The sequence below is a fragment of the Acinonyx jubatus genome, chromosome B3 (assembly GCF_027475565.1).
Source record: "Acinonyx jubatus isolate Ajub_Pintada_27869175 chromosome B3, VMU_Ajub_asm_v1.0, whole genome shotgun sequence".
Taxonomy (NCBI): domain Eukaryota; kingdom Metazoa; phylum Chordata; class Mammalia; order Carnivora; family Felidae; genus Acinonyx; species Acinonyx jubatus.
Window position 1 is genome coordinate 71,008,152 of NC_069386.1, and position 69,544 is coordinate 71,077,695.

At 40.8% G+C, this 69,544-nt stretch overlaps 1 long non-coding RNA gene and 5 gene segments (V, D, J or C); 5 read left to right on the top strand and 1 right to left on the bottom strand.

Annotated features, from left to right (window-relative positions):
• Positions 1-31,010: 31,010 nt before the first annotated feature.
• On the top strand, positions 31,011-32,222 carry LOC106971362 (T cell receptor alpha variable 2-like). The segment is given in 2 exon segments: positions 31,011-31,315; positions 31,722-32,222. Coding segments are annotated over 2 exon segments (468 nt in total).
• Positions 31,499-40,074, bottom strand: LOC113601229 (uncharacterized). Its single transcript, XR_003422374.2, has 4 exons — positions 39,586-40,074; positions 37,275-37,608; positions 34,999-35,186; positions 31,499-31,902 (listed from the first exon to the last, which is right to left on the bottom strand). It is a non-coding gene; the product is annotated as an uncharacterized LOC113601229 (long non-coding RNA).
• LOC128315990 (T cell receptor alpha variable 3-like) lies at positions 39,299-40,080 on the top strand. The segment is given in 2 exon segments: positions 39,299-39,539; positions 39,631-40,080. Coding segments are annotated over 2 exon segments (408 nt in total).
• Positions 40,081-41,767: 1,687 nt separating this feature from the next.
• Positions 41,768-42,665, top strand: LOC113601525 (T cell receptor alpha variable 8-3-like). The segment is given in 2 exon segments: positions 41,768-42,012; positions 42,144-42,665. Coding segments are annotated over 2 exon segments (444 nt in total).
• A 3,664-nt stretch (positions 42,666-46,329) lies between these two features.
• LOC106971363 (T cell receptor alpha variable 4-like) lies at positions 46,330-47,544 on the top strand. The segment is given in 2 exon segments: positions 46,330-46,790; positions 47,249-47,544. Coding segments are annotated over 2 exon segments (336 nt in total).
• A 6,503-nt stretch (positions 47,545-54,047) lies between these two features.
• LOC128315992 (T cell receptor alpha variable 5-like) lies at positions 54,048-55,427 on the top strand. The segment is given in 2 exon segments: positions 54,048-54,425; positions 54,812-55,427. Coding segments are annotated over 2 exon segments (513 nt in total).
• The last annotated feature ends 14,117 nt before the right edge of the window (positions 55,428-69,544 follow it).

The following is a 69,544-nucleotide window of genomic DNA, read 5'->3' on the forward strand; positions in this document are numbered from 1 at the left end:
CTGTACCTCATAGAGCAGCAACACTTGAAAGATGTGCTTGTTGAATCACATAGAGATTTTTCATCAGTGTAAGGGAAAGAGGACTATTTGGTATTCTTTGATCTTACTGATTCTTTCCTTCTTCCCATTCTATTTATTCTCTTCATTTGAAAAGATCATTTGAGGGGCGCCTGAGTGGCTCAGTCGGTTGAGAATCCGACTTCAGCTCAGGTCGTGATCTCATGGTCCGTGAGTTCGAGCCCCGTGTCGGGCTCTGTGCTGACAGCTCAGAGCGTGGAGCCTGCTTCAGATTCTGTGTCTCCCTCTCTCTCTGCTCCTCCCTTGCTCATGCTCTGTCTCTCTCTGTCTCAAAAATAAATAAAAACATTAAAAAAATTAAAAAAAAAGGAAAAGATCATTTGAAAAGTGATATGGTCCTCACTTATAAAAGATCACTGACTCTCTGCTAAAAGCAATCAATAAGCAGTCAATAACCCAGGGTATATGTAATATCATACTTATAATAGTATGAGATAAAAAGATCCATAAGAACAATGATTTGTTCCTATAAGGAATTTACAATATATATAGTGAATTAAGGTGACTTCTATCCTAGGATTCAAAGAAACCCATTGAAAAAAACTTTGAAGTGATGTCAGTAAATGAAATAAAAATTAGTGATGTAAAGTGAACTTCTTTTTTTTTTTAATGTTTTAAAATTTATTTTTGAAAGAGAGAGAGAGACAGAGCACAAGAGAAGGAGACACAGAATCTAAAGCAGGCTCCGAGCTGTCAGCACAGAGCTGATGTGGGGCTTGAACCCATGAACTGTAAGATCAGGACCTGAGCCAAAGTTGGACGCTTAACCAACTGAGCCACCCAGGTGCCCCTAACGTGAACTTCTTTCTCAACCTTCAAATCAACAGAACGTGCATATTCCGAGTGAGACCATCATTCTGTCCTTCACACAACTGTGCAGAAATCAGACCCTGGAAGGAAGCTACTCATCACCTATCTACCCCCTCTCAAAAGACACCAGCCAGTCTAATCTCATCAGTTCTTGTCTACCTACTCATTTCAATTCACAGCATGTTGGAACCTTCTGCTCGACCCTACATACCCTTATCTCTTTAGGACTTGGTACTTTTCTGAATCAAGCTCATACCCTTCTCTGACCCTGCAAACACTTCATTATGCTCCTAGCTAGCATTTTACAAGTAGAATCCTCAACCTCTTTTCTGTACATGACCTTTGTATTCCTGCTCTAAGCCTTCTTAAGTAGTGCACATTTTTTCTCCTATGCCAGGCCTCAAGTTTTAGTAGGTGCCCCCACCCCCCCTTTTTTTTACAGTTGTTGATTCAGATAATTTGTCTTTTCTCCTTTGCAACAATTCATATCCAGTGAAGAAAATTTTTTCAGACTATTCCACCTGTAACTTTTTCTTGTTGTATCCTCAATTTCCATCTTGGCCATTCCTCTGTCTTTCCAAACATTTTGGCACTTGTCATCTTGTACAGAGATGGTCCATACAGTACTCTTGTCCCGGTTTTTTGATCTCCACCTCACCTCAACCACACGACAGTATAGATGGTCTCACCTTAAAGTTTGGACCACTACCTCAAATAGGCAATTTTACTACATTTTCCAGAGTCAAGTTACTATTTTTTACTCCATGGTGACTATTTTACACTGTCTTTAATAACCCCTTCTACTTTTTTTGATCTTAGCTAAAGACTTGCTTGTTATTTCACCTGTAATTATTTCACCTTATTATTTCAGTGAGAGATAGAAATAAGCAGAGAGAACTTTCACCCCATTCCACTGCTAAAGCCATCCACTGATTTGCATCTGAACTTGTAAACTCTGCCCACTCTTATAATGGAGATCCTCTTCTTCCCAAGGCCAGCCCCACCATTTGGATTTTGGATGCCATTCTTTATGTCTCTCGAGGACTTTGCTCCTGCAGTTCTCTGTCTCCTGCATCATCAAATTTTTGCCATTGTTGGATCATTCCCGACAGCACACGAACATGCAATAATGATTCCAGTATTGACGAGCCCTTCCTTGACTCCACATTCCTCTCCAACCACCACCTGATTTCTCTGTTCTTTATAATAAAATTCCTCAGAGGTATAACCTATACTCACTGTCTCCACTCCACCCCTTATCATTTCTTTATTGAACCTACTCCAGTCTGTCTTTGTGCCTCCATTGCTCCACTAAAACCGCTTTTATGAAGGTCAGCAGCGATGTTCATATTGCCAATTCAATGGGCAGTTCTAGGTCTTTGTCTCATTTAACCTTTCAGCATTATTTAACATAGTCAATTACTTTCTTCTTTTCCAAAGAAGACACCACACTCTCCTATTTTTTCTGCTGTCTTCCTAGTTGCTCCTTCTAAATGTCCTTTGCTGGACCCCCTTCCTTTCTGACCTGTAAATAAAGTGCCCCAAGCTCAGTTCTTGGACTTTTGTTTTTCTCTGATTATGCTTTAATTGACTTCATTCAAGTTTATTGTTTTAATACCATATTTATGCTGAAAAGTCAAATGTTTATTTGTAGCCTCAACTTCTTTGAGCTATAGTTTTATATACCCGGTGGTCTACTGGGATTTTTAATGAGTGTCCAAAATTAAAAACAAAACAAAACTAGACCATAAACCCAAAGTCTTAATTTCATGCTACTCCAACGTGATACAGTCATTATCTTTCTTCATTTTAAGTAACTTGGCATTACCTTTCACCCAATTGCTTAAGCAATTAACTTTGTATATGTTCTTGTCTTCTTTCTCTCTCTCATATCCCACATCCACTCATTCATGAGCAAACACAGATGCTTTCTGCCTTCCAAACATATTCTGACCATCACTACTCAGCTGTAGTGTAAAACACCATCATTTCTTTCTATAATTACTGTGATTGCATCTTAATTTATATCTCTTTTCCACTCTTGCCCCACTACAACCTGTTCTCCACACAGCAGCCAGATTCATTCTTTAAAAGCACATTTCTCTTTTGCTCAAAACCCTCCTTTCATCATAATAAAAGTTAAAAAAAAAGTCTTTGTTTTAGATTATATATGTTTTATCCCTAAGGTCATTGCTTACCTCTACTCTTCTTTCTTTTTAAAAAAATGTTTATTTATTTTTGAAAGAGAGGGAGGGAGAGAGAAAGAGAGAGAGAGAGAGAGAGAGAGAGAGAGAGAGAATGAGCAGGGGAGGATCAGAGAGAGAGGCTCTGAAAGCAAAGAGCCTGATATGGGGCTCTAACTCACGAATTGTGAGATTATGACCTAGATGGAAGTCAGATGCTTAATAGACTGAGCCACTCCTGCATCCCTTTTATTTTTTAATGTTTCTTTTTGAGAGATGGAAAGAGAGAATGAGTGCGCACATGCAAGAGAGACTGGGGGAGGGGTAGACAGGGAAGGGGACAGAGGATCCAAAGCAGTCTCTGTGCTGTCAGCGCAGAACCCGATGCGGGATTCAAACTTACGAACCATGAGATCATGACCTGAGCCAAAGTCGGACACCCAACCAACTGAACCACCCAGGTGCTCCACCCCTATACTTCTTTCATACTCTCTCAACTCTAGCTACACTGGCTTCCCTGGTGTTTCTTGAGCACAAGAAACATCTTTTCTCATGGCCTTTGTGTTAGCTATTCTTTCTGCCTAGAATGCTTTCTACCTCTGTGGCTCTCTGCTTCATTTTTGTTAGCCTTCAATTAAAAAAAAAATCAGCTCTTGAGAGAAGACTTCTTTGATCACATTGCCAAAAAGGAATACTCTCCAAATCTTAATTCTGCCATCAATGGCCTTCAGCTGATGACCACCAAACAAAGCTGGGTTTACTGATTCCTTTCAGTGAGAGAGACTACACACCATAGGTAACATGGGGAGTCTGAGTAAAAGGAGATTAGAAAGGACTTACTATAGGATTTGGCCTTGGTTAGATGATAATGGGAAGGGTTCAAGGAAGCAGGGCTTTCCTCGGAAATGAATGCTGTAAGGACATGGGGATAATTCTCTAATTGGGTATCTTGATCATTCTCATCTAGAAAGCAGGAGGAATGGAGAAAACCTAAAATTTTAATTGTTTAAAAATCAACAGTTATTCATATAGTCAAGGTAGAGGAATATTTAGTTATTTTGTGGTTGGTATGTATTTTCATTTTTGTCTGTGTTCAGACATGATTATGGAATGGTCTTGTTTTTATCTCGCTCCATTATGGTGCAGAGTGGCCTCATCGGCTATTGATGTCTTGGGAAATTGTTTATGCTTAACATGAAATCACTGTGGCTTAACTATGAGTGTGGACTAGTTCCTAGCCACACTAAGAAGTTGTTGCTTTGTTCATCAAGAGGTTGTCCAGAGAATATTTTCTGTAGTTGGACTAGGATTAGTTTCTCTTACTACTGTTGCATACTAAGTTGTTGACTTCTTTGACATGACAATGGGTTTGCAGTAGCATGTGAGGATATAGACAGTGTGCACTGGTTAATGGCAATGCAACCAATTACGTAGAACAAAATGGTTATTAGTACTTGTAATAAATCCTGAAGACAGAAGCTGCTCAAACTCAGGCAGTGAGAACATAACTTAAAGTCCAGTTGGTCTTTTCCAGAGAACTAGTGGTTTTTCCTTTTAGCATAGCCACAAGTTGTTTTGCTTGACTTGTACTATTTATATAGATGCATGAAAAGTGTTTGCTATAGTATAAAATTTTCCTTGTGTAGCCAAGAGGAAGTTGAGTTATGTATTTATGAATGAAAACTCTGGCTAATGAATATAAATTGAAACTGCCTTTTGGGATTCCAGAACATAGGTCATGTTTTCATAAACAGTATTGATTTAGAGGAGCACAGACTCTGTTGAGAATATAAGTATTATTTAACTCAACAGGAATGAGACAATCATTGGTATTATCGTCAGGTAGGAAGATTTTTTAAAATGTGGTTAAACAGTTCCTGCAAAGTAGGCTGGAGGGTCTCTAAGGAGAACAAACCAAGTATTGTAGCAAAGAGAGCCCCAATATTAGTTTCCATCTCTGTTGGTTTGAGCTTTGTTGTTGTAATGACCTCAGAAGAACCGTTTTGTTGACACAATATCAAAATCCAATTTTTACAATTTTACAATTTTTACAAAGGCTGAAATTTGAGGTTACTTGTGTGAGAAAAACTTATACCAGAGCAAAGATGTAGAAGGAAATTTACTCTCTGAGGTGTCTAAAGGTACACTTTACACATTTTTGTCAGTAGGATTAGGTGAGGGATTATAAATCTGACAATCTGTTGAATCAGAGCGATAGCTATAGTGTAAGAAAAACACACCAAAGAATTTTATTTGTTTTTCCTAAGTGATAGAAGACCATCCTGTGAAGATAGGAGAGATCGTATTGATGAAGCTTTTAGTCAGCTGATAGAGGGCGTGAGAATACAATAATAGGCAAGATTAATGGTAGATGAAAGGGAAAGAAAAATCGTGAAGAATCAGAAAATTAATCTGATTTTTGTTGTCTTTGGTGGAAACTATTTACTTCTGGCTTGTTCCCTCGTTTTGGGAAGCAGCTATCCACTTCCATAGCAATCAGCTTCTGGAGCATTTATAAGAATCCTCAGTTTGAGGTCATTCAATTGAATGTATTTCTAGGGTCACAAGAAACAGATGTGTCTTTTTTCATTAGGAAGCACGACTCCAACACCTTAAGATTTTACTCTTGTGTCAGTTAACATTCTTTGCCAAAGGTTTTTTTCATCGAAGATCCAGGGCAGTTTTCTCTGATATCTTTTCCAGAAGACTATATCTCCAGATTTCAGATCTTGTAGTGGGGGTTTTAGGAATGCAGGTAGAACCTGTTCAATGAATATTTTGTGGCTTTTAGTCACATGAATCTGAAATAGGGTAACATCTAGGTGTAGAAGGAAGATTTTCAAATGAATGGAGTAGCCTGTTATTAGCTCAGCAGGAGGTGACCAGAGAAGGTAGAGGTCAATCTCATTGCTGTCAAGGCTAATGGAAGTTCCAGTGTTTTTGAGAGCTGTGCAAATTTTAGTTTTATAATTTCATTGGTTCTCTTTACTTTTCCTGAAGTTTGTGGTTGATAAGGATAGTGGAGTTTTGAGTAAAAGTTAAAGCATTACAATTTTTTGATAATGGTGCCAGTGAACTAGGTGACTATGTTACTAGGAAGATAAGTTGGAATTTCCCAGATAGGAGAAAAGAAAACCAAGCAACTTTGGCCACAATTGGGACCACAGCTCTTTAACATGGCCAGGAAAGCATCAACTCATCCTGAGAACAAACAACGATAAGCAGAACATATTGATAGGCCATCTATATAAAATGTGTAGGCATTTATATAAAAAATATTTGGAGGTGTTCAAAAGGGAACTTGAGGCCTTGGTTCATACTCTTTCCACATCCTATTTTTATAATCTTGCCAGAATGATGTCATTGCAATATAGAACATGCATAGGAAACATCTTTAGCTATACCCTTAAAGGTATTCCACAATGTTGGTTAAATATCCTTGCCAATTTACCTGTTATTTGGACAATATAGTGAAGCATTTTTGCTAAATGCACTTTTATTTATAAAATAAAATAGCTTCTTATAAAATAGCAACATATATCTCTCTGTTCACTTAAAAATTTTTTTAAATGTTTTTTTTTTTTTTCCATTTTTTGAGAGAAGGAGAGAGAGACAGAGGCAGAGACCGTGAGCAAGGAAGGGGCAGAGAGAGAGGGAGACACAGAATCTGAAGCAGGCTCCAGCCTCTGAACTGTCAGCACAGAGCCCGACGGGGGGCTTGAACCCACCAACTGTGAGATAATGACCCGAGCCGAAGTCACAAGCTTAATGACTGAGCCATCCAGGCACCTCTCTGTTTATTTGATAGTTGATAGTGGCCAAGGAATCTCTTCATTTTAAAATTATTTTGAAATCATATACTAAGTCAAAATCATACCTACTATCATTATAAATATTTATTCTTTTATCATTTGTCATTTGGCAGGTCCAGGCAAAGGCAATGAATCTAGTCATTAAAAATGATTTGATTTCTGGGGGCGCTTGGGTGGCTCAGTTGGTTGAGCCCCTCTGACTTTGACTCAGGTCACGATCTTGAGGGTTCGTTAGTTCCAGCCCTGCGATGGGCTCTCTGCTGTCAATGCAGAGCCAGGTTTGGGTCCTCTGTCTCCCACTCTCTCTGCCCCTCCCCTGCTTGCACGTGTGTGTGTGTGTGTGTGTGTGTGTGTGTGTGTGTGTGCGCGCGCGCGCATGCTCACATGTGTACGCGCATCCCAGGTGCCCGAGCCACTGGAACCGGCGGCAGAAGGTCCCTAGGGATGAGGGAGGAAAACCCAATCTGGATGCAAAACCCAGAAGAAACACCAGGGTGGGAAGCTCCTTTCTTGACAGGTGACTTTAAGCTTCCTTTAAGCAGTTGTGGGTTCCCTTAGAGCAGTGTCCTCGAGGGAACATTTTCTACTGGTGAATCCATAGGTTGTAGTCCAGGAGATTCTGTGAACATTGAACAGTAGAATGGTGTGTAAAGAACAGAGATGACAAGTGGGAAGAATAACACAGGGAGAGGCAGAAGTGGTCCATTTCTCCACAGTAAGAGTTTCTCTTCTCCCAAGGCAGGAGAATATGGAAACAGGGGTGTGATCAGACATGGGTTATGCACATTGTGTGTTTGTTGGGGGGGAGAGGGGGTAGGGATGGTGATGGTGGTGTTTGCAGCACTGTGGAAGAGATGGGAGAATTTTACTACCAGCAATCAGATATTTTTATTTAATCTAAAGGAATATAATATGTTAATCTGTATGTATGTATGAATCTAGAGAAAGAAATGGAAAGACAAGGGAAACTATTAACTTTAGTTGTTTTACTTTAGAAGGCTAGAATTAAAAGCAAGTGGTGAGGGGCCCCTGGGTGTCTTAGTCCAGTTGGGCCTCTGACTTGGGCCCAGGTTGTGATCTCTTGGCTTTTGAGTTTGAGTTCCATGTTGGGCTCTCAGCTCTCAGAGTGGAGCCTGCTTTGGGCTTCGGATCCCCAGACTCCCTTGCTCTCTGCCCCTACCCTGCTCTCTCCCTCTTTCTACCTCACTCTCTCTCAAAAATAAATAAACATTTTAAAAAATGATTTGATTTCTGGGAGAAGTTGATATTTTAAGAGTAAATTCAAGGCTGAGATAGCATAACCTTTAACAATTTTGTTTTTTAAAAACAGTAGAAAGTATTAACAAATGTATTTGTTAAATATTTATTTTTGAGTGAGAGAGAGAGAGAGCACATGGGAGAGGCAGAAAGAGAGAGAGAAAGACAGAGGATCCGAAGCAGCCTCCATGTGATAGTGGGCAGAAACCCTTATGCAGTGCTCAAACTCACAAACCCACAAGATCCTGACTTGAGCTGAAGCCGGAGCCTCAATGGACTGAGCCACCCAGGCGCCCCTTAAAAAATAGTTTTGAATCAAGATTATCCAAGGGAGTCACTAGCTCTGTGAAGGTATGGCTAGTTTGTTCCCTAATAGAGGCAAGCAGTCATAGGCTTCACTTTTGGGTGAGGGGTGGAGGGTATCTGGGGCTATTGTGCTATATCATGAAGCTTGGATAAATGAACTGAGTGATGGCTCTCATTCCCCAGCTCCAGTAACAGGCCTAATTGACCTAAGTCAGTAAGTGCAGTCATTGACTTTTGTTGCATTACGCTTTCCCTGGAAGCCCTACTCCTCTTGCAGCAGCCATGTTAAGTTTTGTCAATAAATCCTCCTCAATCTGAGTTGAGATTTCTGTTCCCTATAACTGAAATCATCCTGAGTGATAAAACATTTGATAAATTTTGACTCACTGACCATTTTATTGTCAAGAATGTCTTAGAGACAGTGAAGAATAAATTAAACCCAGAAGCTACTCTGGGTTTAATTCTTATAGATAAGAAAGAACTTAATGTCTTGTATAGTGGGCAAAATAATCTCCCCAAAGATGTTCATGTTGTAATCTGGGAAACATGTGAATATGCTAGTTTACACAGCAAAAGTGACTTTGCAGATGTAATTAGGTAACGGACCTGGAGGTGGGGAGATTGTCCTGGAATAGTGGGGTGGGCCCAATGTGATCACAAGGGTCTTCCTGAGGGAAAGAGGGAGGCAGGAGTAGCAGAGTCTGAGAAGGAGATGTGAGGACAGAAGCAGAGGTAGGAATGACAAGATTGCTGGTTAGGGGCCAAAGCCAAGGAATGTAGGCTACGTACATTCTAGAAGTTGGAAAACTCAAGCAAACAGATTTTCTCCTAGAGTCTCCAGAAGTAATATAGTTCTATTGACATCTTGATTTTAGCCTCATGAAACCTGTTTTTTACTTCTGATCTACAGAATTATAAGATAATAAATTTGTATGGCTTTAAGCCACTAACCAAGGTAATTTGCTATAGCAGCAATCAGAAGCTTACACATTATGGAAAGTGTCAGAATCTTAGAAGAGATCATGTGTTGAAGGGAAGGAAAAATTCTTCTTCTACCCCCAAGGTCTTCCGGCTGGAATTAGAACTAAATTTACATGAAACAGATTGGCAGGAGGAAAAAAAAGCAAAGTTTTATTAGGAGTGCATGGAGGCCAAATTGTGAAATTGAGACCTAAAGAAATGACCAAGGCAGGCAGTTTTTATACTTTTTAGGCAAAAAGACAATAAATCTGTGAGGAATTGGTAGGGCATAGAAAACTTAACTTTGGGAGCTTCAGTTAGTAAGGAATTCTACACAGAACTTGGACTGGGGTAGTAGATTACTAAAAAGGAACAAGGGTTGTTTATGCAGCCTTCTTGGCTCTTAATTTCTTATCTCTGGTGATAAGGATGTTTCCTTACCTCCTGGAACAGGGAGGGTGCCTTTCACATGGGAGGTGTATTTCCTGCTTTCCAGGGAACAGAGGAGGGTCTGTGTGTTCTTCCTGAATAGACTGTCTCTTAAGTAACTTATTTTATTTATTTATTTATTAAAAAAAATTTTTTTTTCAACGTTTTTATTTATTTTTGGGACAGAGAGAGACAGAGCATGAACGGGGAAGGGGCAGAGAGAGAGGGAGACACAGAATCTGAAACAGGCTCCAGGCTCTGAGCCATCAGCCCAGAGCCTGACGCGGGGCTCAAACTCACGGACCGCGAGATCGTGACCTGGCTGAAGTCGGACGCCCAACCGACAGCGCCACCCAGGCGCCCCTTAAGTAACTTATTTTAAAGAATCAATATGCGAGGGGCCCTGGGTGACTCGGTTGAGTGTCCAACTTTGCCTCAGATCATGACCTTGTGGTTCATGAGTTTGAGCCCCCTCATCAAGCTTGCTGCTGTCACTTGTCAGTACAGAGCCTGCTTTGGATCTTCTGTCTCCCTCTCTCTGCCCCTCCCTGCTTGCGCTCTCTCAAAAATAAATAAACATTACAAAAATGAAAAAATCATAAAAATAAATAATCAATATGCCAAAGAAGCCAAACATTTTGGGGCAGTCTGCCTTTGGCCCCTATGGTGTTGATACAGTTTCCTGGGAATGAGGAAAGCTAATTGAAAAACTAAGAAAGTAGTAAGAAATTATGGGAATTTGACAGTCTTATAAAGGAAGAAAAGGCAGAAACACCTAAAGATATCAACCATATGATTGCATAAGTGCTTCTGTTTTAAGATCAGGTTTTATTTTATTTTATTTTTTTATTTTAAAAAGAATTTTTTTTATATTATTTATTTTTTGAGAGAGAGAGAGCACAAGCAGGGAAAGGGCAGAGAGAGAGAGAGAGAGAGAGAGAGACAGACAGACAGACAGAGACAGAATCCAAAGCAGGCCCCAGGCTCTGAGCTGTCAGCCCAGAGCCCAATGTGGGGCTTGAAGTCACAAATCATGAGACCATGACCTGAGCTGAAGTAGGATGCTTAACTGACTGAGTCACCCAGGATCAGGTTAACTGAGCCCCTGTTAAGATCAGGTTTTAAAAGGCAAAATGTGTATGTGTGTGTGTGTGTGTGTGTGTGTGTGTGTGTGTACTTGAAGGATGTCGCAGGTAACCAAGAATGTATCTAGGGGGTTATTTCCTGAAGCTGTGAAAATAGAGTAATAAGTTTAATATAGAATAAACCAAAGTAAAACTCATTACAGATAAGAAGAGATAAGCTTTGGCATAATTTATTAATCTTGCCTGAGCTCCATCTTCTATGTCAGAGCTGTACTCCTGAGGTGCCCTCCCACATGAAGTACCTCAATGTGTTGTAAGGGTTCTGAAATATTGATCCCTTTGCCATAGGGGCAGCTGGGTGAGGTCCAGGCTGGCTGGAATCCTTGTACCAGGTATTCCTGGTTGTATCTGTTTGTTCCTGTGCACTGTGCAAATATAATTTTCTCCATGTACATGATGTACAAAAATTTAGGAAACACTTCTCTAAATCAGGAGTATCCTTCTCAAACTGAAAATTGTAAAATGTTACAACCCAGCAATTGCACTACTAGGTATTTACCCAAAGGGTACAAAAATACAGATTCAAAGGGGCACATGCACCCTTCATGCATGTTTATAGTAGCATTATCAACAATAGCCAAACTATGGAAAGAGCCAAGTGTCCATGGACTGATGAATGGATAAAGATGTGGTCTATATATACAGTGGAATATTACTAAGCCACCAAAAGGAATGAAATCTTTCCATTTGCTACAATGTGGATGGAGTTACAGTGTATTATGCTATGTGAAATAAGTCAACCAGAGAAAGACAAATATCATATGATTTCACTCATTTGTGGACTTTAAGAAACAAAACAGATGAACATATAGGAAGGGGGGTGGGAAACAATAAGAGACTCTTAACTATAGAGAACAAGTAAGGGCTGATGGAGGGACGTGGGTGGGGAATGGGCATTAAGGAGGGCACTTGTGTTGAGAGATACTCTAAGACTGCCTATCCATTGAAAATTGCCCTGCAACGCCTGGGTGGCTCAGTTGGTTAAGCATCTGACTTTAGCTTGGGTCATGATCTCACAGTTCCTGAGTTCCAGCCCTGCATGGGGCTTGCTGCTGTCATTACAGAACCCCCGTCAGATCCTCTGTCTGCCCCCCCACACTCCCCGTCCTTGACCCTCCCCTGCTTATGCTCTCTCTTAAAATAAATAAACAACAAAAAAGAGAAAATTGTTCTATGTCACCAGGCCTAGATTAAATAGATCCCAGAGTACTGGGCTTGCTTGCAGAGAAGCACATTTGTTTTGTTCTGGCTTGTTTTTGCTTTTTTGGTTTTTTGGGGTTTTTTTGTTTTTGTTTTTTGTTTTTTGTTTTCCTGGCTGATAGTTCATTTCCCATTTGATGCAAGGCACATGGTTAACTGGACATCAGGAAAGCTCATCTGTGGCTTGGATAGTAAAGAACAGGGTTCTCTCAATTTCCTTTTTGGTGTTTGGCTGTTTTGACGTAAAAGAACACAAGCGCTTCTGCTCCTTGCAGCTTCCTAGTCCAAGGGGTGGGACACAGTAGGGTGGGGAGGGAAGGGTCTCTGAAGAGCCGAGCACCTTCGGAAGTGTGGTAGCTGGTGGTAGCCACTCAGGATGGTGTCTGGCATTGGCTTTGCTGGGCCGGTGGCCCGTCTGGTGGCTGGTCAGCTTCCTGAGCCAGGTCACAGATGATCATGCCGCTGGAGGCCTAGGGGAGATTCTGAGGAGGAAGAGGCTTTTGTTTTTATCTTTGAAAAATCCTGGAGAATAAGAGAAATGTGAGAAGATTTGAATTGGAAACATATCTCAAAACTCAAAAATGTCAGAAGTTTTAATGAGAAAGTCACACATGGTTTGATATCAGTCCCTTTTGCATTTCTATATGGATCCACTAGATGAGGACTTATGATATTTACTAAGAAAGTAGTGACTGCTGGCAAGGAGTAGTGGAAAGGAGAAGGCAAGTTTGTGGTCAGGGCTCATGCTGGAGCTGAGTTCAAATCTTTGCTTTGTTAGTTACCAGCTTCTTCAAACAACAGCAGTCCAGGGGGCACCTGGGTGGCTCAGTTGGTTAAGCGTCCGTCCGACTTCAGCTCGGGTGGTGATCTCACGATTTGTGGGTTTGAGCCCTGCATTGGGCTCTGTGCTGAGAGCTCAAAGCCTGGAGCCTGCTTTGGGTTCTGTGTCTCCCTCTTTCTCTCTGCCCCTTCCCCATTTGTGCTCTCTCAAAAAATGAATAAATGTTAAAAAATAGAAAAACAACAACAACAAAAGCAGCAGTCCGGAACAGTGGCTCCCAAACTTTAGCATGCATTGGAATCGCCTGGAGGACCTGTTAAAACACCAAGTTCTGATTTAGTAGGTCTAAGGTGGGGCCTGAGAATTCGTATATCTAACAAGTTCCCAAGTAATGTTCATGCCGGTCTGGGAACCACGCTTTCAGAACAACTGGTTCAGAAGAATTTTGTTAGAATGTAGAATTTGAATTTCAATTTGTCCAAAGCTTCTGGAAGTCTCTTTGGGAAGATGTTTTGGCAGAGTTGGGCTTAACTAATTCTGGTGGGGAATGTGCATGGTCTTCTTTCGTAGTCCAACGAGAGATAGAAATTCTGTTACTCTGTCCCCATGAGTTTGCCTCCAGTATATTCACAAATTTTGAAATTCCAGTAGATGGAAATGAGCAAGATGAAGGGTCTGGAAGTGAGGCAATGTGAAAAATGATTGTAGGAAGAGGGGACATTTCCTACAAAGATGAGAAGAATTTGAGATTCAAAAACATTTTGAGGTTTCTCTTGTGGAAGAGGAATGAGACAAAAGGTCACAAACTCAGATGAGCCAGGTGCCAGGCAGATAGTACAAATGAGTCAAGGGAACTGGGTGGGGGCTATGGCTCACCAGACAGTGAATGCACCTTCTAAAAAGGATGGGTACTACATAGGACAAACTAACTGTTGCTCTGTGAATATATAGTTCCTGTCCTACTAGATCTTCTGATTTTTCGAAGAGTGGAAATCCTGAGTTGCTTGAAAAAAAGCCCAGTTAAAAAATATTGTTAATTGATTAAAAGCATTTAAAATCCATTGTTTGAGGAAAGCAATAGTCATCTGTAGTTTTAATCTCACCTTTGGTCCTACAGCTTGCTAAGTAGGATTTGGATTTCCTCAGTGATAACTCCAGAAGGCAGACATAGGAGGGAGATGATAACAACATGTGGGAGTAAAAAACATGGTAATTAAGAATGTCTTTGGAGTTCAATGCATCCAGGGTCAAGCCCTGACTCCACCATTTCCTATCAGTGTGACCTTGAGCAAATTATTTAATGTCTTTCAGCTTTAGTTTCCTCATCTGCCAAGTTGGTGTAATAACAATGCCTATTTCATGGAGTTGTAATTAGGATCAATAAATAATGCATGTAAAATCTTAGCACAGCCATAGAACATATTTATGCATTCAACAAATGTTAGCTTTCAAAAATTAGAAATGGAAGATGAAGGTTAAAGGCTTATTTGCTCATTGTCTTTCTCTCTGAGATCAACTGAGTACAAGGACAATTAGAAAAAAGGGGGAACGTCATCGGTTTTAATTAAAAAAGGAACGCTCAAAATGCAAAAACATACAGAGAAATGCTAATCAGTGCATCTGAAATTGGATCAGGGTAAGGGAGGATGCCAGGATGACAGCATTACAGAGTTGGGGCAGAGGCAGCAAGGCATAAACTTCTCCACAGAGGCTAACAATTGCCTGCTCTTTGGGAACATGATGAGAAATGGCTGTAAGAATCTCTGTAACCTACTTGGTTGGCATCACAATGTGACAGAAGAGTCAGAGTTGAATGAGAAAACTTAAAGTACTATCTTTGCAACCATGCCACCTGTGGAGGAGAATCTTGTGTGGCGAGCAGCTCTACAGCTATTCCTTTATTAACCAATCACAAGGGAAGGTCAGATCACCTTGCAGTTTTACAGACAGAAAGTATGTGCTACCCATGGCATCACTGTGGCAGCACTGTGTGTTGATGGCTTAGAATACTCTTCGAGGCTTTTCCCACACTAGCTTCCAAAAAATGGCTTGACTAAGAAGATCTCCCTTAATTTAAAGAGGAATATTATTTAAAAAGGAATCAACACAGGGGTGCCTAGGTGGCTCAGTTGGTTAAGTATCTGACTTTGGCTCAGGTCATGATCTCATGGTTTGTGAGTTTGAGCCCCGCATTGAGCTCTGTGCTGACACCTCAGAACCTGGAGCCTATTTTGGATTCTGTGTCTCTCTTTCTCTCTCTGCTCCTCCCCTGCTTGCACTATGTCCCTCAAAAATAAATAAATATTAAAAAGGAATCAACACAGGATTTATATAAAACACTTCAATCTGAAAATGAAATTAACAAAATAATTCCATTTACAATAGCATAAAAATTACTTAGGAAAATATTTAGCCCAAGAGGTATAAGACTTGACTATAGAAAACTAAAAAACATCACTGAAGGAAATTAGACAGCATCTCAATAAATGTGAAGACATCTTACGTTCATGGATTAAAAGACTTAATATTCATAAGGTGGCCATGTTATTCAAAATGGTTCACAGACTCAAAGCTATCTCTGTTAAAATCCCAACAACCTTTCATGAAGAAATGGAAAAACTGATCCTAAAATTTATATGGAATTTTAAGGGACTCAGAAAGACCAAAAAACCTTGAAAAAGAAAAATAAAGTTGGAAGACTCAGACTATCAGATTTAAAAACCTACTACAAAGCTATAGTAATCCAAACAGTGGGGGGGGTGGGTGGTGGCATAAAGACAGACATGAAGATCAACAGAATAGAATTGAGAGTCCAGAAAGAAGCCGATTCATCCTTAGTAAACTAATTTCCAGCAAAGGTGCCAGAGTCTTTCAATGAGGAAAAGAATAGTCTTTTTGGCAAATGGTTCTGAAACAATTGGATATCCATATACAAAAGAATGCTGTTGGGGACACCTGGGTGGCTGAATTGGTTCAGCACCTGACTCTTGATTTTAGCATAGGTCTTGATTTCAGGGTGGTGAGTTCAAGCCCTACAATGGGAGCTGAACTTGGTGTAAAGCCTACTTAAAAAAAAAAAGAATGCTGTTGGACCGCAGCCTCATACCATAAATATAAAATTAACTCAAAATGGATCAAAGACCCAAATGAAAGAGGTGAAACCATAAAACTCCTAGAAGAAAATATAGGAATAAATCGTTATAGTTTTGGATTTGGCAATGGATTCTTAGGACACCAAAAAACACAAGGAAAAAAAATAGATACATTGGACTTCAAGATGAAAAACTTTTTGTTTCAAAAGACACCACCAATAAAGTAAAAAGACAACCCACAGAATGGGAGAAAATATTTGCAAGTCATATATATGGTATGGAATTGGTATCTCAGGGTATATAAGGAACTCTTACAACACAGCAATAAAAGACAACCTAATTAAAAGTTTTTTAAATCTGAATAGACAGCTCTGTAGCAAAGATATACAAATGGCAAATAAGCACATAAAACATGCTCATCATATTTAGTTATCAGAGAAATGCATTTGAAAACCATAAGATAACACTTCACACTCACTAGGATGGCTATAATAGAAAGGACAGACAGTAATAGCATTGACAAGGATGTGGAGAAATTGGAACTCTTATACATTGTTGGAGGGAATGTAAAATGGTGCAGCCACTTTGGAAAATAATTTGGCAGTCCTCAGAAACTTAAACATTGGATTACTACATGATCCAGAAATTCTAGTCCTCAAGAATTGAGATCATGTGTCTAAACAAAAACCTATAAGTAAAACATTCATAGTGGTATTATGGATAATAGCCAAACAGTGGAAATAACGCAAATGCCCATCAACTGATGAACAGATACACAAAATGTAGTATATCATACAATGGAATATATCTCATATAATGAAATACAAAAAAAAGAGTGAAGTACTGATATATGCTACTGCACAGATGAACCTTGAAAACATCATGCTAAGCGAAAGAAGTCATACGAAATGTTACTTATGGTACAATCTCACTTAAATGAATTGTACAATGTTGTGGGCTAAATTGTCTCTTCTCAAAATTCACATGTTGAAGTCCTAATTCCCAGTGCTGTCTTTGGTGACAGAGTCTTTGAAGCAGCAACTAAGTTAAAATGAGGCCAGTAGTGTGAGCCCTAATCCAATATGACTGGTGTCCTTTTTTTTTACATTTTATTTAAATCCAAGTTCGTTAACATATAGCGTTATAATGGCTTCGGCAGTAGAATTCAGTGATTCGTCACTTACATGTAACACCCAGTGCTCATCCCAATAAGTGCCCTCCTTAGTACCCATCACCCATTTAGCCCATCTCCCCCACCCACCTCCTCTCCAGCAACCATGTTTGTTTTCTGTATTTAAGAGACTCTTATGGTTTGCCTCTTATGGCTGTTGTCCTTATAAGAAGAGGAGCATAGGACACAATCATGCACAGAAAGAATACCAGGTGAAGGCATGGGGAGAATACAGCCATCTATAAGACAAGGAAACAAGCCTCAAAAGAAACTAACCCTGATAACACCTTAATCTTGGACTTCTAGCCTCCTGAATAGTGAGAAAATAAATTTCTGTTGTTTAAGCTACTCAGTCTGTGGTACTTTGTTATGACAGCCCTAGCCATGAACACATCCGAAACAAACAAATGAGAGAAACAGGAAGTAGATTAGTGGTTGTCAGAATCTGGGGAAAGCAGAGAATGAGGAGTGATTGCTAATGAGTTCAGGGTTTTTTTTGAGGGGGTGATGAAATGTTCTTAAATTAGAAAGTGATGATGGTTGCATCATTCTGTGAATATGGTAAAAACTACCACATTTTAGACCTTATAAGGGTGAACTGTATAGCATGTGAATCATACCTCAATAAAACTGTTAATTAAAAATTCCCAAATGAATAAAAGAATGTAGGTAATTAAACCTCAAAAGTACAGGAAGAAAACATGGAAGAATTGCTTTGTAATATTTTTTTCTCCTAGGGTTACAAGTCTTTGTTTAGTATCTGGAGTTCTGAAGAAGTTGGTTCTGACCATTTTTGCAATTATTACTATTTTTTTTTCAAATTCTTATTTAAATTCTAGTTAGTTAACATACAGCACAATATTGGTTTCAGGAGTAGAATTTAGCGATCCATCACTTACATATAACACCCAGTGCTCATCCCAACAAGTGCTCTCCTTAGTACCCATCTTTGTAATCTTGGAAGTCTAAAGCTTTTCTAGAAAAGACACATAGTTCAGAAGCTATGCAAGAAAAGAGTGACAAATTCAATGACATTTAAACAGAGTAAGTTCTTCATGGCCTAAACCACCACAAAGTCTGAGAACCAAATGGCAAACTGATAGTGAACATATCATTCAAACCACAACCTACTTGAAGTGCAAAGGGGCACTATTAACTATGATAGGGTAATAGGCATACTCTAGGCCTTTTCAGACAAAGTGGGGTGTATGTTCACCCTTCTTACACTTCAATAGTTCTTTCAAAAGCAATAAGACAGGTCAACAGCCCAGTAGAGACATGGGTAGAGGATATAAACAAACAAATGATGATGACGATGATGACCACTTATATATTGTGCTGGTTCCATTCCAGGCACTGTATTTGACATTGTATGCAGATAAGCTATCTTTACAGTGGTCCTCCGAGGAAACTGAGGTACAAATGAATAAAGGGAAGTGAGAAAGTTTAAATAGTTCAAGAAAAGAAATAAAAATGGTTTTTAAATATATTAAAAGATACTTCATTCATGGCAACAGTTATGAAAAACTTCATTGCAGGAGGAGCCAAGATGGTGGAACAGCATGGAAGTTTTTTTGCATCTTGCATCCATGAACTGCAGCCAGACAAACACTAAACCATCCTGCACACCTAGAAAACTGATTTGAAGATTAACACAAGAATCTGCACAACCTGAACCACAGAACTCAGCAGGTACATGGAACAGAGCGGTGAACTGGGGGAGAGAGAAGCTGCAGAGGGCAGGGAGCTGTTTTTGCTTGTGGAGAGAGGATAGAGATGGGGGGAGGGTAGAGTACAGGAAAAGCACCTACCACCCCGAAGCACCTGGAGAGAAAGTGGAAAAGTGGAAACAGCGCAGGGACTGAACAAAAAAGGGAGAAAGGAGAAAGGAGGGGGTTTAAATTCTATTAAGACTATAAATGGAGAGCACAGAGTCTGAAACTCTGCAGCCCAATACCTGGTGGTGCTCTGGTGGGAAGGGTGAATCCCCAGGAGCAGAATGGAGTCTGGGGAGGTCCTCAGACCACATGGGGAGAGGCGGTTCTCCTGCTGGGGGACATTTGGTAGAGTCTCCATGGCCACCCCAGCAGGCCCCAGAGAAGAACCACATTTGCTGGTGCTGGAACAAGGTCGTTAAGGATGAAGCCTGGTGCCAGATGGGTGTTGTGATTTTTCATAATCCCTGAAATCCTTCTGCTACACAATCGCATGAAATTTTTCTGGGCAGGCTGGCCCCCAGCTGTAGTCTCTGGGCACCGGCAGCAGCACAATCCCATGAACGTTCCTGGGTGTGGCGAGCAACCGGCCATTTCTCTGTGCGACCCTCCTGCAGAGGCAGAACGGGTCAAAATCGCAGTCCCTCAGAAGTAAGGGGCCGGGAAAACAGCTGCATCTGAGACAAAACTCAGGAGGGAGGTGCTGCCTGGGGCTTGGTTACGGACTGTGTAAAAGCAGGGAGTGGACCGAAGCTGAAGACAAAGGACGGGTGCTCGGTTGCTGGTTGGAGAGAGCACAGTTGCAATACTAGAGAACGGGTAGCTGCGTGACGCCATTTTCCCCACTCCCGCGCATGCGCATACGCACACGCACCTACAAGCACAGCAACAATCCACCCCAGTAAGCTAAGCAGCGCCATCTAGTGGAGAACACAGCCGTTACACTAAGCCCTGCCCAACTGGGCCAACCTTGCTCTTCAGGAACACGTCTCTCCGCCTGCTTAGTTTACAGACTACAAAGTGCTTCATAGTTTGACTTCTAGGGGAAAACGATGTAATTTCAATTGTATTTCAGTCTGTTTGCTGGTCCATCTATTCAATTTTCCTTTTCTTTTCTTTTTCATTTCTTTTCTTCTTCTTGAATACAGAAAGAGAAAAAAATTATTTTCATTTTCAATTTTTATTAAAAATATTAAAAAATTTTTTTCTACTATGTATTTTACTTTTTTGTAAAATTTTCAAGTTCTATTTTACTTCCATCATTTCATTTTATTCATTTTCATTGTATTCATTTTTTTTCAAATTTTCAAACGTTTTTCTTTTTTTTTCTTTTTTCCCTTTTTTCTCTAACTTATCAAGCCCCTTTCAACACCCAGACAAAAACACACCTATAATCTAGCATCATTTATTTGATTTGTGTGTGTTTTTAATTTTTTAATTTTATTTTTTTTACCTTATTAATTCCTTTTCTTCCTTCAAAATGATGAAATGAAGGAATTCACCCCAAAAGAATGAGCAGGAAGAAACGACAGCCAGGGACTTAATCAACACAGATACAAGCAAGATGTCTGAAACAGAATTTAGATTCACGATAATAAGAACACTAGCTAGGGTCAAAAATAGATTAGAATCCCTTTCTGTGGAGATAAAAGAAGTAAAAGCTAGTCAGGATGAAATAAAAAACGCTATAACTGAGCTGCAATCTCGAATGGATGCCGCAGAGGCAAGGATGGATGAGGCAGAGCAGAAAAATCAGTGATATAGGGACAAACTTACGGAAATTAATGAAGCAGGAAAAAGAGCAAAGACTTTAAGATTATACACTTTATTTTATTTTACTTTAGTTTTATTTATTATTTATTTTGAGAGAGAGAGAGAGAGGGAGAGAGAAAGAGAGAGAGAGAGAGAGAGAGAGAGAGAGAGAGAGAGAATCCCAAGCAGGCTCCACAGGGACAATGCAGAGTCCCATGTGGGGCTTGAACTCACAAACTGTGAGATCATGACCTGACCTGAAACCAAGTCGGATGCTTAACCGACTGAGCCACCCCGGGCACTCTTAGACAGTTTATTTTATTAAATAGATTGGGGCATGATCTATTTTTAGGAAGATTATTTGGCAGTTATATGCAGGCTAGATTAGAAATAGGAATGACTCCCATATAGAAGCCAAAGCAGGAGGCTGTGGTAGTATTAGGAGCATGAGTTAATAAGAACAATGGCAATAAGAATAGAACAGAAAGGGAAACTATGAAGTAGATTTCAAAATTTCAAAGGAAGAAATAATACGGCATCATATTTTCCTAACCACAGTTCAGTTAAAACAATCTCTTAATTCTTTTCCAGACTTGTCTTCAGGAAGCAGACACTCTTACAATTTTCATTGGGAGAACGCTGACCTAGAAGCCTTGAGGTCTAGACCTGGTTCAATCACAAACTTCTGCAGCATCTGCTTTCTCTCCTGTAAAACGAATGGACAAAGCACGTACTATGACTTCTTCCAGTTCTACATTTCTTAGATGATAAGAATTTATTATCTTGAATTTCCTCCCTCACTGGACCTAAGGCAAGAGATCATTTCAGCTGGAAATGACAAGAGTAAGTGAATTGCATGGACTAACTAGCCACACAGGGCCCTGGTGAAGTATTCAACTCTAATCGAGATGGACAATTCTCTGTGTACACTGTGTTTTCTCTTCATAATGAAGGGAGGTGTGCACAAAGGAATATGGTTGTAGGGTACTAATTTGCTTCTGCTCTGCTGGGTCAAATGGCACTCAGGAGGTTAGGCGTTTATAATCCAAACACGCGCAAAGTTCAGGCAAGGGAGAAGCCTAGAGTTTGGTTACTTTTTGACAAATTACAGGTCAATAGGGACCACTTCTTAAGATGACCCAGAGGAAAATCCAACTTTTTAATTAATCTCCTGTGTTCCTATGGCTTCTGCCAATATCACAGATAAGACTAGAGGATGCCTCTGGCGATTCATTATAACACTTGTCTCACTGATTACTCTCTGTCTCTAAATGTTTCTCTGTGGTAAGACTAAGTAGTTAACAAAGGCATGCTGGATTCCCCAGTGGACCTTATTAAAACTGTTGCGGTTATAAGGTGATTAACTTATGTAAATGAATCAGTGTGGCCAATGAACCAAGCTATGCACACGGAATGCATCCAGGAGGCAGAGAATCATAAAGCCTCGTCACACTGAGGAGAACACCCGTTAGTGTGTAAAGATGAATTCCAGGAGAAAAATGAAAAAAGAACCCTGAGAATTATTTCTTTGATTTCAAAAACACTCAACACGAAATGACAGACAATTAAAATCTCTTTGTAGAATTTGTACGTGACGCTTTAGAATAGATTACTGGGGCAAAAGTAAAACTCCTTGCTGTGAGGGGAGGCTGGTCAGCTCAGGAAACCATTACAGAAATTGAAAGTCCAGAAAGGAGTCAGATTTTGCGTGAAAAGGATGTTAGATTTTGGCTTGTTTAGTAAATAAATTAATTAAAAATAAATTAATTAAAAATAAATTAATTAAAAATAAATTAATTAAAAAAATAATCATGTGTCTTAAGTAAAGAGAATCAAGTTTTTCTGTTAAAAGATAATTAGTTTCATGGGCCGCCTGGGTGTCTCAGTCGGTTAAGCAGCCGACTTCGGCTCAGGTCACGATCTCGCGGTATGTGGGTTCGAGCCCCGCGTCGGGGTCTGTGCTGACTGCTCAGAGCCTGGAGCCTGTTTCAGATTCTGTGTCTCCCTCTCTCTGACCCTCCCCCGTTCATGCTCTGTCTCTCTCTGTCTCAAAAATAAATAAACGTTAAAAAAAATTAAAAAAAAAGATAATTAGTTTCCTTTGTGGTCCTTACTCACTAGGAATATCAAAATCAGGGTCATCATGGCCTTTGCATGTGAATTACAATTAGTTATAAGGTGGTTGAGATTACTGATTTTTGTGAAATCAAGCTGCTTTACTCCCATTTGCTGAAAAATTGTAATGGAGACACACATCTCTAGGTCTGTGATGTGAATAGTTCTCCTGGGGGTTGGCCGTGCACACTTACATGATCGTATACAGAGCCCTGTCAGATTAGACAGTTATTTAAAAATTGGGGCACCTGGGTGGCTCACTCGGTTAAGTGTCTGACTCTTGATTTCAGCTCAGGTCATGATCTCACTATTTGGGCTGTGCACTGACAGTGTGTAGCCTGCTTGGGATTCCCTCTCTCCCTCTCTCTCTGCCCTTACCCACTTGTGTGTGCTTGTTCTCTCTCTCAAAATAAATAAACATTTAACCAATTAAAAAAATAAAATAGGGTCGCCTGGCTTGCTCAGTCAGTTAATCGTCTGAATTCGGCTCAGGTCATGAGCTCACAGTTCATAAGTTCGAGCCCCACGTGGGGCTCTGTGCTGACAGCTCAGAGCCTGAAGCCTGCTTCAGATTCTGTGTCTCCCTCTCTCTCTGCCCCTCCCCTGCTTTTGCTCTGTGTCTCTCTCAAAAACAAATAAACATTAAAAAAAAAAAGTTTACCTACTTCCCCAAAGTTTTGTCTTTGAAATAACTACCAGAGATACAGATACTGCTAAGAGATAAAGGCAGGAGGTAAAGGTCTGGGAATGGGATCTTATCAGATGCCCAGGAAAAGAAAGAAAAGTCAGGGAAAGAGACTAAAAAGGAATAGTCTGTTAAGTTTTAGGAGAATTAGCTTTGGGCAGCATCATGAGAGTGCTCAGCATTGTTCCTTCATAATCATGACGTGGAAAAAAGCATTCCCTTCTGTTTTGTTTTTTAGAAGAGTTTGTGCGGGATTGGAATTGATTCTTTAAGTAGCCATCTGGGTTGGGGTTTTTATTTCTGGGATATATTTTTTTATTGCTAACTTGATCTTTTATTTTTTTTAAGTTTATTTATTTTGAGAGAGAGAGAAAGAGAGAGAGAGAGAGCAAGCACACAAGGGAGAGAGAGAATCCTAAGCAGGCTCCACGCTGTCAGCAGAGAGCCTGACACAGTGCTTGATCCCGTCAACTGTGAGATCATGACTGAACAGAAATCAAGAGTCAGATGCTTAACTGACTGAGCCACCCAGGAGCCCCACTAACTTGATCTTTTCACTTTTTATAGGTCTATTCAGATTTTCTATTTCTGCTTGAGTTGGTTTTGGTAGTTTGTATCTTCCTAGGAATTTGTCCATTTCACATAGGTTATTTACTGGCATATGATTGTTCATAACATTCCCTTATAGTCCTTTTTACGTTTGTAAGGTTGGTAGTAATGCTCCCATTCCAAAATTTAATAATTGTAATGTTCTTTTGCTTTTTTCTTGGTCATTTTTACAAAGAACCAACTTTTGGTTTTGTATGTTAATCTCTTTTGTTTTATATTCTCTATTTCATTTATATACTCTATTGTTTCCTTCCTTATACTTGTTTTTTCCCCCTTATGCTTGTTTTAAGGTTAGTCTGCCCTTCTTTTTCTAGTTTTTTTTTTTTTTATGGTTGAAAGTTAGGTTATTGTTGAGATTTTTTCTTTTTATAATATAGGTGTTTCTAGTTATAAGTTTTTCTCAACTCTGCTTCAGTTGTATCCCATACGTTTTGTCGTGGGATTAAAAAAAGTTTGTTTGTTTGTTTGTTTATTTATTTATTGAGAGATAATTTGACTGGGGGATGGGTAGAGAGAGAGGGGGAGAGAGAAAATCCCAAACAGGCTCTGTGCTGACAGTGCTGATTTGGGGCTTGAACTCATGAACTGTGAGATCATGACCTAAGCTGAAATCAAGAGTCAGTTGCTTACCCAACTGAGCAACCCCAGCACCCCTTGTTGTGGGATTTTATTATGTTTTTATTTTTACTCATCTCAAATTCTTTCTTTCTTTCTTTCTTTCTTTCTTTCTTTCTTTCTTTCTTTCTCTTTTTGAGAGAGAGTGCAAATGAGTGAGGGGAAGAGCGAGGGGGAGAGGAAGGAGGGAGAGAGAGAGAGAGAGAGAGAGAAAGAGAGAGAGAGAGAGAGAGGGAGAGAGAGAGAATCCCATGAGGGGCAGAGGGAGAGGGACAGAGAGAGAAGCAGGGCTCATTTGAAGTGGGGCTTGAGCTCATCTGATGTGGAATCTCAAACTCATGAACCATAAGATTGTGACCTGAGCTGAAGTCAGATGCTTAACAACTCAGCCACCCACATGCCCCTCAAATTATTTTCTGATTTCCCTTGTGATTTTTTTTTTGACAGTTTAACTTCGGAGCGTCTTGTTTAATATTGACATATTTGTGAATATCCCAAATGTCCTTCTCTTATTGATTTCTAATTTCATTCCATTGTGATAAAAGGAAATTGTATGATTTTAATCCTTTTAAATTTATTAGGGTTTTTTTTTGGTTCTTTTGTTACAATTTCCCTCTCTTTAAGTGATATTCTCTATTTGGTGTGGCATAATTCTTAGAGTTTTCTTTAATTATTTGTACATGGTTTTCCTAATTCTTTGAAGATATTTAAAGTAGCTAACTTAAAGTCTTTGTCTGGGAAGTCTACTGTGTAACCTCCTCTAGCTCTTTTTTTCTTTGACTCCTCTTTTTCTCTGTATGAATCATACCTCCTTGTTTCTTTGCATGTGTTATCACTTTTTAAAATTGAAAACAGGACATTTAAAATAATGGAAATCAGATTTTGTTGTTATTTTTTGTGTTTGTTATGGGTTTGCTTATTCACTGTTCTGAACTAATTTGTGAAGTCTGTATTTTTTGTCATATGTGGCTGCTGACGCTTCTGCCCAATTAAGCTTAAGGGTCAGCTAATGACTGGACAGAGATTCTTAAATGCCTGGAACCAGTAGGCTTCCTACCCTTTGCCAATGGGCTTTGTGTGCCAGTTGGGCACTCTTTCAATATTTGGGTAGCGTACAACTCTTTCTTAGCCTTCACTTCTAGCTTTTACAGAGCTTTCGGATCAGTGCTAGGTGAAAGATTAGGGCCTCCTTAGGTCTTTCATGGAACTTCACATGGTTCTTGGCACTCACACGGCCTTCTCCATGCTTGTGTGTGTCCTTGTAGATTCCCAGGAATATGTTGGAGTTTTCAGAGCCCCCATAGACATCTTATTTCTCACTTTTTCTCTGTGTTTTGGTCAGCTTCTTGTTTGTCCCCCTGTTGTCATTTTCTCAGACAATGGCAATATTAAGCAATTGGAACTGATTATTTTCAATAAGTGCCCCTGGGAAAAAACTTGTCTGAAATGAATGAACTCTGAGTCAGGTCAAGTAAATGCAAGTCCTACCACTAGAAGTTTAGGGATGTGCCAAACAGGTTAAATAATGACAATTCTCTGAGAATACATTTTTGGAGAGTTCCAAACCAGTTTCAGTTAATTTCTCCAGTGACTTTTAGGCTGCTGTTTTTCACCATGTTGGGAGGTTTTTGGTTTTCAAGGCTACTGCAGAGCTGGGGAGAAGGGTAAGTTAAAGTGCTGTTAAATTTTTCCCTGTTCTTAGCAAAGTTCAGCCAGTTTTCTTTAACAAATGCTCCTTCAATGGTTGCCAGGCTTAGGTTACTTCCGGAGTTCAAAAAAATTCAATTTGACAATTTTTTTTTTTTTCACCAATGTTCTCATTGTTTAAGGAGTGACTTTCTGGAGGTCTTTACCCTGCCATTTCCACCAACCTCACTCATGCTGTTTTGTTGTGACTCAGTCAACCTGGGTCACAGAGAACAGTCTCTTCAGCACTTTCTACCAAACAAAATTACAATAAGTAATTAATTTTTAATAGACTTTATAAAAATCTATTTGAAGAATCTGAAGAATTCACAGATAAGGTCACATTGCATGCATGCTGCCTTTTGCAATCTGAAGACTTCACCATTATTTCCTTCTCTTTTTTCCTTTAGTTATTATCTCTCACTCCACCATCATGTGCCCTTCTCTGTAACTAATAAGCACATTCTTTCCTCTTTGTAACCTGCTTAGTGTTATTTGTTTTCTTTAATCACTACCCTAAACACTTGAAATTCTCTTAGAAAGAATTCAAAAGGACTATAATTTTATCTTGTTATAAATATTATATTTAAGTTATTCTTAGATGAGATATATATAGATCATTTCATAATATCTGTTCAGTCTATACCAAGGCATTCTGGCTGGCTACTATCCATGAAATCAACACTATCTCCCTATTCCTCCTTTCTTTTTCCTTCCTTTCCACACCTGAATTCCTCTTTTTCCATTCATAAACATGAGACTTTTTTTTTTTTTTAGTTTTGAGAGGAAAGAGAAAATTTTACTGAGTAAAGGGGCTACAGTAAAGAGAAGAGTGGAGGGGGAAAGCATAGCATCTGTCCTCCGCTAGTCTTCTTGTACTGATTTTGAGCTCCCTGTAGAGATAGGCATTTAGAAGTAGACGCTGATAGAGGTATATTCAAAGGGAACTTTGTGAGATATGCAGAAAGTACACTCTTTTCCAATCCACATGGAACAGTCTCAAAATTGAGCATATCCTAAACTACGAAAGAAGTCTCTCTCATGGGGATATTTAAATGCATTCTCTTTATGTCACAAGCAAGACAGGGATGGGCCACTACTACCTCTGTTCATTATCATCCTCTAGTATTAGGTGCGCAGATGTATCCTTTGGTGTGTGCAGCAGGGACTGTGTCTAGCAGGGTAGCAATCTAAGAGCTTCGTATATTCAGTACTGAGTGCCTTCGTAGCTGGTTGAGTGAGTGTGTAGTATTGGTGTTGAGCAGTGATGATATCTGATTGCTTGATTAGAGTGTTCCCTGTGGTGTGTGTGAGCATTGTTTCTGGCTGTATAACATTGAACCCTATTTCACACTCTGCCTCTTCTGGAGAGCCTGTGATCTATGTAATATCTCTTAATATATTCTTTTTCTGTTTCAAATGGCTAGAGCGGATCTCACTGAAATGTATCTAGAATTCTGACTGATGAAAGGGGAATCTTGACAAAGCACATTGCTTGATAAAGCTAAGATAATAAACACAGTATGGTAGTGTTGCTGAAGAAACAACTAGATTAATGAAACAGAATATAAACCTCAGGAAGAAACCAAGTTAATAGATAACTTTAATATTTAATAAAGATGGTACCACAAATCTGAGGGGGAAAGGTGGATTATTTAGTAGATAGTGTTGGGAAAACTTGCTCTATGGAGAAAAATGAAGTTGCCTTTCCTCTTACACTATATATACATGAAAATTTCAGATGAATTAAAACCAAAATATAAAATAACCTGTGTGTGTGTGTGTGTGTGTGTGTGTGTGTGTATGATGGTAAAATAAAATGGGGGAAAATACATTTGTGGCCTTAGGGTGGAGAATGATTTCTAAGTCAAAGTCCCTAAACCTCAAATCATAAGTGAAAAAAAGTGATAACTTTGACTTCATCAAGGTTAAGGATTTCCATTAAAAAAAGGACATCATACACAAAGTTAATAGATTAGGGGTATATTAGAAGAAAGTATTTGGGATGTTGAACACATCAAGGTACTCATCTATGAGGAACTCCTATAATTTACTGGGAAAAAACTACAGACTTAATTTAAAAATGGGCAAATCATTTGAATAGGAAATATTGGAAAGGAAAAGACCAATGGCTTAGTTTCACTAGTAAAGGGTGATGGTAATTAAAATTAGACTCCACACTCAGCATATTGGCAAAATTTAGACAGTTTTATGATATTTTTTCATAATTTTAAAAATACCAAATGCTGTTGAGGATGTAGAGAGAGTGGAATGCTCATGCACTGCTGGTGGAAGTGTAAATGGCTATCGCTGCTTTGAATGATTTTTTTCAATAGTTTATTTTATTTATTTTGAGAGAGAGAGCAAGTTGGCAAGAGGCAGAGAGAGAGGGAGAGAGAGAATCCCAAGCAGGCTCCACACTGTCAGTGTAGAGCCTGACATGGGGCCCAAACCCACGAAAGGTGAGATCATGACCCAAGCCAAAATCAAATGGTGGATGCTTAGCCAACTGAGCCACCCGGGTGCCCTTGCTTTGGATGATTAATTACTGAAATTGAGTGTGTGTATATAATATGTTTGCACAATCCATGCTGGTTACATGCCCCAAAGAAATTCTTGCATCTTTCGTAAGGGGAAATATCAAAATATGTTCATTGCTATGTTGGTGGAACTTGGAGGCAGCCTATGAGTCCACCACTAAGGGACTGTATAAGTAAATGTGGAGGAAGCACACGCAAAAATACTGTGCAGTTGTGGGAAACTTTGAATTGGGAGTATGTAACCAGTAACCGAAAAAGAATTTTAAGTTATCTATATCTATATGTCACTTGGCTTCAGGAAAAAGCTGCTTGAACACTTAATTCGTTTCTTTGTAGAATTGTATTCCCTTTGTGTTTCCTTTTATGTTTCACTTGTCAGGAATTTCAGAGCTCAAATTAAACCCAGTAGCTATATTAGTCCTTGCACTTATGTTTTATTTTCCCATCTTAATTCTACAGTCATTTTGGAATTCTGTGTTTTATTTGGAAACCTTTTGGGGTCAAAAATATTAATAAATTTTCTCTGTTGGGCCTAAATAATTATCTTATCATTATTAAAGAATCTCCCAGTATAAAAATAAGATACTATTAAGGAAGGAACAGATTCCCCTGACTTGAAAGGGAGACTATAAAAAAAGAAGAAAGGAAATGAATAAAGCAACCATCTTTAGAGACATATTTCATTCCATGGAAGTATGTGTTAAATAACCACTCACCTGAATGGAGAACATCTTTTAATAACCAGAAAGCTTCCCAGAAGGTAGGTATTTCCTCTGGTCAACCTTTATATCTTTATGGAAATTGAATAAAGATGGAGAATTTGAACAAAACAAAGGGCATGAAATCACCTCAAGGTGTGAGAAGCTACAAAGACAGGCCGCAGGGTGGGAAATGATGTTTCATCAGTTCCCACATCATCCACTAGGTGGTGGTTGTGCACATAAAACTCTTTACTGTATAAACTCGTATTGCCACAAACCTTGTTTACTCTTCTTTTAAAAATAAAACTCCAAGAAAATCTGTATAAAACAATAAAAACCAGGGGGAAAGCTATTATGTCTTGCATTCATCACAGAAGACACAGTCTCATGCTACAAAATGAGAATAGGTACCATCCGAAAGAGTCATCTCGAAATGCAGCTTTTGGAGTTTCCTTGATCCAATTTCTTTTGGTTACAGAAATGTATAACTGAGCATTTCTTTCCATACTTTTTTAGAGACAACCTTGGATGCACAAAATCATGTTTTGATGAATATGTTTGCACAGGAATTTTTGTGCCTTAAAAAACTCAACTCTCATCCATCACAGTTACTAGGATTTCCTGATCATTATTTAAAAAATATTTAAAATTTAATATTTAATTTTAAATTCAATTTTAAATTTAATATTTAAATTTAATATTTAAAATTATTTTTAAAAATTCCTGATCAAAATTAAAAAAAATTTTTTAATGTTTATTTATTTTTTGAGAGAGAGAGAGAGAGAGAGAGAGAGAGAGTGGGGGAGGGGCAGAGAGAGAGAGGGAGACACAGAATCTGAAGCAGGCTCCAGGCTCTGAGCTGTCAGCACAGAGCCTGATGCGGGGCCCGAACTCACAAGCCGTGAGATCATGACCTGAGCCAAAGTCAGCTGCTTAACTGATGAGCCACCCAGGTACCCCTCCTGATCATTATTTTAATATGCTCACATGTCATTGTACCCCATGTGATAAGTTCAGCATACTTGTTGTGGGAATACATGACTTTAATTTGTGTTTTGTTTTTTAAATGTTTATTTATTTTGAGAGAGAGAGCGAGCGAGAGAGAGAGAGCCCATGAGCAGGGGAGGGGCAGAGAGAGACAGAGAATCCCAAGCAGGCTCTGCTCCCTTAGCACAGAGCCCAACATAGGGCTCAAATCCATGAATGGTGATATCATGACCTGAGCCGAAATCAAAATTTGGATGCTTAACTGACTGAGCTGCCCAAGCACCCCTTTCACTTTAATTTGAATGATGAAGCCATCTTTCATCAACTATGGGAGTCCTTCTGACACCCTGAGAGAAGGAAAGCAAGGTTCTAGAATGAATATGCCCAACTATGGTGACCTCCAGAAGGATACCTTCCCTATAAGACCACTGTCTCAGAAAAGAGCTCCGTTCAAGTCGCTATTAGGTGGCCTTACAGCTGGAGTCACTCTTCTACACTTGGCAGATTCTAGCTGATGATGTCATTGACACAAAGAAGAAAATGCAAAATAGGCAGCCTTACCTCAGCTTCCTGGCGAGGATCACACTTCCAGCTGGGGCGTGAGACCAGCTGCACTCTGGCCATGGTTTTGCAGAGTGCTCTGGAGGCAGTGTGGCTGGGGCTCCTCCTCAGCTCTCCTTGGAAGCGTGAGTAGGCTCCTTCCCCAGCTGGTCTTGGGAAAACATATGCCACTGTTTTAAATTTGGGCTCACTTTTTTTTTTTTTTAAGTTTTTATTTATTTTCGACAGAGATGCAGATGTGGGAGGGGTGGGGCGGGGGGGGGGGGCGGGTGGGAGAGAATCCAAAGCAGGCTCCACGCTGTCAGAGCAGAGCTCGATGTGGAGCTTGAACTCATGAAACCGTGAGATCATGACCTGAGCTGAAACCAAGAGTCAGACACTTAACCGACTGAGCCACCCAGGTGCCCCAATTTGGGTTCGCTTAAAAAAGAAAACAGAAAAACCAGCTTTGTTAATACTCACTGCGCCACAGGGGCAATCAGCAAGCCCGATAGCAGCACAAAAATCACAACCCTTCTTTATTTCCTGCAGTTGCAGAGAGCAAGGACCAAGTGTTTCAGCCTCCTGGCATGGCTTCTCCGGAGGGCGCTGTGGTGGAAATCTCCTGCAATCACTCTATATCCAATGCTTACACCTTCTTCTGGTACCTTCACATCCCAGGACACGCTCCGAGACTCCTGGTTTGGGGTTCCAGGTCTTCTCAGCAGGGACGCTACAACATGACGAATGAGCGATTCTCCTCACTGCTGCTCATCCCCCAGGTGCAGGTGGAAGATGCTGCCACTTACTATTGTGCTCTGGAGGGCACAGAGGCAGGGAGCCTATGAAGAGCTGAGCAGAAACAGGAAGGGGCACAGCCTTTGCAGGAGGCGGAAAAGAGGGGAGCCATAACTGCTTTCCTCCCTGATTCAGCGTGCCCCAAGCATGTCCACTTGGCACTATCAGAAAACATTTTGAGTGCAGACACACTATGTGAGAGCAGATGGACATGGGAAAATATGCTTGTAGGGGGTGATTCAATAATGGTGCTGCAGATCCGTATTTCAAACAGTTTTCTGGATAACTGAAACACTTGTGAGGATTTTCTTTTGAGATCTCACTAGATTATTTTTGCCTTTAAATGTTATCTGCCAGCTTCTGCTTCTTTGCAGGAATATTTTTAAGACATATGTCCATCTTGTAAAGAATAGTTTAGTTGAGGGGCGCCTGGGTGGCTCAGTTAAGCATCTGACTTCAGCTCAGGTCATGATCTCACAGTTCGTGAGTTTGATCCCCGCATTGGGCTCTGTGCTGACAGCTCGGAGCCTGGAGCCTGCTTAAGATTCTGTGTCTCTTCTCTGTTCCTCCCCGACTCATGCTCTCTGTCTCTCTCTCTGTCTCTCTCTCTCTCTCTCAAAGATAAATAAACGTTAAAAAGAAAAAAGAATAGTTTAGTTGACATTGGATAATAGCATAAGAAGTGGAAATGGAATAAATGAGTGAGTAGTTTCTACCAACAGGCCGGAGTGTGGAACCTTAATCCAGCCATCTGGGTATCTTGCTTAGAATCTAACATACAGACACAGTGAGGATGCCAGTGTCGATCAATGTATAAACTATCTCTTTTTTAAGTTTTATTTTTTATAAGTTTGACCGAGAGAGCATGCAAGTGGGGAAGAAGGAGAGAGAGAGAGAGAGAGAGAGAGAGAGAGAGAGAGAGAGAGAATCCCAAGCAGGCTCCACGCTGTCAGTGCAGAGCCAGATGCGTGGTTCAAACTCATGGAACTGTGAGATTATGACCTAAGCTGAAACCAAGAGTCAGACGCTTAACCGACTGAGCCATCCAGGTGCCCCAGTGTATAAACTATTTGTAAAACTCAATCTCTTTCCTGATATTTAATGTAAAAATAGATATGAATGGAAGTTGTAATTTATTCTTCCCATACCCTTGTTAAATTATCTTGGTCTTACTACCCCAGATATGACCCTCTCACTTTATAGACTGATGCCCGAGGGTAGGCCAGTGTTTTCTAAACCTTTTCATCAGAAGTATCTGGACTTTTGGAAAGGCGGTGGGGGGGGGGGGTATTGCTGTTTTCCAGATTAATTGAATCTGTTTTCAGGGCTGGGGCCCAGAGACTGTATTTTCCATAAAGATCTCTCTGGTAATTCCGCTGCTCAGTCAAGTTTGATCTGGGAATCCTGGACTCTGGACCCCAGGTCTTGAGGTTTTAACCACTATTCTCTACTTCCTTGCACTTGGAATTATATTAATAAGGAAGTGTTTTAGGAAGTGGTCCCTACAGTGCCAGTGTTTGCCTACATAGTAGGTGTTCAGCAGGTGTTTACATATGGAACAAAAAGTAAAAAGTGAAAGATATATGATTTGAAGAGAAACCAGAATATTATATGGAACAAAAAGTAAAGGGCAGATTGCTGACCACAGAAGAAAGGAACATTCTAGTAATAGGAAATATCATAAAGTTTTTTTTTTTTTAGTGGCATAGTCTTTCTTTTTTTTTTTTTTAATGTTTTTATTTTATTTTTGAGACAGAGAGAGACAGAGCATGAGCAGGGAAGGGGCAGAGAGAGAGGGAGACACAGAATCCGGAGCAGGCTCCAGGCTCTGAGCCATCAGCACAGAGCCCGATGCGGGGCTTGAACTCACAGACTGTGAGATCATGACCTGAGCCGAAGTCGGATGCTCAACCGACTGAGCCACCCAGGCGCCCCGAAATATCATAAAGTTTTACCAAGATGTCTTAAATAGCTTGGATCTGAACCCCAAAATTTAATGACACCTAAATATCGCCATTGGATACAAATATGAATTGGCATATTGTTACTAACATATTGTTAGTAACACTTCTTTAGGCATATTCTATTTTCAGTGATTGCTTGTTTAAAAGGGTGTTGTCTTATGTTTTTAACCAAACAAAATATTTGGGAAGAAGAACCATGTGTTCTTAAGAGTCCTGCACAGTGCCATGTATACTGTTGTTGCTCAAGAAATAGTGAATAAGTGTATAGCCCTCTCATTGCTTTGGCAAACAAGGAAAGAGACAGAAAATTCCCTTTGGTCATATAGGAGGTTCTTTTCAGTTCACTGAAGAGTATATGTGTGGTGTATTGAAAACCCTACCTTTTATATTGGTGTTTTGACTCTATTGTTTGTTTTTTTTTTTAGTTTTTAAAAGTTATATACTTCCATATTTTGAGAGAGAGAGAGAGAGCACAAGTGGGGTAGGGGCAGAGAGAGAGGGAGACAGAATTCCAAGCAGACTCCATGCTCTCAGTGCAGAGCCTGATTTGGGGCTTGAACTCATAAACTGTGAGATCATGACCTGAGCTGAAATCAAGAGTCGGAAGCTTAACTGACTGAACCACCCAGGCGCCCCTTGATTCTAGTGTTTAAACCATCAACAACTAGTCTTCCTACGGATTTTTTCCAGCTCACTTGTAAACCATCAGAGGCATTATTATCCAAAGGGGAAAGTGGGAAGAGAATGAAATAAAAGAAGAAGAAAATGCAGCTGAGGGGAGAGGAATTACTTTGACAATGGCAGTGATAGTTCAACCCCAAAGGAATAACATCATGAAGCTCTCATTCAGTTTGATGGTGAAGAGGAAAAAACAGAAGAATCCACAGGAGAGTACAATTCCCTTTACTCTCAAACTCTGGAGATTTGCATGCATGTAAAGATTGCCATCTTTTGTTGTTGATGTTGTTTACTTCCCATAAAAACAAAACAAAAGAAAAATTCCTAGGTGAAAAAGTTGTTGTGGGGATTCTGAGAATAAACATGGGGGGCAGAGCTGAAAAGCTTACCTGACAGGCCAATGCCGGTGGCATGGAGCCGTGTGAAGCCTTTCTCTGGATTGGTCTGCTCTGTCAGCTGCTGGCTGTGTCGGCACTAGTGGTAAACTTTTCTTGGGGGCGGTATCTCGGCTCTTCAATATGTGAGGATTGCCTCAGAGGGGTATGGGTCTGCCACTGGTTCCATGAGAGACCTAAGACTTTAAATCACTCTCAGATTAGGACTTATCCTGCCTTCCTCCAACCTGCCTTCTCTAACCTCACTGTTTTCTATTCTTCTTGTGGGTAAGGTCACAGACCTATCTGGGGGATTTTCCTGCACGTCTGAGGATCAGGGCACTAAAGAGGATGAGTGGGGATTGGAATGCTGAGTAGCTTTCGTTTTCTTCCAAGGGTTAGTGTCATGGGTTGAACTGTGTCCCCCTAAAAAAGATATGTTGAAGTCGTAGCTTCCTGTACCTCAGAATGTGACCTTACTCAGAAATAGGTCTAGAGGCAGTAGAGTTAAAATGAAGTCATGAGGATGGGCTTTAGTCCAATATGACTGCTGTCCTTAGAATCAGGGGAAATTTGGACACAGAGACAGACACGTACAGATGGGAGACAATGTGAAGAGACATAGAGCATGGCCAAGTGACTGCGGTGATACATCTATGAGCCCAGGAACACCAACAGTGGTCTGCAAACACCAGAAGCTTGAAGCAAACACACTGCTCCTGTGGCTTCTATACTTTTGGGGACCTGGAACAGTTTACAGGTTTCCTTTTTTTTTTTTTTTAATGTTTATTTAAAAAAATTTTTTTGGGGGGTGCCTGGTTGGCTCAGTCAGTTGGGCATCCCTTTGGCTCAGGTCATGATCTCTCAGTCTGTGAGTTCAAGCCCCACGTCAGGCTCTGCGCTGACAGGTCAGAGCCTGGAGCCTACTTCAGATTCTGTCTCCCTCTCTCTCTACCCCTCCCCCACTCACATGCTGTCTCTCTCTGTCTCAAAAATAAAATAAAATAAAAACATTAAAAAATTTTTAAAAAATAAAAAAAATTTCTAAAAATGTTTTATTTATTTTTGCCAGAGAGAGACACAGAGCATGGGGGGGGAGGGGCAGAGAGAGAGGGAGACACAGAATGCGAAGCAGGCTCCAGGCTCTGAGCTGTCAGCACGGAGCCTGACGTGGGGCTTGAACCCATAGACTGTGAGATTATGACCTGAGCCAAAGTCAGACGCTCAACCAACTGAGCCACCCAGACACCTCAATGTTTATTTATTTTTGAGAGAGATACAGAGTATGAGCAGGGGGTGGGGCAGAGGGAGAGAGGGAACTCAAAGCATGCTCCAGGGTCTGCACTGTTAGCACAGAGCCCGACAAGGAGCTCGAACTCACAAACTGTGAGATCATGATCTGAGCTGAAGTCGGACGTCCAACTGACGGAGCCACCCAGGTGCCCCCACATGTCTCCTTTATAAATTTTTTACCAGATTTCACATTGCCACCGAGCAGTTTTTTTTTCCATAGTAAATATTTGTTTTCCTAACCGTTTATTATATGTATGCAACATTTAAAAAAACCAATTATTTAAAAAACATTTTTTTAAAGATTTTCTTTTTAAGTAATCTCTGTACCTAACATGGGGCTTGAACTCACAACCCTGAGATTAAGAGTCACATGCTCTACCAACTGAACCAGCCAGGGGCCTGGTATGCCACATTTTTTATTTCTCTCTCTATTGTACACCTCAAACAGTTTCTGGTTGGCTTGTATTTCTTTAAAAATACAATTCCTAGAACTTACAACACACCTCAAGTGTAGCTTGAGCTATCATTAAACTAAAAGGAATCAGTAAGGAAACTGGGTCCAGGTGAGGGAAAGTACTGGGCCCAAAGAAAGTAGAAAATCTCTTCAGTCCATGGAGATGAGGAGGGTCAATGATTTATGGTGTCCTCTATTGGAAGGAGAGAAGTTAAATCATGGATTTCCCCCCTTTCTTCTGAGAGTTCCCTAATTTATGTGAAATAAGTATTATTTTCTTAGTTGGATTGAATCCCATGTTTCATATGAAAAAAACCACCGATTTTCCTTTTTGTTCCAGTAACTTTATCTTGTGCTGATTTTTCTCTGATACTTCCATCACGAATATAACCTACATTGCAGAGTCTGATGTTTGCAAAGGGCTTTCTCATTATTTTACATGAATCCTCTCTTGTTGTCTCCTGGGAAATCAGTGACATTTACAGCATTCTGATGTTTATAAATAGTTTAACGGGAAAGGCAGTTGGCAGTCTGAAAGAAGTACCTGGGATCTCGGACTGAAGCTCCTTGACATTGCTGTGGGCCACATCTTCTTCCTTGTACTCCAGCCCATAGGTCCTGCTGGGTCGTAGTTGCCCTCATTCGCAGGTGTCCCCAGGTCACGGTAATTTCTTCCTTCTCCTTCCCTTCAGGCCTACAAGTGGTTCAGTCTTCTGGCTGTTGCTAGGCCCTGGGTGCTTCACCTTCTCTTCCATGTTTCCCTTAAATCTGCCCACAAAAAGTTTAAAATATCCTTTTCCTTAAACTTTGTTCCAGATATCCTCTTGAGGTGATTGCCAGGGCCCTCAAAGATGCAAGGCTAACACTCCTCTTAGGCGCTAGGCAGAAAGAGAAGGAATTTATTATAGGTTCCTATTCATCACAGGCCTCCTGCGGCTTGAGGATGAGTACTTAAAGCTAATTTACATATTCCAAAGAAAGACATTATCATAGTGTTAAGGTTTCAACCATTTATGTACGAGATACTTAGCAAAGCTTTCAGAAACAGCTATGATCCGCTTTTCTTCTGATTCAAAGCAAAGAGATTTTCTAATCTCTTTCTAAAATATATGGCTTATTTGGACATTATTATTTTTAATGTTTATTTTTGAGAAAGAGAGAGAGCGAGCGAGCAGGGGAGGGGCAGAGAGAGAGAGGGAGACACAGAATCCAAAGCAGGCTCCAGTCTCTGAGCTGTCAGCACAGAGCCTGATTTGGGGCTCAAACTCTCAAACTCACCAGCTGAGCTGTGAGGTCATGATCTGAGCCAAGTTCAGAGGCTTAACCAAATGAGCCACCAATGCTCCTGGACATTATTTAAAGGAAAAATAAGGCATATCAGAGGAATGATGTCTTTATATTGATACTTACTTGTTTCATTTCAATAAAGTTTATTGAACAATTGCTCTGCCACTATTGTGGCATTTTTTAAGTACAACACTTTACTCCCCTTGAAATGAGCCCTTTATCATCATAGTACCTCAAGCTTACTTAACCATCAAGTTTTGAACTTTGTTCTAAACAGCCTCCCCGCTTGGAAAATCTCTATTTTTCAGCTCCTTCACAGAGGGCTTTTCCTTTTGTCTTTATAATCTACTATTTAACAGGACAACTGTGTCAGGAGGAGCATATAATACCATCCCTTCCCTTTCTCTCCTTAAAAATATTTAAAGGCTGGGTTCAAGTTCATTTTGTATGAATCTTTACTTAAAGGTCATTATGGGGAGGGTTCTCCCACAGGCCCAACCTAGAAAACAAAACAATTATTTTTCAGTCCAAAGGGTTTACATAGAAGCTGGCTCTAATTTATTTCTGAAGAGAACAAGGTTCTCTTCCTCTCTGATTTCTCTTCTCTTACCTTCTTCTCCTATTTTGCCTTTTCTTATCGCTCATTTTTCTTTTTCTTTCCCTTTTCACCCAAAGCTATGCTTTTCCTCCTCTTTTCTATTTATTTTCCCATCCTATTAAAAAAATTCTACTTCCCTTCTGTCTTTTATGTTATCTAAATAGAGCACAAACCAGTGAAACCTTGATCCACTCGACATGTGTTTTTTCCACTTTGATTCACAGACTCCTGCTTCTTTTCCTTGAACAGCAAATTCTCCCTTTGTGGCTCATGGAAAGTGTAAACATCCAGAATTCTGGCCCTATGATGGTAAGACTTGGAAACTCCAGCTACTTGATGATAAAGTTACCAGGCTCTGGGGCGCCTAGGTGGCTCAGTGGGTTAAGTGTCGGACTTCAGCTCAGGTCATGATCTCACGGTTCCTGAGTTTGAGCCCCACATCGGGCTCTGTGCTGACAGCTCAGAGCCTGGAGCCTGCTCCGGATTCTGTGTCTCCCTTTCTCTTCTGCCCCTCCCCAGCTTGTGCTCTGTCCTTCTCTCTCTCAAAAATAAATAAACACTAAAAAAAAATTTTTTTAAGTCACCCGGGTCTGTGTGTGGTCGCTAGGGGGCGATGTAGTGTGAGGCTTGTTCCAGGTGCAAGAGGAATAGCAGTCTGGCTTCCTCACCTAGCTTTGCAGAATCTGGGCCAAGAGCTTGCTCAACAGAAAGACACAGGTGCCAGGAAACAACAGGTTCCCCAAAGCAGAGCCATTTATTAAAACTCTGCCCTGACAAAAGGGTGCTGATCCCTCTTTGAGAGCCTGTTCTCTGGGGTGGGACTTAATCTCCAGCTGGGGTGGGCTGGAAAGGAGTCCCCAGCCAGCGCGGCTTAAACCATGGCCTCTACATGCATCTTGATGCTTGCGATTGTCTTCACACTGAGTGAGTAATATGCCTTCCCCATTTTCCACTTGTATTACCCACTTACATGCTTTACAGCAGCTTCACTGATGGAGTGTGGATTCATTTACAGGTGGGCTGAGAGCTCAGTCAGTGTCTCAGCCAGATCAGGTCACTGTTGCCGAAGGGGATCCAGTGACTGTGAAATGCAACTATTCGGTTTCTGGAAGCCCGTATCTCTTTTGGTATGTCCAACATCGCAACCAAGGTCTCCGGTTCCTTCTGAAATACATCACAGGGGCCAACCTGGTCAAAGGCAACTACGGTTTTGAGGCTGAATTTAATAAGAGCCAAACCTCTTTCCACCTGAAGAAACCATCCGTCCTTGGGAGTGACTCTGCTGTGTATTTCTGTGAGGTGACAGACACAGTGGTGGGGGCTGGAGGCGGAGCTGAGCACAAACCCCCGAGTACCACAGTGAAACTGTTTTCCTGAAGCCTGTATGGCTCTCCACAGAAGGTGGTGTGGCTCTAGGATATGTCACTCATCATAACTAAATTACAATTTCAAGCCACAGAATTTGTTCATGGGACAGATATTTATGAATCCTTATGTGCTCGGTACTGTACTGAGCACTGATGACAAATAGATGTAAGAAGCTATCTTTGCTTTCTATGTGCCCCATGTGATCCCCAAACATTTACGAACCCAGTGTAATTCTCACAACTGTTAGCATGAGGTTTACTTTGCCGGTGAAGAGACTAAGGCCCAGAGAACTTAAGTTCTCACTCAAGTCACAAAACCGTGAAATGGTGAGTTGCAACCCAGGCAGTCTGTCTCTCAGGTGCCCGGTCTAACCGCTCCCCTGCTCTGCCAGCCTCAAGGCTCTCTGAGGGCATGAGACTGATTTCGGCGATGGGGCAGCCCCAACTCCCTGGATGGTTCCTGCCAAAAAGAGTGCTGTTGGCTGTAGAGTGAACCAACAGCGACTCAGAACAGTTTGGCAAGTGCCAAGATAGAGGATGGCACAACATGTGATGTGCGATGAGGAAGGGAGCAGGTTAGCTCTGCTGTGAAGGAAGGAGAGGGTGAAGCTATAGTGCAAGGAGAATTTGAATCAAGGGAGAATTTAAACATGTAGTTTAAACATGCAGGCTGCTTTCGGCTCCTCTGCTCACATCTTACATACACCCTTGAGGGACTGGTCTTGATGCCTCTCTCTCTCTCTCTTTTAAGTTTATTTATTTATTTATTTTGAGCAGAGAGAGAGGGAGAGAGAGAGAGAGTCCCAAGCAGGCTCTCTGCTGTCAGTGCCGAGCCCGATGCAGGGATTGATCTCACGAGCCATGAGATCATGACCTGAGCCGAGATCAAGAGTCGGACTCTTGACTGACTGAACCACCCAGGTGTGCCAGAGCAATATACTTTCATTTTCTCATTGTTTATATTCTTTTAATTTCTTATCTACTGAGAAGAACCTACCTTCTTTTTTTACTTTTTATCACCTGTTGGCTTAAAACTCCCAGTTTTTATTACATATCCTGCTAAAATGGCCTTACCTTTCTGGAATTGATTTTGTGGGATGTTAAGGGGAATCCTGGCACTTTTCTTTCCTATTTTCTTCTTTTAGCAACAGATAGGTAATTTTTTGTATGTTTTAATTGTCACGATGCTCAATTTCAACCTGTCAATAGCTCCATAAACAAAACTGAACCTGGGTCAATTGGCCTGATTCTTTTGCCCTAAGGACTATTAGATGTTTTCCATGTAATCTTGTTATGGACAATGACTGAGACGAGTACTGTTCTCGCCTAATCAATTTTTCTGTGAAGGCTGTTAGTTTCTCTCTTCTTATGTGTCTTCATACCTGAGATGAACAGTATGGACCTTGGAGGGTCACATACTCACATATTACAGAAGGAGGAAATGTCAGAACATTCACAAATCACATCACGTCTCTGCAGTCATGAGAAAATTGTGCATCTGTGGGGATTGTTACTATGCATGGTTCAGGTGAAAGGGAAGAATGTTCCTGAGTTACCTGACATTAGAAGTTTGCTCGGCCTTCTACATCCCTCTCCAATGGTGCCTGAAAGAGTAAAAGGCATGACAAGCTCACCAGAAGAACTACTTCTGCTTGGCCTCCAGAGGGCAATGATGCACAAACTAGAATTATACTTGAAGATCTCCCTCCCTCCCAACCATCCTTCCTTTAGCTCCTCCTTCACAGAGCTGACTGAAGAGTCCAGATGGAGCTCTTCACAGAATTTAGAAGTCAGGAAACACCCAGATTTTCAAGGAAAAGACTCTTCCAGACGTCTCTGGAACGCAATTACACAAGATTCTAGGGCACCCACCATACACATTCTTCCTTGTTCCAAGGGTACTGTTTCCTCAACCATACTCCTTCTTGCTCAGGAAAGATCTTCAAAAAGGGGACTACAGTTTCTTCCGTCCTTAGCCATGAGCTTGGCTCCTGTCACCATGCTTGTGTTTATGATACTTTTTGCCCCGAGTGAGTAAAATTCTATTTCATCTTCTTGTTCCCTACCGGTGCAGTATTACAACTGGACTCTGAGGAGAGACACCTCTTCTTAATCGGTAAGTCTTTCCTGGTCTCACTGACTCAGCATATTGATGTTTCAGGAGGAACCGGAGCCCAGTCAGTGACCCAGCCTGATGTCCACATCACTGTCTCTGAAGGAGCCCCTCTGGAGCTGAGGTGCAACTACTCGTCTTCTGTTCAGGTGTATCTCTTCTGGTACGTGCAGCACCCCAACCAAGGACTCCGGCTTCTCTTGAAGTACATATCAGGGGACATCCTGGTGAAAGGCACCGAAGGTTTCGAGGCTGAATTTAGGAAGAGTGAAAAGGCCTTCCACCTGAGGAAACCTGCAGTCCAGTGGAGCGACGCAGCCAAGTACTTCTGTGCTGTGAGTGACACAGTGCCTGGGACTGCAGGGGATGCTGAACACCAACTTCTGGTGAATGTGAGGCTTCCAGTGACTCAAGGGATCAACCTGGGGCACTTTCAGTGAGACCTTATGTTCTATGGTGACAAGATGGACAGAGGGGACTAAACTGCTTAGTTCTTGTGCAGACATGGTTCTAATCTTCCAAGAGTCAGGATTCATGAGGAAAGGACAACTTATGAAAAAAAAAAAAAAACAGACACAATGTCGCCAACAGACTGGAGACTGGAACTTGCTCAGAGAATCACTTTGGATGGGACAGTGGCAGGGACGGGTTTTGTGCTGTGATTGCCATTTGACTTGTGACCAGAGAGGAGAGTACTATGACAGTCTACGCCGATGGTTGTAATCCACTAGGGACACTCTAAGCTTCACCCTGAGGAACTTTCCTTAAGATCCTAGATAATTCCATCTGTGTGTGTGCCTATTTGAAAAACTGAATGGAAAGAGGAAGGTTAATATTAGAGGAAGCGACTGAAGAAAATGTGATAAAATAAAATCACCAAGCACAGGGAGAATTTTTAGTGAATGCTTCTGTCATTAACTCAGCTCTTTCATTTTAACATCATCTCAAAAAGATGGAGTTGAGATTTCCATCAGTCCATCATTGGATGAGGTTGAGGAAGGTTGGGGCTATGCTAATATGACAGAGATGATTACTACACTGGAGTGAGAGTAGGAATCTGTTAGGGTCAAGTCAGCTGGAGGCTCCAGTAGTGAAAATTTATATTTTCCTTTACCTAACTTTTGTAACTAAGAATTCCCACTCTTCTCCTTCTCTTCCTCCTCCCCCTCCTCCTCCTCCTCCTCCTCCTTCTTCTTCTTCTTCTTCTCCTTCTTTTTCTGGAGAGATAGAGACAGAGAGCAGGGGAGTGGCAGAGAGAGAGGCAGAGAGAGAATTCCAAGAAGGCTACATGTTGTCAGTGCAGATTCTGGTGCAGGGCTTGATCTGAAGGCCATGAGATTATGATTTGAGCTGAAATAGTCAGACACTTGAACCACCTGAGCCACCCTGGAGTTCCCAAATTTCCTTTTTTTTAAAGATACTAATCATGTTGGATTAAATTCCATTCAAATAACCTCATATAACTTCATTATTTCTGTAAAGACAATTTGTCTAAATAAGGTCATATTCTAATTTGCTAGAGATTAAGACTCCACGACCCCCCCGCCTCCGTTGGTGCGTGTTGGGGGGGGGGCACAGTTCAACCCATAACACCACAGCCATTAACAATTACTTTCATTCTAAAGACTGATACATGGGAAAACTAGTGTTTCTTTCTCTACTTGCTTGATATCCAGTAACGTTCTCCCAGAACAAGATAATAGATAGCAACACAGAGATATCAAGTTACATTTGTCGACCTGAACAGTAAGATCATTTTTCTTGTGATTTCCTATGTTAAACATAGTTTGCATTTGTATAGAACATTAAGGCTTAGAGAGAATTTTCTTATGCATACTTAATTGATCTTTTAATCTCTCTCATAGAGATGAAGAGAACAAATGCTTTGCACTAAATACACAACTAGCAAGTCCTGAGAATCACTTACAATCCTCTTTGTCTAAATCCTCATTCAGGGTCTTTTTTTCCTTTGCACAAAATATACTCCATAGTCCATGTGACCAAGCCCAACCACTTGCTACTCTGTTTAACAAAGATTATAATTTCCATAAATTGCTGGGTCTGAGACATACTGACTTTTGAGAAACATTTCTTCTGTCCAGGTATAGTGACCACTTGGGGTCGCTGTTGTAATTAGTTGACTCTATTTTGCTTTATTTATGTACAAGGTGTTCTAGAGTCTTTAGCTTCCCCTGAAATAATTCTTTTCTCCTCCATTTGCTACTGCGGGCAAGTTGGTTATTTATTCATGACTTGTGATATCTAAAATGTCACTAGAAGTCATCCGCAGTCACTAATGTTTACTTGAGGAAATGGAAAAATTGTTCACTCAGAACAAATTGGACAATTCTAGACCTAAAAGTCACCTCCTAAATATTTTCTAGTGATTTTCCATTCGCATATTATATGAGCCAAGGAATCACACCACATTAATGTGAGTATCTAGTATGTTTTGATTATTGTAGTTGGCAGATTCCATTAACATTAGGTGTTTTGGGGATTTGTCTCTTTTCCTAAATGGTGTTTGTTGTTGTTGGGTTGTATGTGCATGAGTTATTACTATTATTGAATTTATATTGGATATGTCTTGATGGAAGAGTGAATGGCATTATTTTAAGAAATCATGTGTAATAAAAGCAAAAATGAAGTCTTGGGACCTCATGAAGATAAAAAGCTTCTGCACAGCAGAGGAAATAATCAACAAAACTAAAAGGCAAGTGATGGAATGGGAGAGGATATTTGCACTGACATAGCAGATAAAGGTTAGTATCCAAAATCTATAAAGAACTTATCAAACTCAACACCCCCCCTCCAAATAATCCAGTGTAGAAATGGGGGAAACATGTGGACAGACACTTCTCCAAAGAGGACATGCAGATGGCTAACAGACACATGAAAAGATGCTCGACATCACTCATCATCAGCGAAATACATATCACAACCACAATGAGCTCTCACCTCACATCTGTCAGAATGGCTAAAATTAACAACTCAGGAAATAACAGATGTTGGCAAGGATGTAGAGAAAGGGGAGCACTTGGGCACTATTGGCGGGGATGCAAACTGGCGCAGCCACTCTGAACAACAGCGTGGAGATTCCTCAAAAAATTAAAAATGAAGCTGCCTTACAACCCAGCAATTGTGCTATTAGGTATTTATTCAAAAGATACAAAAATGCTGATTCGAAGGGGTGCATGCACCCCAATGTTGATAGCAGCACTGTCAGCAATAGCTAACGTGTGGAAAGAGACCCAGTGTCCATTGACTGATGAATGGATAAAGATTTGACATATGTGAAAAAGTTAGTCAGAGAAAGACAAATACCATATGATTTCACTCATATGTGGAATTTAAGAAATAAAACAGATGAACATAGGGGAAGGGAAGGAAAAGTAAGATAAAAACAGAGGGAGGCAAACCAATAAGAGATTTTTAGATACAGAGAGCAAACTGAGGGTTGCTGGAGGGGTGTTGGGTGGGAGGGATGCATTAAATGGGTGACGGGTATTAAGGAGGACACTTGTTGGGATGAGCACTGGGTGTTATATGTAAGTAATGAATCACTGGGTTCTACTCCTGAAACCATTCTTACACTATAAGTTGACAAACTGGGATTTAAATAAAATTAAAAAAAACATATATATGTTTTATATATATATATTTTTATATATATATATATATATATATATATATATAAATATATATATATATATATAATCCTGCACAACTACTTTCACTGATTCAGATGAGAAGGAAGGGCATGAAGAAATTGAAGTTCAGACCAGGGAAGTTGCTCAAGGTCAAAAGATGGCAGAACTAGGACTTGAAATTAAGTCTGTCTGACTCTGAATTTGAGTGCCTTTTCTTCTTCATCATCTCACTTCCTCTCTGGTTGGGTGAATGATTCGGCATCAAATGTCCTAGGCCAGCTGGTCAGTAGGGACCAGTGAGGGGTCTCCTCCTCTGTGCAACAATTGTTAAGTGAAGTCTGAGATGCAGTTGTTAGATGTGGACTTAGTGAGATTATAAAAGGACACCAGGGTGTCAGGAGAGGAAAGGTCCAGTTCAGACAAGCTCATGGGCCTTTTGTGGAATAAGATTAGCATTTCCCGTTCATCTGGTTGCATAGGACGAATGGGGAGGATTCCAGGCATATAGGACCAGGTCAGGGGTCATTCTCAGCTTTATGAGTATCACACTGACTACAATCAATGGCCGTCTTCTGGGACTGTGGGAAAAGTGATGTGATGGGGAATAAGGAACCTGGTGGAATCTACCCTCTGATATATTAGCTTCCTTCAGACCAAATCTACAAGGGGTTATACCTTCGCAAAGAACGAAAAGGAAATCGGGGTTGCTGTGCTGTTGTGCTGGAAGCTTTTACCTTTTATTCTTCTTCCTGAGTGTTCAGTTGAACCTTAGGGGGAAGCTCATCTGGGGAGGTGTTGTCGGTGCTATTGGCTTATGCTGGAGACAGCCCCAGGTGACACCTGCTGGGGACAGCCCTAGATGACAGCTGCTGGGGACAGCCCTGGGTGACAGCTGCTAGTGTGGCTCTGGCTTTCCTGCTGTGCCTCTTTTCTGGTTCGTGTCCCAGGCCAGTCTCAGACTCTGCAACAGGACCGCGACCCCAGGGCCGGGTTTAGACCTAGGATATGAGGCAGGTGACAAGAGTGACTGTGCTCTTGCTCTTGGGTGAGTTATTTTGGGATTAAAAGGAATTAGGGTGTGGCTGGGACTAGACGCTGGACTCTTTCTTGCCTGTTATCATTGCTCTTTACCTAAGATGTCAAGGACTGGCTGTGGGGTCCTGTGTTTCTCTAGGTAGAACCTCACCATTCATGCAAGGGGTGACTCAGGGCAATAAAGATGTTCTGGATTACTGAGCCCTGGGAAATATTACCCCTCCATGGGTGGGAGATATTGCCCCTGTTACTTTTGTACATATGTTCCTGGGGTTCTCAAAATAAATATTTTTAAAAAGTGTCCTAAAACACAAATGGGAAGGAAATTGCATGTGTCTGCATATGGTGGGGAAGGAGGATGTGGGGGTGGATTTGACTGTGAGAGAGAACCTGGAGGTGCCGAGTTGGACCTTCAATCCACCCAGTTTCAGGATAGGAGCTAGTATTGTGTGTTGACTCCTTTTACAGGTACTTTGAGCCTCGCTAAGACCACCCAGCCCGTATTCATCGAGTCCTACGAAGGACAAGAAGTGAATATACCCTGTAACCACACCAAGATCGCTACAAATGAGTATATCCACTGGTACCGACAGTTCCCCAACCAGGGACCTCAATTTGTTATTCAAGGATATAAGACAAACGTGGAAAATGAAGTGGCATCCCTGTTCATCTCTGCGGACAGGACGTCCAGCACCCTGAACCTGCCCCGGGCTGCCCTGAGAGACACTGCTGTGTATTACTGCACCGTGAGTGACTCACAGTGAGTCAGATGGGGCTGCACCTGTACGATATCCCCTGTGGGGTGGGAGGCAGAGCCCAGGGGAAGCCCCAAAGGGTTGTGCCTTCTGAACTGTTTATTGTACTTTATTGTTTCCAGAAGGCATTAGCAAATCCGTGTATCATTTTTGTATTTAAAAACATTTGAACTTACTTTTTTTGTTAGGTTTATTTTTATTTATTTGGAGAGACAGAAAGAGTAAGCAAGAGAGGGACAGAGAGAGCGGGAGGAAGAGAGAAAGAGAGTCCCAAGCAGGCTCTGGCTGTAATCATGAAGCCCGATGCAGGGCTTAAACTCACAAACTGTGAGATCATGACCTGAGCTGAAGTCGGACTCTCAACCGACCGAGTCACCCAGGTGCCCCAATTAATTTATTTTAAAAGAGAGAGAGAGAGAGAGAGTGCACACATGCCTGCAGAGGAAGGCCAGAGAGAGAGAGAGGGAGAGAGAGAATCCCAAGCAGGCTCAGATCTGTCTGCTCAGAGTCTGACGTGGGGCTCCATCCCATAACTCTGGGATCATGCCCTGAGCTGAGATCAAGAGTGGGATGCTAAACTGACCGAGCTACGCAGGTGCCCCATTTTTTTTTTTTTTTTTTTTTTTAGAGAGAGAAAGAGAGAGAGTGTGTGAGTGGGAGCGAGGGGCAGAAGGATACAGAGAGAATCCCAAGCAGGCTCCACCCTGCCAGCACAGAGCCTGACTTGGGGCTTGAACCCAAGTAGTGGGAGATCATGACCTGAGCCAAAATCAAGAGTAGGACGCTCAACGGACTGAGCCACCCAAGGGCCTGAAGTCCCTATTTCTGTCTGAGTTGTCATGTCACTTTCCTTGCCCTCCATTCCAACTTTCCATCTTTCCTACCTAAAACAGTTTTGAAAAAAAAGACAAAAAGGTGGGGAACGTTGGATATCTCTCTTTACTGCTTCCTCCACCCCCTCCAGCCTGAATCCTCTCCCCCAACACATTGACACCCCTGAGAAACCTTACACACGCAGCCAAGGCGGGGCCATCATTGCTGGAGTTTCCTGTAAAGAAGCAAAATGAGAAGCTGAAGCGCGAGTGTGATTGGTGCTCAGTGATACTGGAGGGACGTGGTGACTGTTGACAACACAACTTCTCTGGACCCAAGACTCTACACTCTTCAGAGTAGGGGTGAAGGCACATCAGCGACCAGACAAGGAGTCGTGAAGAGACAGCGGGGAGCCCTGCTGGGGCTTCTGTGGGTGCAGGTTTGCTGTGAGTGGGGGCGTCCCAGACGGGGGCTGGGGAGGTTCACAGCCCGCAGTGGAGGGGGAGCTGCACAGAACTCTTGCAGGGTCTACACCCTCAGCGGGTGTTCCCAGGAATACTTTATGGGTTTGAAAACTGCCTCAGTGGCTCTGCAGTGACTTCTTTTGTGTTTGGTTTTGTCTTTCCAAGCAGGGGTGAGAGGGATGGACGTGGAGCAGACACCTGCAGCCCTGAGCCTCCAGGAGGGAGCCAGCTCTACCCTGAGGTGCAATTTTTCCAGCTCGGTGACCTACGTGCAGTGGTTCCGACAGAACCCCGGGGGCGGCAGCCTCACCCGGCTTTTTTACATCGCTTCAGGGATGAAGCAGGATGGGAGGTTGAACTGCACGGTGAACACTAAGGACCGGCACAGCAGCCTGCACATCAGGGCCTCCCAGCAGGAAGACTCAGCCACCTATCTGTGTGCTGTGGAGGCACAGTGCTCCCTGCTGCTCTGCAGCCTGTCCCCAAACTGCAGCTGGGCTCCCAGCCCAGCGTCCTCCACCAGGAAGCCTTCCTGTCTCAGTTTCATTTGCACAGCCTTATGTTTCGTTATTCATTTTGTCAGTCTTTTAATTCTGTCTATAATTATAAACTTATAATGCTAACATGGAGCTCTTAGAGATGCTAAACACAGTGGCAAGGTTCAAAGTCACGTTTAAGTAAACAGTGGAAATGTCCAACTCAGGGTCAAAGCTAGAGCTTCAATGAGCAGAGACTAAATAGGTTACTATGGCGTGAAGCCCACACATGTTACGTGTTGCTGCTACAACTCACCTGTTAATGTGAACACGTAGCTCAGCTTTTAGGAAGGGTAAAAAAGTGCCTGGTCTTACTTGGTCATGCTTGTATTTATGACTTTTAGTGCCTAGAGGTCCCGAATAACAAATATAATAGCAAAGCAGCTAATGTTTAGGGAACATTATGTGCAATGAACACCACACAAACACCTTTATTACCATGTCACCTCCATAACACCTTATGATGCGGGTACTGTGTTGTCCCCACCCCCACAGTTTTATAACGAGGGTAAGAAGCTTAAAAAGTAAAAAGGTAAATGACTTCGAAAGGCAAGTTGCTAATTGGCCGACCCACTATTGGAAGAGAAGCAATGTGACTTCATCCCACGTTCTTTTTTTAAATGTTTAGTTATTTATTTTGAGAGAGACAGAGAGAGAGCAAACATGAGTGGGAGAGGGGCAGAGAGAGAGAGAGGGAGAGAGAGAATCCCAAGCAGCCTCCACACTGTCAGTGAGGAGAGGAGCCTGATGTGGGGCTCAATCCCACGAACTGCAAGATCATGACCTGAGCTGAAATCAAGAGTGTGACGCTTAACCGACCCAGCCACCCAGGCGCACCTCAGATCCCATGTTCTTTTTTTTTTTCAGATCCCATGTTCTTAATCCCTACATTCTTACTACCTTTTCAAGAACCTGTAAATCAAATTATTTAATATGATTTTAATATTATTTAATATTGAATTATTAATATCGATAAATATGCAGAATGTTTTCATATATGTCAATGAATAAAGAAGCATACTTTGACAATTTCTAATTAGTGACATCTAAGGTAAAGTTAGTTGTTGAGGTCCTCTATGAAGTGATGACTCCCCTATTGTTATCTGTTCTACAAAAGCACCCACTGCCATTTCCAGCAAGTCTCAGTGACCCAGGCAGCAAAAGCCAGTAGACAAATGAGACCAGACTCATGCCATGAGTAAACCTTGGCCCTATCAGCCATCGGGAATCTGCTTTCTCCCAAGAGAGAAGTAGTCAAAATTATTTCATTTGGAGTTCATTCAAACATACATTCACTCTGGATGCCTGGGTGGCTCAGTCGGTTAAGCATCTGACTTCAGTCTGGGTCATAATCTCGCTGTTCCCTAGTTTGAGCCCCACATTGGGCTCTGTGTTGACAGCTCGGAGCCTGGAGCCTGTTTCAGATTCTGTGTCTCCTTCTCGCTCTCTGCCCCTTCCCCACTCATGCTCTGTCTCTCTCAAAAATAAATACACATTAAAAAAATTTTTAAAAAGCACAAAAATCATACATTCACCCAACAAGTATTTATTCTGTAGCATGATGTGACAAGCACTCATGTGGAGGTTGAAGATATCTGATTCCACATTACAGACGAGCCTCCCATACATATGGAATTTTTATTGTACAATGGGGAGATAGGGCAAGGAAACAATTGAACAAATGACTTCAAAATATAAATGATATTAAGAAAATAAAATGTGAAGGAGAATCGCAGTGGTCATGGAGCTTTCTGGAGTGGTGACATTTGAACTGAACCTTCAGTAATGAAAATGACAAAACACAAGGTGTTAATACCTGGGGTAAGGAAGAGTTTTCAAATGCAACAGTTGCCATTAGGCAGAAGCAAATTTGGTATATTTGTGAAAGAAGGCTGATGTTCCCAGAAGGCAGTGAGAAGGAGAGTGGTGGGTGATGTGTCAAAGAGGGAGTTAGGGGTCCAGTCATATGTGGCCTTATACCATTATGGTTAGGTTCACATATTATTTTATACGTAATGGGAAGCATTTGAAAGGTTTTATTTTATTTTTAAAAATTTTTAAACATTTATTTATTTTTTGAGAGACACAGAGAGACAGAGCACAAGTAGGGGAGGGGCAGAGAGAGGGAGACACAGATTCTGAAGCAGGCTCCAGGCTCTGAGCTGTCAGCACAGAGCCTGACATGGGGCTCCGACTCATGAACCTTGAGATCATGATCTGAGCTGAAGTCGAACTAAACCACCCAGGCACCCCTGAAGGGTTTTAAATAGGTGTTCTAATTTATATTTCAGAAGGATCACAGTCCATGCTCTGAGGAACGGCTCATGGGGAAGCGTGTGGCAAGACTATGGCACAAAGACAAAAAGAGCTTCCAAGACCCAATGAAACCTGGTGGAGGCCAAGTTCTGGGAGGGGTCCTATAATATAGTTACATTTTCTTTATGTGAAGATTTCAAAAGGAAGTTATTTTAGTAGCAATTGGTTAAAACCAATTTCCCATGCTAACTACCCTTATATCAGGCCTTCCCTTGTTTTAGGTGGTGTTGGAGTGGCTTCAGACATTTTTGGGACTCTGGCTAAGGTGAGATGGAGTTGAGGACACATTTAGTTTACATTAGGTGAGATATATTTATGTGATTTGTAGTGATTTCTGTGTAGAGTGAAGTTTCTGCTAATCATTCCTAGTGTAAGAATTGCTTTCAGGAATATTTCTTCTGCCTACTGTGTCCACTCTCCAAGCATTAAGACGTGAAATGGCACAAAAGTGGCTTGGACATGGGCTATGGCCCTCAGGACTTAAGTATGTGGGTAGAAGAAGAGAATCAAGGTTTGAAATACACAGAGATGTACATTGTAACTTGCCTGTTCTAGGTACCTCCAGTAAGTGGAAGGAAGCCTACAATAATTATCCTTTTGTGTCTGGTTTATTTCACTGCAGCCTGTCTTCCAGGTTCATCCATGTTGTAGCATGTGTCAGAATTTCATTCCTTTTTAAGCCTCAGTAATATTCCATTACATAGGTATACCACATTTTTTTATCCATTTGTCAGTTGATAGGCATTTGGGTCATTTCTGCTATTGGGCTATTATGAATAATGCTGTTATGAACATTTGTGTACAAGTTTGTAAAAATATGATTTTTAATCAGAGCCTTGAAGAATAAGAAAGAATTAGGCAAAGCTAGTTAATTCATGGGAGTGAGGACTGGAGTATAAGAAAAGGTAGGAGAAGTAGTCTGGGGCCAGACTGTGCAGATCCTTCCTTATAAGGAGTGTAGATTTTATTCTAAGTGTAATGTCAAAGCCATTGACTGAATAAAAGCTCCATAATGACATGATCTAATTAGTGTTTTAGTGCTGTCACTCTTGCTGCTATGGAGGGAATGGGTTGTAGAGAGCAAAAACAGAAAGGAGACTACTGAGAAGACTATTGCAGTGGTTCGGGTGAGGGGGGTAATAGCCTGGATTAAGGTTATGGTGGTGAGTATTGGAATTTGTGACTGCATTCAAGATGTATTTATCAAGGGGCACCTGGGTGGCGTAGTTGGTTGAGCATCTGACTCTTGACCTCGGCCCAGGTCATGATCTCATGCTTCACTGGGCTCTGCTCTGATGGTGCAGAGTGTGCTTGGGATTCTGTCTCTCCTTCTCTCTGCCCCTCTCGGGCTTGTGCACACGTGCTCTCTCTCAAATAAATAAAAGCTTAAAAAAAAAAAGATGTATTTGCCAAATGTTGCCAGAGGGGTGGTGGGTGAGGAAGGGGCAACATGGCAGAAGGGTAGTGAGAGATACAGGATTCCAGTTATGGAATGAGTAAGTCACGGGAATAAAACATGGCACAATGAATATGTCAATGATACTGTAGTAGAGTTGCATGGTGACAGAGGGACCTACAGTCGTGGTGAGTGCAGCATAATGCTTAAACTTGCCAAATCACTATGTTGTACACCTGCAACTAATGTAACATTGTGTGTCAACTACACACAAATAAAAACAGTTAATAAAGAAGATGTATTTATTTCTTCCATCAGGTTTTTTAAAAAATTGAGATATAATTGACATATAGCATTGTGTAAGTTTAAGATGGACAAGAGTTTGGTTTGATATGTTTATATATTGCAGTGTGATTACCACCATGTCATGTCATGTATCATTTCTTTTTCTATGGTGAGAACAATGAAGATCTAGTCTCTTAGCAATTTTGAAGTTAATCATACTGTATTTTTTATTATAATCACTGTGCTGTGCATTAGATCTCCATGACTTACGTATCTTCTAGTTCTAAGTTTGTACCCTTAAACAATCTCTCCCTAGGCCCCAGCTCCTGATAAGCACCATTCAACTGTCTTTTTATGAGTTTGGTTTTTTAAGATTCTACATATAAGTGATATTATACAGCATTTGTCTTTCTCTGTCTGACATATTGCACTTGGCATAATGCTTCAGGGTCCATCCATGTAGTAAATGGCAAGCTGCCCTTCCATCTCGTGAGTGAATGATATTCCATTATATAATATACACCACATCTTCCTTATGTGTTTATATGCTGACATGTGTCTGATTTCCAGTAGACTAAGCCTGTTGAAAAAACGTGGAAAACATGTAACTTCTTCAAATTTATTTAAAATGACTCTATGCTGTGCTGAGATGAGACGAATTCTGAAATCTACATTTACACTACGTTTTCTTTCTGTGAATCCAGTAACTTCTGACTGGAGACACACTAAGAACTTAATTTATTCAACCTATTGTTTTGTGTGTCAGTCTCCCATAGATACAGGATGAGAGGATTTGACCAGCTGGTTTAGCAGATGGGGATCTGACCACAAGATGGCAGAGCATCTCTGCTAATGTAGATATGTGAAAGGGTCCTTTTGGTTGACTCTGTAAGAGTTGGCTACAGACAGAAGCAGATGCCTGTGTAGACAGTTTAAGAAACCACTGTGCTTTGGAGGAAATCGAGAGATAACTTGGTAACAGAAGCAGCTCTCCTGGCTGGAGACTGCCGGTCCCAATTGGAAGAAGCATGAAGACACTCATTGGACCTTTGTTCCTGTTCTTGTGGCTGCAGCTGGACTGTGAGTGGAAAGCTTTTGGGAACAGGGTGTCTTAGTAAATATTCGTTAGAAGTCTATATGGGAGACTGGCCTCTTCCAGATTTCCTGAAGTTGCTGCAGCAAAAAAGAAATGCAGGGGCACCTGGGGTGGCTCAGTGGGTTAAGCGTCCGACCCTTGGTTTCATCTCATGGTTTGTGAATTTGAGTCTGTGTCGGGCTCTGCACTGACAGTGTGGAGCCTGCTTGGGATTCTCTCTCTCTCTCTCTCTCTCTCTCTCTCTCTGCGTGTCCCCACACCCCTCCGCTATCTTTCTGTCTCAAAATAAATAAATAAACATTAAAAAAAAAAAAGCAAACTCTGGAGAATGGCGACCTGATGCTCTTGCCTGGCTTTTCTTTTTGCACAGGTATGAGTAGAGGAGAAGAGGTAAAGCAGCACCCTTCTTTCCTGAGTGTCTGGGAGGGAGACAGCTTTGTTATCAACTGCACTTACACTGACAGTGCCTCCACCTACTTCTTTTGGTATAAACAACAGCCTGGAAAAGGCCTCCAGTTGCTTATATATACTGTTTCAAGTATGGACAAGAAACAAGAACAAAGGCTCACTGTCCTATTGAATAAGAAGGACAAACATCTCTCCCTGCAAGTCACACGCACTCATCCTGGAGACTCAGCCACCTACTTCTGTGCAGTAAGAGCACAGTGGTCCCCAAGCACCTGCAGCCTGTCTCCAAACCTAAAACTGGGGTGGAAGCCTCACTCTTTTTATTTTGCCACAAGCCTTCAAGTTAGAGATTTTGCTGTATTGAATTTTAAACATATAAACATTCTAAATGATTTGAAGAGTCAGTTTCAAGTGACCCAATAAGTGTCAGAACATTGGGAATGAATACTGAAGGGAGTTAGTGATTTCTGAGTTAAATATCTAGACTTTAAGATTGACTTTATGAGTATCATTCAGAGTTCTCCTTTACCAAGGACATCTTGGTGTCAATGTCAGAGAGTGTTCTTTTTGATGGGAAGATTTTTATCTTTTAATAATAGCATTTATTAACTTCTTGTTATTATAAAAATATTAACTCTATGTTATAAGAAGAAAACCAAAAAGATATATAAAATATAGAGTCAAAATATAATGCTTTTATACAGATAAATCACGGCTAACATCTGGTATACCTTCTTCATTAAACTCTTGTTAAAAATTAGAAGCACACTAGGGGCACCTCGGTGGCTCAGTTGGTTGAGCATGTCACAGTTTTGTGGGTTCAAGCCCTGCATTGGGCTCCGTGGTGGCAGCGTGGAGCCTGCTTGGGGTTTTCTCTCTCTCTGCCCCTCCCCCGCTCACGCTGTCTCTCTCAAAAATAAATAAAAAGAAACTTAAAAAAAAAACTAGAAACACACAGACTACTATTTTGACTTACTTCCACTCAATGTTATATCATAATCTGAGCATTTCACATTTGCCAAATCTTATGAAATTGAACTTTTAATACTTTTATTAGTGATTTTATGTCATCATTTTCTTTCTTTTTTTAAATGTTTATTTATTTTTTATAGACAAATATTTTGATAGATAAATAATGTTTATTTATTTTTGTTTAAATTTTTATTTATTTTGAGCAGGAGAGAGAAAGGGAGAAAGGGACACACAGAATCTGAAGCAGGCTCCAGACTCTGAGCTGTCAGCACAGATCCTGATGCTCACAAACCACGAGATCACGACCTGAGCCGAAGCTGGACGCTCAACCAACTGAGCCACCCAGGCGCCCCAGTGTCACCATTTTGTTTCTGTAATCATTCCCTTATATTTTTGGTGAAAAACAACATTTTTCTTAACTCAGACGTTACCCTTAAAACAGTTAAGTGTAGTAGCTAATAATAACAACAACAATAATAGTAATAATTAGTATAAAGACAATGGAAAAACAAGAAATGGATTAGAATATGAAAGACTTTGAATAAAACAAAAGGGGACTTTTAAATTAATGGTGAAGAACAGGATTATCCTCAAATTATGTTGTATCAATTGTTCAGGTCAGAGGTTCTCAGACCTTCCCCAAAGCATCCCTATAGAGCAGGGAGAACAAACATGAATTTCCTTTTTGAAATCTGGATGTGAGGTGAGGGCACCGTAGCCCAAAGCAGTCTGGTGAAAGTGCAGACAGTCTCATGTTTACTTTAAAATTTATGGGTGATCATTTTTATTTTAATGCATTATGTACCCATATTAATTTTAGAGCTTAATAATTGTAAATCACTTACCAGTTTACCTATTCTCCAATTTTTCAGTAATATTAGTGCTCCCAGATGATGCATTATATTTACTACATGTTTTGTCTTGAGGACAAGAGTGCTCTAATTTGAGAAGCACAGAGTTGACTATTTGAAAACAAAAGTGTTGCAAAATCATGAGGCAATCAGTAAGTGTTCGTTGAACAAATTAATGAAGTACCTCACATGATGAAATAAATTCCAGAAGTATTAAGAATTAAGTCACAGTTATTAGTAAAAAATGCAAATGCATTTGTTAATCAAGTAACTGAAGGGAGAAGAATTCTCTAAACTTAAGAGCAATGGAAGAAATCAAGGGAAAAATAGATTTGATTACATAAATATTAAAAGCTAATTTATTATATGAAAAACATGACAGAAATTATATTAAAACCACAGCTTACTATTACTTTGCTGCTAATGTGACAATAGATTAATAATATCTCTGAATAATTTCTATATGTGCAAGAAGGAACACATTGATATCGAAATAGGTAAATATTCAGCAGGTACGCTGAGGGAGCTTACACAGGAAAAAATACCATGCTTCACAAACACATGGAAAATGTTTAAGCTCACTGGTATTCATAGAAATGTAGAAAAATAACTTAAAAAACCATTAGGGAGTTGTAGGAATAATTTAATAGCGATTTAAAGAATAGAGAACTTGAGGAGGATGCTGTGAAATAAACAGACTAGTGGGATAGTAACTTTGTAAGCTATTTTGGAAAGTAATTAAAAAAGCATGACTTCCTGGTCTAAAAACAGATTAATTTCCTTGTAATTTTTTTCCTAGAAAATTTGTCTTCCGGAAAACCCTCCATGCATATGAAAATTATTATTTACAAAACTATTTGGGAAATTATTTATAGTACCCCAAAATTGAAACCCAAAATGTCTAATCTTAAAGGGAAGGGCTTAACCACCCAAATGGAATATTAGATAGTGAATAAATGGTTTATGAAAGAGAATCTATAATGGTTATTTAAAAGTGATCACTGAAAAGAATCAAGATATAACTGGTGTGATTATTACTTAATATTGCTACTTAGTGAAAATCTGAGCAGCACAAAGGTTGGAAAGTAAGACACCAAGATATTGGTAATGTATATCCTTGCTTAATAGGATAAGTAGTGATTCTTCTCTTTTCCATATTTTCTAAAGTATAAGTCTTATTTGATTTAAGGTATCTCTAATCCATCATTTTCTGCAAATTCTCTAAAATTCCTCCCAGCTCTGAAGTGCAGTGAACCCTGGTTCAGTCACTATACCTCACAGTGAGAAGGCTGGTTGTGCAGCCTGCATTGTATTCATTCTCTTAAAATTTTTTTTTAAATGTTTATTTATTTTATTTTTTGGGATGGAGAGGGGCAGAGAGAGAAGGAAACAGAATCTGAAGCAGGCTCCAGGCTCTGAACTGTTACCACAGAGCCCGACGTGGGGCTCGAATTCATGAGCCAAGAGATCATGACTTGAGCCAAAGTCAGATGCTTAAGGGACTGAGCCACCCAGGCATCCCTGAGTTCCTTCTCTTAGAGTTAAGAGTTCACATTTACTGAGTTCTCATTGTGCATGATGTATGTACAAAGTGTTTTATGGACGTCAGTTCATCTATGTCTCCTCATAACATCCTGATGATATTCTTGTTTCAAAGATAAAGAAATTGGTGCTTGAAGATGTTAAGTAGCTTGCTCAAGCTCCGTCAGAGATTAAATGTAAGGGTAGGTTTCAAAGCTGGGATGATTTGAGTTTGGAACATACTCCACAATGCCTATCAACCTCAGTCTCCAAATTACTCTTGTGGGCAAGCAGCCAGGTTAAATGTACAGAATTTCCATAATATTACTTACTTGGCAAAAAGCCTCAGTAGGTTTTTTGCTAATAAATAACTTACAAACAAATCCAAACATTCAAAATCTTCTGTCTTCTTGACCTAAATTTTCCTTCCAGCTTCATTTCTCAGCATCCCCTAGTCCATTTTCTTCTTTCTTCTTTCCATGCATTCATTTGCCTATCTGGCTGTCCATTTATCTATCCATCATTTAGGCTACAGAATGGCCTAAATGTATCTGAGAAAGTGACTACAATATGCCCACCTTAGCATTAGCAAAGTAGAAAAGAAAGAAATTCTGATGTATGCAATCAGAGGACTGTTGTATTTATAAATAACAATTTACCTTTCAGAGAGCTTGGTTCTGCATGAACCAGGAAACTTCCCTGATTTGAATTCCTGTTGGGCTAAAAAAATTTTTTTAATGTTTATTTATTTTTGAGACAGAGACAGAGCGTGAGCAGGGGAGGGGCAGAGAGAGAGAGAGAGAGAGGGAGACACAGAATCCAAAACAGGCTCCAGGCTCTGAGCTGTCAGCACAGAAGCCAAAGTGGGGCTTGAACCCATGAACTGTGAGATCATGACCTGACCTGAGCCAAAGTCAGACACTTAACTGACTGACTGACCCAGGCACCCTGAGCTCCTGTTGGGTTTAAAGTGAGTGTTTACTTACATTAGCCCAACAAGATCAAGAAGAAAACCTTTTGAAGTCAAAGCAATAATTTTCCTGCCTGAGGGAGGCCAGTCAGGATGAAGAGAGGAGGTTCACTCCCGGATCTGAGAACGTTCCCTAGAATTCAGCCATGCATTGTCCTGTGCCTTACATTATCTACAGCTGGTGGCAGCCTCTGGCAATTGTTGTGGGAACATCAGAATAGCCTGACTGGGCAGTGGAATGGACACCTGGGGAATCGTGATCATTTGTCCTGTATCAAAACTTAATGCTCAAATTCCCTTTTATGGATTGAGACTCAAAACGCATTCTTCTAGACTTATGACTTAAAGTGTGAGCTGAGAATGAGCGGCATCGACATCGCCAGGAAACCTGTTAGAAATATAGACTATCCAGGGGTGCCTGGGTGGCTCAGTTGGTTGGGCGTGCAACTTCGGCTCAGGTCACGATCTTACAGTTTGTGGGTTCGAGCCCTGTGTAGGGCTCAGTGCTGATGGCTCAGAGCCTGGAGTCTGCTTCGGATTCTGTGTTTCCCTCTCTCTGCCCTTCCCCCGCTCACGCTCTGTCTCTCTCTGTCTCAAAAATAAAAAAAAAAAAAAAAAAAAAAAAGAAATATAGACTATCCAGTCCTACCAGGGACCTAATGGTAAAGACCCTGGGCTGGCTGCCCTGAGACAGGCCACTTTGGCACCAAGATTATTTTGAGTTAAAAGGCAATCAATACCCAGCAGATTCAGGAAAAGCTTTTTACCTCCCCCCCCTACCCAATAATTGCTTAAAAAGAATTTAGATAGAGCACCTGCTCCAGGAAGAGAGTTTCCACCATAAATAACTATATTATACTATGAACTAAGTGTGATAGATGGGGAGAAACTTAACAAAGCCTGTTTGTCAAAGTCCTCTGTGTCCATTGTGGCTCAAATTGCTTACTAAATATGTACCTTTTCATCTTCCTGTGAATTGCTTTCCTTCCCTTTGAAGTTCTGGACCCCTGCCTCCTTCTCCTTAGTTCAGAATGAGATATACACCTCATTTTGCCTGTCTTTGGAATTTCCATGTCTGTGTGGATTCCCCTTAAGTACAAAATCATATTTGATTTTCTCCTGTTAATCTGTTTCATCACCATTTGATTCCTAGTCTGGCTAGAAAGACCTTGAAGGGAACAGGATATTCTTGCTCCCCTACGTAATGAAAAAGAATCGGTAGTTTAGCAAAATCCCTAGCTAATTGGTATGCACGTGAGAAGCACTTGTCTGGAGCACATTTTATTATTGTCAAAAAGCTTCTGAACACGAGATGGCGGTGTTTACTTACTATCTTATTGGGATCCTTTCTCAGATTTGAAACAAGTTCTCTATTTATTTATTTATTTATTTATTTATTTTTAACGTTTATTTATTTTTGAGACAGAGAGAGACAGAGCATGAGCAGGGGGAGGGGCAGAGAGAGAGAGGGAGACACAGAATCTGAAACAGGCTCCAGGCTCTGAGCTGTCAGCACAGAGCCTGACGCAGGGCTCAAAATCACGGACCCTGAGATCATGACCTGAGCCGAAGTCAGACGCTTAACCGACCAAGCCAGCCAGGCGCCCCATGAAACAAGTTCTCTTTAAAGTTGGATTAGACCAGTGTGTATCTGAAGAGGGTTGAACAAGCTTGTCACTGATTGGGTAGGAAAGAGACTTCCTCCCATAGAAGAACCCCAGTAACACCCACCTAACTAAAGAGAATGGCTTTTTGATTGAGGAGACTGAGTCCACATATCAAGCTATAGTTGGGGAGAAGAATGGAGCTGTTCCTGGGAGTTATTTTGGTTATTTTGTGGCTTCCAGTGGACTGTGAGTTGGAGGCTTCCTGGTGATGAGAACAAAGAGATCCAGAGATCCAGGCCATGGGATGGAGAGGGAAGAGCTAGGATCCATTCTGCTTCATCTTTGGTTATATCTGGGGTTGTGGAAAGAAAATATGACTCTTAAGAGTGTAGTGTAGTGACTAAACCTCCTGTTTCTGGTATTGTGTTTCTGCCTAGGGGTAAGCAGCAAAAGATGGAACAGAGTCCTCAGTCCCTGAACATCCAGGAGGGTGAGAAGGCCATTCTGACCTGTAACTGCACAAATTTTTCTCCAGTGGTCTTCCAGTGGTACCGACAAGATCCGGGAAGAGGCCTTGTCTTCTTGCTACTAATACGTGAAAATGAGAGTAAAAAACAGACAGGAAGACTGAAGGCCACCTTTGATAAGACCATCAAACAGAGTTCCTTTTACATAACAGAACCCCAGCCTGCAGACTCAGCCACCTACCTCTGTGCTGCAAACACACAGCAGGGTCCTATCACCTGCTTCCTGTACCCAAACTCTGCTAACAACTCTCGCAGTCAACAGAGCTGCTGGCTGTGCTGACCCCAAGGGTTTAATATGCTCCTGGCATATTAAATGGGGGTACTTGAAAAGATTAAAGGGTGTGAGAAGGAGCACTGGACTGATCATGAGGGAGTGGGGGATCCATCTCCCAGCCTGAGCACTGCTGATACCACTGTGTGACTTTAAGCAACTGGTGAGATTTGCAGGTCTCAGTTTCCTCATCGGACCATGAAGGGCTTACCACAGGATTCCCAAGTTTGTCTCAGTTCTGAAATTCAGAGCCTAATTTTTCAGGAAAAATGAATATGCCCTGAAGAGTGCCAGAGAGCAAGAAAAGAGAATTTGCATGCATGCGTGTGCGCGCGCGCGCGCACACACACACACACACACACGTGTGTGTGTGTGTGTGTGTGTGTGTGTGTGTGTGTGCGTGTGTGAGCTTAAGGACAATTAATTCTGCCCAATTTTTGTGACTAGGCCAGAACAGCATGAGACATAGAGAGGGTTAAACACATTCCTTTTAAACAGAGAATGTAGTTTCCTCTACATGAAGAACAAAAACAAACAAAATACCCCTGTCTAAATATTTCTGAGACCCTTCTAAACTGAACTCCAAGTGATGATGATGATGACAGTAAGGATAAAAAAATTGACCTGTGTTAAATAACAAAACTGAGCCAAGTAAAATTGAAGATGTAACTGGCTTTATTAAATGATTTGTGAATCCAGAGAAGCATTCCATCCAGCATGCAGAGGAGAAAGCTCCACAGAGCTGCAGGAATGGAAAGGGTTTTAAAGGCAGAGAGAAGGCATTAAAAAAAAAAAAAAAGAATTTATTAGCAAGGAATGCGATGTTTAGGTAAGGTCCCCTCCTAAGGGGTAAGGGGTCTTCCAGGGGATTGCCTGAAATTCCAGTTTGGCTGGTTAAAGGTACATTCCTGAAGGGGTTGAAACTGCAGTTAGGTTAGTTATTAAATCTTGATTTATTGATTTAGAGCCACAAGTAGCTCCATTATGGTCATGCAGTTTTCTTTTTCATACCTATGTTGTTTGTTATTCATTTTGTGAATGGAGGACCATACTATACTGGGCAATAGGCCATAAGTCATGAGTCTTGTAAAGATGGGTTTAGAACCTTTGTTTACTGTGTGTGTGGTATCAGTGAGTGTGTCTATGTATAACTTTTTTCTTATATAAAGGATTTTTTTCATGTTTATTTATTTTCATTTTTGAGAGAGGCAGAGAGAGCTGGGGAGGGGCAGCAAGTGAGGGAGACAGAGAATCCTAAGCAGGCTTTGCACTGTCAGCACAGAACCTGATGCATGGTTTGAACTCACAACTGTGAGGTCATGACGTGAGCCAAAATCCAGAGTTGGATACTTAACTGACTGAGCCACGCAGGCGCCCCTATGTATAACTTTTTAATAGAAGTAACTTGCACCTTATCATGCTGGGCACGGATTCTGAGTTGAGGACTTCTCTATTTTTTTTGAACGCTGCACTGCCATTTCTATTGAAATGAGCAGAAAAACGCTCTAGATTTTTTTTTTTAAGTTTATTTATTTTGAGAGACAGAGAAAGAGAGAGAGAGGGAGAGAGTACGAGTGGGGGAGGGACAGAGACAGAGGGAGAGAGAGAATCCCAAACAGGCTCTGAGCTGTCAGCACAGAGCCTGATTCGGGGCTTGAACTCATGAACTGTGAGTTCATGACTGAGTTGAAATCAAGAGTTGGATGCCTAACCGACTGAGCCCCCCAGGCGGCCCCAAAAGATAGCACCTTAAATATGCACAACCACCATACCCTTTGTTTACTGTGCTTTGGCTGAAAACCTTCCATAATTGGCATATCCCTCACCCCCCAACATCTTTCTTTGGTCTTTAGCTGAAGGTGGTATTGAAGGTGATGGTTTGGGTCTTTTCTGGGAGTTACTCAGTTTTCCTGGGTCTCTCTCACAAATACGGGAAACGTACACACCATCAAACTTCTGTTTGTTTTTCTTCTGTTGATCTATCTTTTGTTACAGGGAGGGGGGTGGGGAGGTTGTCTCAGTCAAGAACCTAGAAGATTAGAAGGAAAATTATTTTTCCTCCCCTCCTTTCATCCATATATTACCTCCTTTCTTGATCCATTTTCAGTTTATTAATTAGCAAAAGGACAGACTCTAGATGTCATGGCATATTCAGTTGCTAATATTAAATAAAGAAAATTCAACCAAGTAACTTTGAAGATCTAGTGGGCTTTATGAAGTGATTCATGAATCTGGCAGCATTCCATCTAGCAAGTAAAGGAGACTTCCCAGGAATTGTATACAATGGAATGTGTTAAGAGGAAGGAGGGTGGGGCAGAAAGTTATTAGCATAAGAAAAGGATAGTTTCAGGCAAAATCACCTACTCTTGGTGGGGGGGGGCAGGGGTTTTATGCAGATTACGTCATCTTTCTTGGGGGGACAGGTGAGGATAAAGAGGACCCACCGTCACAGATTATCTCATTGGTGCTGACCACAAAATTCCAGACTGATTGGCTTAAAATTCCACCCATGGAGAGGTTGAAACTGCAGTTAAGTCTTAAGTTTGCTGTCCTGGATGCAGCTGACTCCACCTTGGGCCTGTGACTCTTTTTAATACTAATGATGGCAGAATTGTGGGTTTTTTGGTTGACTCAGTTTGGGGTTATGGTTGATATCTCAGTCTACTCGGAGCCACATGGAGCATGGCCATCATGGTACTATCATTATGTTGTTTGCGTGTGAGTGTAGGGAAAAGACGCTAAAAGAACAGAGGAAGAAAATGATAAAATGAGAAAAGTAGAATTTGAGAGTTAGAATGTACATTAGTCATACTGTCCAAATTCTTAATTTTAATCACAATCAATATAATAGAAAAAGCTAGGAACATTAGGAAGCTAGGAAATAATTGGATCTGAGTGCTGGCATCCGGGATTTTTTTAGAGAGAAGAGACCTAACACAGGATTGTTAACCATGGTTAGACTTATTGAAGATTCATGAGCCTCCTGAAATTGAACATAGGTGTTGTGTTATTGAGGCATAAGTGTTATTTGGGAGGAATTTTCACTGCATTTTTAAAAGGTGTTGATGAGACACAGAAGATCCAGAGAATTTGGATAAGAGTAAGAGTCATGTCAGGAAAGGAGGTTGAGAGAAGGATGGAGAATCAGCCAGCAGCTCAGGACATGGATGGGGAGGGAACTAAGAAATTATTGAATGTAAAAGAATTACATTAGAATTGAGTAAATTGTTTTCTCCCACGAGGAACTGGCATACTTTCTAGTTTGTAATACATGGGAGGTTAAGTTATAATTAGCAGTACAGTATTTAAAAAGATGGGCACGGTTGGGGTGCCTGGGTGGCTCAGTTGGTTAAGTGCCAACTTCGGCTCAGGTCACGATCTCACAGCTTGTGAATTCAAGCCCCTCATTGGGCTCTATGCTGACAGCTCTGAGCCTGGAGCTCACTTTGATTCTGTGTATCAGTCTCTCTGCCCCTCCCCTGATCACGCTCTGTCTGTCTCTCTCTCTCTCCAAAATAAAATAAACATAAAAAAAAAAAAAAAAAGATGGGCGCGGGAGTCTAACACATCACCGTTCAAATCCTAATGGACCAGCTATGTAGTTAGTCTTGGACAAGTGTCTCAAGCTTTCTGAGCATCAGTGTCCTCTTCTGTAAAAGTCTAGTAATTAGAAGGACTTCATAAGCTTATTGTTAGGATTTAGCAAAATTCCAAAAATACAGACATTTATTAAGGTCCTGATTTATTGCTTAATTTATGTTCCAATCGACTCTGATAGTAGCAAGTACACTAGTAGATTAGGTATTCAACAGATACTCGTTTTTATGGTTGTTTTTCTCATTTCCTCCAGAAGTCCAGACTTAAACTCTCTGCTATGGGTGCTAAATTTACCCTTTCGTATTTCTATTTCATTAATCTTATTGCAAATCACCTCAAAATCTATTTAAAATAAGCCAGTATGTAAATCTGTATTTCATGACCTAGAATCTTTAACAAATATTATTGAGTACGTGCTATGTCCCATACATATACAATATACATATCTATACACAATAAATATTCACCAGTGAATAAATCAGGTAAAAATTTCTGCCCTAGTGGACTTGACATTCTATCAAGGAAGACAGATAATTTTTAAAAAGTGATAAATAATAAATCACATAGTATATTAGAAGATACTAAGTGCTATGGAAAGAATAATGCAGGGAATTGGAAATTGGCAACATTGAGCTGGAGTTGACTCCGGTTGTAATTTTAAATAGGAAGAAGGGACCATTGTTGTCCTCTCTGAATAAATATATGAAGGAAGTGAGGAAGGAAGCCATACAGTCATTCAGGAGAGCAGCTCAGGCAGATGAAACAACTAGTGTGAAGCACTTGAGGCAGGAGCTGTCCCAGACATAGCAAGGGGGCCAGTGTGGCTGGAGGGAGGGCCACCAGTGGGAGAGGAATAAGAGATTGGATCACAAAAGTAACAAGGGCCAGACCAGGTAGGGCTTCAGGCTATGCTGTGCTGAGAATAAACTCTTGGGAGTTCAGAGCAAAAGTTAATAACCTATTGCCATAATCTAGGCCAGATGATGGTGGTTTGGACCAATGTGGTAGCAGTGGTGGTGCTGAGAAGTCAACAAACTCTGACTATGTTTTGAAAGTGCACCCAACAACATTTGCGGACATATTGCATGGGTATGTGAAAAAAAAAAATCAAGGATGCCTCCAAAGTTTTTGACCTAAACAAATAGAAAGAAGGGCTTGCCATTAAGAGAGATGAGGAAGATTGAGTAGGCTTGTGGGCACTAGACCACAGGGAGAGGAAGATCAGTTCAGCTGTGACGTGTGAAGTTTGAGTAGTTGCCTTTTGGAAATACAAGTCTCGACCTCGGGAGAGAGTGCCAGGCTAAAGATACAAAATTGAAAGTCATCAGTCTACAGGTGGTAGCAGACAGGAGCCTATGGGTATCAGAGTTCTATAAACACTGAAACATTTGTTTTGATTGGGATAACACTTGATAAAAAATATTTTATTTCAGAGACAGAGAGCACAAGCAGGGGAGACAGAGAGAGAGAGAGAGGATCTCAAGCAGGCTCCATGCCCAGCACAGAGACCTATTTGGGGCTTGATCTCATGACTGTGAGATCATGACCTGAGCTGAAATCAAGAGTTGCACACTTAACTGACTGAGCCACCCAGGCATCCTGAAAAATATCATTTTGAACTACTCTATGAACTAGCAATTGCACTACTAGGTATTTATCCAAAGGATATAAAAATGCTGATTTGAAGGGACACTTGTACCCCAATGTTTATAGCAGCACTATCCACAATTATATATAGCAGCTGAATTATGGAAAGAGCTCAAATGTCTGTCAATTGATGAATGGATTAAGAAGATATGGTATGTATACACAATGGAATACTACTGGGAGATGGAAAAGAGTGAAATCTTGCCATTTGCTACAAGGTGGATGGAACTGGAAGTTATTATGCTAAGCAAAATAAGTCAGTCAGAGAAAGACAGATATCATATGATTTTACTCATATGTGGAATTTGAGAAACTTAACAGATGATCATAAGGGAAGGGAAGGAAAAATAAGATAAAAACAGAGAGGGAGGCAAACCATAAGAAACTCTTAAATACAGAGAACAAACTGAGGGTTGCTGGGGGTAAGGTGGGAGGGGCTGGGTAAATGGGTGATAGGCATTAGGAGGGTGTTTTTTGAGATGAGCACTGGGTGTTATATATAAGTGATGAATCACTGGGTTCTAATCCTGAAGCCAAGACTACACTGTATGTTAACTAACTTGCAAATTAAAAAGAATAATAATAAAATTAAAGATAAATAAGTAAATAAGTAAGTAAATAAATAAATAAATAAAGCTTTATTGGAACACACACGCACACAAGGAGGATATTTTGGATCATTTGAATGACTGTGGTGTACTAGGGTACTGTCATGCAATTTCAATACCCTAATGTGGGTATAATTGTGTGATGTCAACTGAGGGCCAAATATTATCATACTGCATCATACAGATGTTCTGCAGTAGTAAGAACAGAGAAAAATGGTACGAAAGTTGAGGTATTATATGTTATATGATAGTAAAGGCAAATCACATTCAGAAAAAATCAAGTAGTTGTAGCTCCAATGGCCATAAGCAGTTTTAGCATATATATAATATATTATTATGACATATATTCTAATAACTACCTGCAATGGTTTATTATCAGAAAGAGAACTTTCTGCATCTGAAGTCTGAAGTCTGAAGACTTTAGCATTTAGTTAATCTTGAAAAAAATTTTAGTATGGTGTTTTGGAGATGCTTCATTGCCTGGAACGAGCCATCTTGATAAGGGCTCCAAAATTAAAAATGAATTTATTTTTAAAATGGAAAAATATGACAAAATTAATGACCATGAGTCAAACAATTTTCTATCATGCTCAAAATTAAAATTAGTAAGTTAAATATAAACATGAACACAAATTTTATACTGTAAATACCCAACATTAATGACATCACTTTAATGTCCAGGGAAAACCACAAGGAGGCACTCTTTTCCTCAGATGTTTATTCCCACAGTCAGATGGTGGTTTGACACTCCTCAGCCCTACTTCTCTGGGCATATTCTGTTCTCTTTCCAGTTGGCAAGTTGCTGTAGGGCAAGAAGGTGCTCCTTCCAAAGGAGGAAGGACTCTCCAGAAGATCCCATTCAGAATCCAGAATCAGAATAGAGCAGCACCTTATGAGCTTTGGTATATTTAGGGGTACAAAGCCATTTTCTCTTCCCACAGCTCAAACAGCCATGTTTTCTGCTTTTTGCTCAATGCATGTGGTGGTCCTGCTAGTAATTCTCAGTGAGTAAGATTTCATATTTTTAAATCTATTTTTATTGTTTTCAAGTTTAATTCCAGTGTAGTTAATGTAATGTGATATTTGTTTCTGGTGTACAACATAGGGATTCAACAGTTGTATACATTACTCAGTGCTCCTGATGATGAGTTTATTCTTAATCCCCTTACCTGTTTCTCCCACTCACCTCCCCTCTGGGATTCCTTTGTTTGTTCTCTATAGTTAAGAGTCCGTTTTTCGGTTTGTCTCTCTCACTTTTTTCCCTTTGTTCATTTGTTTTTTTCTTCAATTCCACATATGAGTGAAATCATATGGTATTTGTCTCTCTCTAACTGGTTTCACTTAGCATTATACACTCTAGATCCATCCACGTTCTTTCAAATGACAAGGTTTCATTCTTCTTTAGGTCTGAGTTATATTCCTTTGTGTACATGTACCACATCTTCCTTATCCACTCATCTATCAATGGACAATTAGGCTGTTTCCATAATTTGGCTATTGTAAATAATGCTACAACAATCATAGAGGTGCATATGTCCTTTTGAATTAGTGTTTTCATTACCTTTGGGTTACTCCCCGGTAGTGTAATTACTGGGTCATAGGGTAGTTCTATTTTAATTTTTTGAGGAATCTCCATACTTTAGTAATGACCAAAGGCACATGTGCAGGACTTCTTGGGATCTCCAGAGGATGTGGGCTGCTCTTTATGCCATCGAACCTTAGACTGCAATCATTAGATTTTGACAAATGCCCATCTCAATTCAAATTGCTGCCTATTGCTCAGAGAAGTGCAGTGTCAGGGTTAGAAGGTGGCTTATGGAGTATATCGATACTTTTTATTCCCCAGTGGAGACTCAGGGACCCAGATGGAAAGACAAGTGACCCTCTCAGAAAAGGCTTTTCTTACCGTAAAGCACTCCTGTGCTGCTACAGTGTATGCACGTTCCCTTCTCTGGTGCGTTCACTGTCCTGGTGAAATTGTGCAGTTTTCTTGAGAGCCACAAAGGAAAATGAGATGGAAGCAACAAAGATTTTGAAGCCACAAGTGAAGGAAAAAACCCCCTTTCACTGGGAGAAACTTTCAGTCCACATGTCAGACAGGGTAGTGTGTGGCTGTGCTGAGTG